Here is a 72,089-nt window from a genome sequence, read left to right on the forward strand (position 1 = left end):
GCGTGCTCATGTACGGAAGCACCTCAAGACCTTCCTCTTTTTTCTGCCTTCACCCCTCTGCTGATCTGGTCACTTGGCACCATGCTCCTGGCCCACCTTCCGACTTCCAGGCCCAAGTACCCGCTCACCTAGCTACCCACCCACACGGTCTCCTGGCAAACCATTGCACTGGGGCCTGTATCTGTAACCATACAGCAGCCCCACCCCCCTTTTCTCTCTGCACTTACCAGACTCGCCCTGTCTGTTGTCTCAAACCTAGCACTTGCCACCTGCTGGCTGCACTACCACTGTTTGCATATATTCTCTGTATTCCTTTGCTCTGCACTTTCCACTTCTCCCCCCCTTACATGCCCTCCCCCCCCCCCCCATGCACTTGTGCGTTCTCAATGTCACTGGGCCTAGTAAGATCATTGCTTTTGTTCTCCCTTGTTACCCTGCCTTGCACTGAAACACTTTTGTACGAGTGAGATCTAAAAATATCAAAGTATCAATCGGACCCTGTGCTTGAAACCATCAATTCATTCAGTGAAACTGGAAGGAAAAATAAAAGCCAGTAGCACCCTTTTGCTCGTAATGTGAGTGTGCTTCTGTAACATGATGCATTGCACGGAGCGCTTCGAATATTCAGTGCTCTCTAGCACCAGTATAACTTACTTTTTTGATTGTGAGAAAGTTACTCTTGTATCATGTATTAACTTGCATTTATGTACCTCAACGTAATGGAATGTAACAAAGCACTTAGTTTCCTTTTGCATGGTGAAGGCACCACACAGTAAAAACACATCCTTCTAAGCCCAACTTCCCGATATTCGTTCTCCTGATGAAATAGTTAAAAAAATTAAAGTAAAACGTTATCCAGCATTTCATGTTCCCCGACTACGTGCCCCAAATGCATCTGTACTCAACGTCCTGTTCCACCCCATGGTACAGAACTGTGTGCAGTGTAGCAGTCTAGTCGTATATTCCATGCAAAACTCATCAGGACGAAAGACTTCAGGTGCAGTGGATGCACAAAGGAACCTTCCTACAAATTCATGTGCACCTCCACGTAGGCTGGCAGACGCTTCGTGCAAGGATTTTTTTTTTTTTTAAGCAGCCAGTAGTGCTGAATGTTCAGAGTAATCATCCACACTAAGCTGATCATTATTCAGAATGAAAAAAGGTCCTACAGTAGCAATGACATTCTCTAAAATGCACTCCTTGATCGCTCAAAACTGGTAATTTAGATGCTCACTGGTGGTTTTTCCAATCTCTGCTGTCCATGGTGCAGCAGCTCAGAAGAAACACTGAAGGTGGGGTTGCTAGATTGCTTCTTTTCAGTCCCTTCTGTTAGGCTGGCTCAGGTTCCCAGGTGGGTCCCTCACCTCGGTAAATGTGGTGGTGGTCTCCTGGGAACAGATCGCCTCACTGACTCCTCCTCCGAACATCAGACTAGCCAGCTTTTGAGGGTGCCAGGGTAGATGATGCTCTCTCCTTGATGGCAGTAGCTGTAGGATTCTGGATTCTTATTGACCCAATTCTATTCACTCAAGCATCGGAGATGCAGGTTATGTGCAGGCCTTTAAGTTTATTATTCACAACAGAACCGCCAGTTTAGATCATGGCATCAAATCCCTGTCCACACACTGATCAAACTGCTACTCCAGAAACACTCCTATGCCAACAGCATCAGCGTGCCATGACTCCACAACATTCCATCCAATGCTCTCCTCAGCCAGTTTACATGATACCCCCAATAAGTCACTGACCATAGTGACTACTGCAATCTTAGTGTATACCAACCAGGGAACCATCCAGTCAGACCAGCTGTCAGCAAGAATCAACAACGATGGTGCTGTGAAGATCAAAAGTTGTCACTTTCCAGACAGAATTCAAGAACACCATATGTATCAAGAATAATTGCACCCAGGATTCGAAAAAAAAAAAAACATCAGAAGGTAAATTCCTCTTTATATGCAACTTTGACATTACTTTCAGAGTGAAAGATCAATGTTTTTTGGACCACCTTATCCTTCAAAATGAACTATTGGGCTGTACAGCCAAAATTACCTGGAGCACCATGACTCTTCAGGCAGAGCTGCCAGCTCCTAGGAAAGCAGTTTTCCATGAGACAAACAATACCCATCAAAGCCATAGGGCAAAAAGGTCTGATCCATGGCAGCCAAGACATGTTCAAATACCACAAAAGATGGGGGGGGGGGGGGTGGGCGGGGAACAAGTTGTAGAAGTCCGTCAAAGTCTCTTGGGTTTGAGAAGGAAAGCTCACTGGAACTCTTATAAGCCCCAATGACAGAGGAAGGTATTGCTGATATCTACCGAAATCATCATAGATGGCAAATAAGACCGGAGTGCATAATACAGGCACCATAACAAGGGGTTCAGCTCTCCATTAAAGCTGAGCAGCGAAAACGGACCACTTGCTTTTTGTTCTAGGTTGCTTCCTATTCACCATAGTGATATGCATACTTTCACCCAAAAGACAAAGTGACCAAAACCTACTAGGGGGTCAAACAAGAGGTATGCAAGGTCCAAGAAGCAGAACCTGGTCTGCCAACACCAGATGACCAGAATCACCTAGAATCCAAAACCTTCCTCATCACCCTTTGGGCAAGCAGGCACAGAGGAAAATCATAAAGAGTTGAGGACTGTTTCTCCAGCTCAAATGTATGAAAAAGGCACCTCCCGTTTGTGAGCGGCAAAGCAGTCAACCAAAAAAGTGGCAGCATTGAGAACTACCTTAGGGTACAAGTCCCATTTGTGGTTTCAATAGTATGCCCAGAAAAAGTACAGCTTGAAGCATGGGAGTCAATGCCCATTCGCAAAAGATCCACCAGCAGGAGGGCCAGATGAAATCTCATCACTGCTTGTTGATACAAAATACTGCAATCATGTTGTCTATCAAGATCTGGACCACACTACCAGTGGTGCTCTGAAGGAATGGTTTCAGGACATAGATCTGCAATATCAACACAATGATGTGCACCCGTCTCCAGCTAAACGACCACAAATCACGGAACTGTAAACTGTTAATGGTCAAGACTTACCCTAGGCGGGATTCATCTTTTGTGAGAAGTCACAAAATCTTTTTTAAATTAGAACCCCCAACCTAGATATTCACACGGTTGAGCCCCCAAAGAAGGTCATCACTCAGGCAATCCAGGATAGAAAACACCCTCTTCTGAGGTATAAACGATGGATTCTAAATCAAAGTTCAGTGGTTTTCATAACAGTCTGAGCATGGTAGACAGGACCAAGATGAAGAAAGAGGCCATCAGTCCCAGCAGCTTCTGGGACGACTAAGCTTCAGTCATTTTTTGGTTGAGAAAGATGCTTCAAGTCAAAAGGATAGTGGTACAAACTTGCCATCTCCATCCCAGTGGAAACAAATGATGCAGGCATCGGACAGCAGTTCATGATCATTTCCTCAGGTTGACCGAAAGACCTAATTGGAAGAGAGCACCTAGCAGTCATCCCAGAATCAGACACCCCCAGATTGGTGACCCAGCCAAGTGAGCCATCCAGGTACAGGTAAAGGCACTAACTGAAGCAGAGATGAGCAATCACTGCTGCAGTCAGTGTGTAAACAGCTTTGAGGCAGCATTCAACCCAAAGGGCAGCACCTTGTACTGAAGCAGTCTGTCCCCAAGTGGGAAACTAGGGAAACCACAAGGAGGATCCCCAATTGGCACATGCATGTAGGCATCCTGCAGATAACTAACCTCTAAAAGGAGAGGCTCAAGTGAGAAAGATCTAGGACAATACGCAGGCCTGCAAGGTTGGACCCTGGTACCTTTAACAACCTGGAGGAAAAGCCATAATTGCGTCTCTTCCACAACTTCAAGGCACAGCAACTTCAGGATGTCCAGCGCTAACTGAACTCGCAGACAGCAAGTGAAAAGCACAAAATCCACCTCACCAATGGATGACACAGGCTCCATGGAGATTGTCCCAAGTCTTGAGTTGGAGCAATAAATCTCCCTCCTTCCACCAGAATGGCATACTGACAGATTTGGATCTCGGTGGAGAATGAAGCACCCTGCAAGGACCCAAGTGCCTTGAGCAGTGCTGCTTCTTTCTCCGAGTCGAGGGTGATCAGTCAGGCTCTCTCATCCAGAGCTCTTCAAAGCACTATATCTCCAACAATTTTTATCTTCCTACTCTTTTGGGTACAACAAGGAAAGGGCTTCCAATTAAGCTTCAACAGGAAATCAAGTAGTTCACAAATGGGCTTTTCACAAAGCCCATCAGCAGCTCGGCTGGAACAGGTCAAGAATATGTGCCTGCACGGGTGGGTCTAGAGGAGATGGGGGTGGAGGGGCTGGCCGAGTACCTAAGGGAATTGGCACGTTATAAAGGTGTTCCAACTCCCCCAGCATATATCCTGTGGATGGATATGATGGGTTATTTATAACACGCTTAATACCCAGAGGTTTCTAAGCACAGACCCGGGAATCAAACCTGTGTTGCTTGTGTCTTGCTGCCAAGGCAAGCATGTTGCTGCTGAGCTATCCTCCCGAGATCTAGCGTGGGACACTCCAGCAGCTCAATTGATTGCAGTCCCCTTAACAGCCAGGAGATATGGAATGCTGCACACGAGCTGGGCGTTATGTCCGGTAAGCAGACAACATAAAACGGTTCAGGGACTGACTGGGGAAAACAGCCATACAGAGCCTGGAGGCAATGCAGCACAGACCAGCTGACCGCCAAGGTCCTCTCTGCTCCTACTCCCTTAAATGTACATTTGCAGCAAGTCACCTGAAAGGGCGGGTTGCCCAATGGCCAAAGCAGCAGACCTGGCCGATGTTGCGGTTTGTACCACAGAGAACCCCATCGGTGGAGGGGAAAACAGGAGTGTACCCACCACTGGGCTTCCGGCAGCAGCTTACTCCACGGAGCATCCTGCATTGTTGCAAAATCCAGCAAAGAACACAGACCTGGAGATGTGCAGCCAGCACTGTGACATGGCACATCACTAAGCCGATGAGCAAAGTACACCTCAGTGCCAAAGAAAGAAGTTACTTACCTGTAACTGTTCTCCAGCATGGCTCTAGCATGGATTCACGTGCTCATGAATATTCCCAGTCGTCAAGCTGGGAATCCTTGTAAAAGAAAACAAAAAAAAAAATCAGTTTAGTTTCTGAACTGTCTTTCTCCTAATAACCAATCACTGGTCTCTGTCATACTGCCCCAGCCAATGACTGCCCTCTACATAAGCCCCTCCTCTGGCAGCCATCTTCAGATTTGGTAGCACGTAAAGGGGGAAGTAGGACCAAGAGCCGCAGAGCGGTAGGCAGGAGGGTTTGCATGTGAATCAATGCCAGACCCATGCTGGAGAATAACAGTTAAGTAACTTGTTCCTTCTCCAGCATGGGGTCTGGCATGGATTCACATGCTCATGAATATAAACACAGCAGTACACACGCACAACGATGGGCAGTGGCAGGGCGCAAAATTAAGCATCTCTTACCTCCTCACCAGGTTCACCTTCAAGCGAAACCCGGTCGTCGCAGTAGAATTTCGTGAAGGTGTGCGTCGACCTCCACGTAGCAGCCCTGCAGATTCCCAGCAGGGGCACACCAGACAGGAAAGCTGTAGTTGCAGCGATCGCTCTGGCCGAATGGGCTCAGCCAGGCAACAGTCGGTTTGCCAACCGGTGACAGTGCGTGATGCAGCCGGAGAGCCACCTGGAAATGGAGGCCTTGGAGACAGTCTTCCCTTGGTTCACAGGGCCAAAGCAACTTCCACATCTTCCGAAAACTTTGTGCAGTCCACATAGAACTTCAGCGATCTAGCCACATCCAGCGAGTGCAAAGTCCTCTCAGCCGGCGACAGGAAGAAAACCTGCAACACCAAGGGCTTGCTGAGTTGGAAGTCAGACGGCACCTCTGGCATGAACGAGGGATGCGTCCTCAGCACGACCCTTGTCGCATGGAAAGTACGGAGGCTTGCAGTAGAAGGCCTGGATCTCTCCCACACGTCGTACGGAGGTAGTGGCCACCAGGAACGCCATCTTCCACGATAGGAATTTCAGAGGTGCCGAATGCAGAGGTTCGAACAGGGGGCCCATGAGCCTCGACAACATCACATTGAGCTCCCACGCTGGGGCTGGAGCCTTCATCGGCACGAACAAGCGAAAAAGTCCTTTCATGAACTTCGCAACCACAGACAACAATCGCCCCAGAGGTCTAGTGTAGCAGGAGATAGCCGTCAAATATATCTTGATAGAAGTGTGCACCAGCCCCACCTTCGCCAGTGACAGCAAGTACGGCAGCACTTCAGGGGCCGTAATCCATAAGGGGTTTAACTTCTGTGCACAGCACCAGACAGTGAACCTCTTTCGATTTGTGTCCATAGCACTTGAGGGTCGAGGACACCCTGGCCTTTGCAAGCACCTCCTTGAAGTCCGCCGGGATATCGTACCCTCCGAACTCTAGCGCTGCAGGAGCCAAGCCTGCAAGTTCAGCGACGCAGGATCGTGGTGGAGGATGGCACCTCCTTCTGACGAGAAGATCCGTGTCCGTCAGCAGTTTGACAGGGGTGGCGGGGGGGGGGGGACGCTGACATGTCCAGTAGGTCCGGGAACCAGATCCGCCTCGGCCACGCCAGTGCGACGAGGATCATCCTGCACCGGGACCGTTTGAGTTGGTCGATGAGTCGCAGCAGCAACGCCGGGAACGCATACAGAACAGGCCGTCCCAGGGGAATGACAAGGCATCACCCATGCTCCCCGGCTGGGGAAACCTGCTGGCACTTTGTTTGTCGCAAATAGGTCGAACTGGGGATTGCCCCCATCGCCGGAAAAGGAGATCCACCTGATCCTGCCGCAGTTCCCACTCGTGGCACGAGCGCAGCTCCCTGCGTCGGCGATGGTGTTTTTTTATTCCTGCCAGGTGGAAGGGTACCAGAAACATTCCTTGGGCAACGGCCCAATGCCACAGATCCTGGGCTTCCTTGGATAGGGCTGGGTATCTGGCACCTCCCTGCCTCCGGATGTAGAACATCATGGGGGTGATACTCGCCACCTTGCCCTTGAGGGACGGAAGGAATGACCTGAGCGCCCAGAACACGGCACGGAGCTCCAGGACATTGATGTGTAGTGACCTTTCCTCTGGGAGCCAAAGGCCTCTTGTGTGGAGATCTCCGGAGCGAGCCCCCAATCCCTGCAGGGAGGAGTCCGTCGTCAGTTTCCCGATAGGCCGGGGTCTGGAAGTCCATGCTCGCCGCCAGATTCACGCTGGTGCCCCACCACCGGATTGCTTTGCAGAAGGTCTCGGTGAGTGGGATCCTGTCTTCGAAGTTGCCCGTTGCTTGCATCCAAAGGGCATCGAGGAACTCCTGCAGTGGTCGCATCCGCCGTCTGCACAGGCGCACAAGATAGATGCTGGAGGAAATCATGCCAAGCAGGGACTTGACTGACCTCACCTTGGCCACGTCCATGGCCGACAGCCGTTGCACCTTGCCTAGAATGGCCTTCGTCCTTTCTCTGACGGTGAGGCCAATCGCGCCACTGTGTCGAGCTTGGCTCTCAGGAACAGGGCGACTTGCGACAGCACCAGGTGGGATTTTGCGAAGTGGATTGAGCATCCCAGCTCCGAGAGCAGTTGGACCTTCTTCTCTGAGATGAGCAAGTCGTCCAGGTAGACATGGATCCTCTGCAGGTGCAGCCGCGCCGCCACTGGTGCTAGGCAGTTGAACACCCTGGGCGCTGACTTCAGTCTGAAGGGAAGGGCCTTGAACGGTAGTGCCGCCCTTGGACCACGAATAGCCGGAACTTTCAGTGTCCTTTCAGGATGAGGATGTGGATGTGAAAGTAGGCATCCTCGAAATCCAGAGCCTTCCTCCAGCTGTCCCAGCACGTGCTGAAGGGTGACCATCCGGAACTTCTGGGACCTGATGTACTTGTTTAGACAAAGGTGGTCCAGGATGGGTCGCCAACCGCCGGTCTTTTTCCTCACGAGGAAGTAACGCGAGTATACCCCAGAGTCTCTTTGGGACAAGTTCGATGGCTCTTTTTTTACCATCACTTGTACCTCCCGTAGCAGTTGCGGGACATGGTTTTCCTTCCTGGCCACACATGGAATACGGGGACACTTCCTTAGAAATTCCAGTGTGTGTCCGTGGGCCAGAGCATCCAGCACCCAACAGACGGTGGAGATGGACTCCCACACGCTGACGAAGTTCACCAGGCCTGCCACCGGGGTGCATAGGTGGGGGCCCGATGCTACTGCCGGTTCAGTCCTGCTTGGCCGCGGCCTTGTCGGGAGGAAGTCAAGCAAGGGAGCGATCTTGAGCCACAGCTCCCCGTCTTATCACACTACGATCGCAAGGGCTTTGTCAACTTTGATCGTCGTCGACGAGGTAACTGTCCAGCTTCTTCCCCTCGCCATCCAGCGGGGGAAGTTGAAGCTGACGCAGCTGCCTTCACCACCTTCTTCTTGGCTGCCGCGGGGACCACCGAATCCGGGGACGGTTGTGCCCCGAGACACGTGGGGGCAGAGTCCAGGACCCGGTATTTCTTCTCATACCTGTCTCTCCTAGCGGGAGCCGTGGATGGGTTCTTCAGGAGCGCAAGCCCCTCGCCCCAAATGTCATTCAGTAGTGGGATTGAGAGTACCGTCTTCCTCTGGGCCTCCCGCCTTTGTTAGATGAAGCCTTCCTTCTGTTCTTCGGGGCAGAGCTGGAAGAGCCCAGATGCCCTGGTGATCATGGCGTGGAAGGAGCCAATTTCATAGAGTGGAGAGGCCCGAATAGGTGGTGAGGGGGAGGTCCATCCAATCGTCACCACCGTAGTCGTCGTCTCTGTTCCCGACTCATCCCTCGGAGGAGGGGATGGGGATACAGGCTGAAAGAGGGGGGTTGGGGGGGGATGGACGTCTCCGTTTGTTCGGAGGGCTTCCTGACGGACCAGGTTCCGCCAAGTCCTTGGTGGGAGGTAAGGGCATCCTCATCCATCTCTGCGCACAGGGACTGTATGACCATCAGGATTGCTCCAGAGTTGTCCTGTGGTATAGGTGCAGGTTGCAACGGGAACTTCTGGATTTTATTTATTTGTTGAGGCGGCGTAGATCTAGAATGGGCCACCAACCACCAGTCTTCTTTCGGACGAGAAAGTACGAGTATACTCCGGAGCCCCAGAGCCTCTTTGAGACACTTGTTTTAGCATTGCTCGCACCTCCAGCAGGAGCTGCGGAATGTGGTTCCCTTTCCTGGCCACAGGTGGGAAACAGGGACACTTTCTTTGGAACTCCAGCATGTGTGCGTGGGCCAGGGCATCCAGCACCCAACGGTCGGTGGAGATGGACTTCCACACGCCGACAAAGTTGGCCATCCGGCCTCCCACCGGGGTGCTCGGTGGGGGCCTGACATCACAGCCGTTCAAGTCCTGCTTCGCCGCGGCCTTGCCCCCTTGGCGACGATTATGTCCTCCAGCCTTGCTGCAGCCTCTGTCGGCTTACTGGGATGAATGAAGAGCTGACCCCGAATCCTTTGGAGGCACCCTGTGACTTGCTTTCGGAAGACCGAAATATGGCCGTCGATGGAGCGTGCCCAAGGCACAGGCCGCCGGTGTCTGCCTTGATGGCCTGCAGTGACGCATTCACTGCCTTGCCGAATAGACTGTCCCCGTCGAAGGGCATGTCCAGTACCATCACCTGTACATCTTGACAGAAGTCTGTGGCCCTGAGCCAACCACGCGAGCAAAGGCAAACGCTGTTGCCCATATGGCAGAAGCCAGTGTCAGCGATGTCCGTGGCCACCGCGATGGTGTGGTCCGAAGCCACCTAGCCTTCTTGCAAGATTTCAAGGGCCTCCGCCCTCTTGTCTCCCCATCATAGCGGGCCACTCGCTCCCCCTTGGCTTTCTCCGTCAGAGCCGACCAGGCCTTCTCCAGAAGCTTCCTTTTCGTCAAGCCAGAGCGTTGGCTCGTGGTTAACAGCGTCGGCGACGCTCCCAGTGCCTGCGGACTAGCAGTGCTTTGCCTTATGTTGGGCCTCCATTGCCGGAGCACCCTCAAAGGTCTTCAAAGACCGCTCAGATTTTCTCTTGGGAGAAGTACATTGCTGGGGCTCACCTGCCGCCGGGCTCTGTCTCCAGAGTCACTTGGGACAATCCTTCATGGTACGGGAAGACATGTCCTTGCAGAACGCACAGGCCTCCTCCACGTGCGATTTGTCTGAGTGCAGGCAGTAGAGGCACTGGGAGTGCCCATCCTCCTTGAAGACGTTCTGTAGTTCACATCCTGGGCAGATCCTAAACAGAGGCGTCAATTCTCCTTCGTCTTCGTCCATGTCCACGAGGGGTAGGCCTAAAGATCTTCTGGACTCCTCCAAGAAGTGAAATTCGACAACATTAGTCATTGAGAGGCGTAGAGATTTCCAAAATGGATCCGCGTTGAAACAGAAGATGAATCGGTGGAGCTTGAGTCTCAATTTGACCGATAAAATATGAGTAAACTCCCAACACTTGAACGTGCGATAGAAATCTGAAGATGGCTGCCAGAGGTGGGGCTTAGGTAGAGTGCAGTCATTGCCTTGTGTCGGGGGGGGGGGGGGGGGGAGGGAGTATGACCCAGAGACCAGTGATTGGTTATTAGGAGAAAGACCGTTCAGAAACTAAACTGATTTTTTCTTTTACTGAGGATTCCCAGCCCGACGATAGGGAATATTCATGAGCATGTGAATCCATGCCAGACCCCATGCTAGAGAAAAAGGCGCTTCAGTCTGTGTGAACAATCAAACCGGAACAAACTAGTTGGCTAGTTCCCGAGGGCGTTCTATCTACCAGCGCTTTGAGATCATACCAAGGATACATAAGGCGCTATATAAATGCAAAGTAACATAACTCAAGGCTGGTCCGGATGGCTGCTTTGCGGGCACTGTAGGAGGGGGTCATAGTAACTGATCCCTTGCTTGACCCTTACTGTCAAAAGAGGAGGAATCTGCCTCTGAGCACAATGATCAAGTTGCCAGAGTGGCACACCATCAACCCCCCTAATTGCGAAATTGGGTCAAACAAAGTATCTAAAATGCGGAAGATAATTCAGGCACTGGATACACCCCCAACTGTACTGGGGTCAGAGCCAAGAAACATTACATTGAAAACCATGCAAGAAGCGAGAATATGTGCATCCTTGGGCTCCCGGAAACCATTCCCACATGTCAGATATTCTTGGAAAAGCTTGTCCGAGTTTTTGGGCTGCCCCACCTGCTCCCCTCATTTTCCGATTGAGCTCGCTCGTAGGGCATTGGGCTTGAAGCTAGAACATGGGCAGATCCATTTTCACCTGGGTGAGGGCCAGAGACTTAATCCTTTGCACAGCCAGAGAGCAGGACCGTCTCTCCAATACCAATCTGAGGAGAACCAAATATTCCTGGAATTAAGTGCAGCAGTTCATGCATCCAGAAGAACATTTCACAAAGACAACAAGTGTCAGATCTGCTAGGCCGTTCACTGCAGGTTTTAAATCACGCTTCTAGCACTCTTGTTGATGGCTCATCACATGTGCAGTGGTCAGGTTGAGCAGAATTCACCATAGCAGTATGTCTGCCTGCTAGTTTAGTGTAGTTTCCACAGCTCCCGGGTTATGGGTGGTGACGGTTGGTAAGTGGTTGTGGCACCGTGATGGGTGGCCAGGTGTTAAGTGATGAAGCTGCTGCACCTCATCATTGGGTGAGAAATGCTGTAGTAGATCAGAGGTATATAAATATCAAAATGCTATGCTCCTATGCTAGAACTAGGGCTGTAGCACAGGAACAAAAAAACAAATTACGCTTCCTTACTCTGAATGTCAGAGCTGAATAAGTGTGAAAACCAGTAAAATGCTTGGTTATCTTCTGAGCCATGGGACCTAAATTGCACTTGTGCAGGAGACAGTCTGGCTGGCAAATGTGGGGGAAATCACAAGGGCCTGGGGTGACACAGACTTTGAGGAACCCATGTCATGGTATTTCAGAAGATTAGACGTTTGAATATAGAATACAGTGGCATCCACATAGAATACAAATGACTTCCAGGATAAATTTGTGTTCAATTGTACAGTCCTTAAACCTTTCCTTTGCATGCTTCCAAAGCCATCCATCTTCCGCCCTCAACCAACCAATCAACCCAACTTCGCTCCTCCCTACCACTACTGCCTGTTCATACTCCACATCTGCCTCTCCGATATGGCATGAGACAATATACAAATAGAATATAACAAACATGTATGCCCCTAACCAGGATAACCCATACTGCCATAAAGATTGTTCATAAACATGCAAAATATATAGATGTAAGTTGATGTTTCGGGGTTGCAATAGTGACGCTGAATCTGACATTTGGCAGAGGGCTCATGACTGGCTATGAATCAGCATTAGGCAGTACATGATCATCATTCCAGGATAGACATGTCGTTAGGCACACCCAGGATAGTAAGGCTGCAGACAAGATAATCCTTAGACCTCTCAGACCATTCTCCTGTAGTCCTAGAACCATACTTTTTGTAACGCCTCACTTGGACCTCCACATGGAGATTCAAAGCAGATGCTTTATCTGGTTTCGTCTTTAGGGCAGAAATCTCCTTTTTTACTAACATGACCCAGGGAATCTAGTCCAAGTATAGGAAACACAAAAGTTGTACATCTGAGAGGGGGCGATTAGGAGTTTCCAGGACTTGAGACTAAAAGCTGTGACTTAAAGGTGAGATTGAGCTCAAGCGGCTAAAATAGAAACTTCTGGCTTCTCATACAGTGGGCCTTGCTATGGCTATACAAAACACAGCAATCCATGTTCTGCAACTGTAAACAAAAAAACACAGCCTGGGAATATGCAGACTTAGATCGAAGAGGCCACTTGTTGGCCTGAGAGAACATAGGGACACAAACAAGGTTAAATCCATTATTTACGGTGACAAGTGTCTAGCAGACCCTATAGACATTAACACTGAATTAGTGATACTCTTCTCCCCTTTAACCCTCCAGGACAATCATGTCCGGATCAAACACTACATGATATTTAGATAGAGCCCAGAGAGGTTAAATGTCACTCACCATCACGAGATTTGGGGCTATATGAGAGCAAAGCTCCAGGCATCAGGTGCAGTGTTTTCCCTAGGTCTGATGCATGTTGTACGGGCAGGGCAGTTTCCTCAGAGGGGAGGCCAACATTCTCAAGAGATGAGAACCATGGCTGTGGGGCCCACATTGGTGCCACCAGGATGTTAATGTTAAAGGATATTTGTACCGCGCACTATCACCACCGGAGTGGTCCCCTGGCGGCTCTAAAAGAGGGGAGGTTGAGTTAGTGGGAGGAAGCAGGAAAAGTGCAAGAGAGCAGTGATGTGCTGTTGGCGGCCTCAACCCGGTGGGTCCATTGGCTGGGCCTGGGGTGTTTGCGGCAGTTAGACGTTGTGTACTGTTGTGCAAGTACATGTGTGAATTTTGTTTTGTTGTTCAATGTAGTCAGGTTTGTGCAGTTTGTTGTGATGTAGGTTTTTTTGGTTGAGTTTGAGAGGTGTATGCAGAGGGTGAAATTGTTAGTGGAGTTAGTTGGCATTTCCATCCCGAGTTGAGGCGCTGGGCTTGCGTAGTCTCCCCTGATGCGCCGCTGTCCTGATCTTGGCCCGGGAGGCATTCAAGGTCCCTTTTTCATCTTGCCCCCACCTCTATCAGGCGCTCTCATAGCCCCACCTGTCCTCACAGCATACTCCTGTGGCCAGTGCACCTGCCAATGTCAACAACTCAGATAGTGTGGTGGTTGTCAATTTCTTGACAATTCCACAACACTGATACCTGGTGGTAATCAAGGGGCGGGCAACGATGTTGAGTGGGGTTGGCTAGGGTAGTTGACTTGGTCTCCCATGCGCGTCACCTGCGTTAGTCTGCCCAGAGTCGCCCATCCGGGTGCCGTGGGATCTTCTCTGTCAATTCTGGGGTTGTCTGTGTCCTTTCCCGTTTAGTCATCCTTTTTCTGTGTTTCGGTTTTCAGTTCGAGTCTGGTGTTGAAGAGCCAGGTTTTTGCGATCATAGCAACTGGTTCCTGGTGCATCCACAGACCGTTCCTTTTGGACCGTCTGAGGGTACCCGAAGGTGTAATCTGAGCATTGGGCGTTCCACAGAGTCGCTATCAAATCGATGTCTGGATGACCCCATTTTGCAAAGACATGGAGTAGAATACATACTTGTACCACTGTTCTACAGGTAGGTGCAAGCCTCTGCTGAGCACATCTGCCAGAAGATTGTGTTCCCCTGGAACATGTTGCGTTACTGCTAGCACATGTTTGAATGCCCACTTCCAAGTGTTCTGTGACAGTTTGGATAGCCCTGGAGAGCGAGTGGCCCCTCGTTTGCTCAGCTAGTGCATAGCCAGGGTGCTGTTTGTAAGGTCAACAACAGTATTCCTTTGTAGGTGTGCTTGGAAGGATTTTAGGGCTTTGAACACTGCAAGTAGCTCCAACAGGTTGATAGGTTTGGATGCTACGGATGGGGGCATGCCGTGTGCTCTGTTGTGTTGTACGAGGTGTGCTCCCCAACCCGGCAGTGATGCGTCCATGGTGAGTGGACTCTACTGCAGGGGTTGCAACTGCTTTACCCTGCAGATGGTTTTCCTTTGACCACAACTGCAGAGACTGAACAAGGGCTGTCAAGACAACCACTAGATCGTCCCACTGACCGCTTTCCCAACACCATTGGCTTGAGAGCCACTCCTGCATGGGGCGCATGGGCATTAGGAAGATGCAGGATGCCATCACCATTAGCTGCATGGCTTTCCGTACAGTTATCCGGTGACAGGCTACATACTGGGAGGGGGTGGGTGGGGGAGATCTGGAACAGCATGTTTTGAACCCTCGGAGGGGAAGACAAGACAATATTCTGTCTGAATAAGTGATCCTAGAAATTGTTGGACTTTGAACCAGAGTTCACTTTCCCGTTGGTCGAGAATCCCAGATTATAGAATGAGCTTATTTTGAGTTCTCCAGATGTTTCATACAAGTCTCCAGTTACGTGCCAGTCATCTAGATCAGGCTACACCAGAATGGACTGGCTGCGCAGGTGAGCTGCCGCTACCCTAGCACCTTAGTAAATAACCTTGGAGCGGAGGCAATGCCAAAAGGGGAGTATTTTGAACTGATGGTGTTCTCCTGAGGTATTCTCTGTGCGCCGACATAAAAATATGAAAGTATGCTTTCATATCCAACATGGCCATGTAATTCCCCCTGTTGCAACAGTGGGATTACTTCCTTCAAAGTTGTCATGCTGACCTTCTGCGGTTTTAACTACTTGATTGCAGGACATACATCTAAAAGAGGGCGCATGATTACATCCTTTTTGTTTACAAGGAAGTATATTGAATACCTACATTTACCTTGATCACTCCCTTTTCTAGAAGGACCTGGACCTCTCCAAGCAGGATCTGTAGATGCTCAGCAGACAGTCTGCTCTTGGGAATTCTATGCCGTACCCACGGGCGACGGTCTGAGTACCCACTGATTCGACATTGAGGAAAGTCGAAGTCTCTGGACTAAATCCAGCCTTTTTAAGCCACGCATGGCGTTTGAGTAGGATACCCTGTGTGAGAAGTCATCCAGCTGTCTCAGCCGAAACCAAAACGTTCTTGAGGATGTTTCGCGTCACCCAACAGCCCTTCAGCAACCACTGCTAAAAGCTGGATGAGTAGGTTCTGTGACGTTCTGCAGGCCCTACGGCACAAGACCCCATTGCACATCACTGTAGCTAGAATGGAGCATGGTGCTATGGGCGATCAGAGTACAGAAAGCAGCAGAGGTGGTAACCCGTTTGCCTAGAGCATACAGCTTTTTACAATCCTCGTCTGGGGTGGACTGACTAGGATAGCGGTACCACTATTTTCCTGATGGTTGTAACAACCAGAGAGTCCTGCACAGCATGGCCTCCAATATGCAAGAGATTTGACAGCACTAGGGGGAACATTCTCCACTCTAGCGCTGACAGCTCGAGTGAGGGCACGAACAAAGATGGAGCCATGCGTTTATTCACCAAGTTCAGGTGGGGGAAGGGGACATCACCCCAACAGGTAAAGGGGAGACATTTTTAGGATCTGAACCATGTGTATGGGCTTTAGAAAGCTTCTCCCAAAGCTTGGGGAGTGTTGGACGAGTCAGTTTCAGCTTTTTTTTTTTGCTGACAATACTGTGTCAGGGGCACAAATATGTCTGGGATGCACCTACTGAAGACTGAGTGAGCGCTGTGCGTAGGCCACAATGGCAGGCGCCCAGAGGGTGCTGATCCACGAGGTTCAGTAGCCCGCTCTGAAATTTGACTGGCATGCAAGCGTCGATGGCTTCAACGCATCAGTCGAGAGAAGCTTATGGGTTGCATGCATGTTTGCGTCGTTGTAATGTGTGCGCCCTTGGCAGAGTGATCGATCGCACTGCCGGTGGCATGCTAGTCCGGGGCACGGACGGTCACGAAGGAACTAGTATGTTCCACTAGTAACGTGAAGTTTTCCGAACCAGAGCCATGGTTGGCATCAGACTTCTCAACACCGGTGGTGGAGTGACTGTGCCGACATGGCGTAGGCCGCCCACCACTTGGTGCACCCGTCTTAAGGTGTTGGGCCAAAATACTTACCAGAGAATAAAGGCAGCCAGAGCAAAGGAAAAAGGAGGAGCCAAGAGGCACTCAAGAGAAAGTCTGTAAAGGGCACCCCACTATCCCTACAGTTAGGCTGGGCCGGAAGGCCAAAAAGAAATCAGTTGCCTGAGATGTATAGTCGGCATGGCAGGAACAGTCGCCGGGAGGATAGCAAGTTGTCGTCGAGACAGCCCGCCAGGACGTTAAGCAAGAACCGCTTAAGCAAGACAAGCAAACTCTATACGAGCTACGCGTGTATCAAGTGGAAAAAACAATCTGGTGGGACCTTGACACGAGGGATTTTGGGTACACTACACATCGCGTTGGGGATAATGTTTGTCACGTCCATGTCGACGTCTCTTTTCAATCTCAGAAAGATGCAATACTACGGAATTACCACTAGATGGTGGATTATATGCGCAGCATGCAATATTTAAGCAGCTTCACGAGCAGACAGCATTATATTAGCACAGATTTTGCTGCCAAAATTGACGCAGGACCAGGTGAGGTGCTGAGGTGCCCTCTGACGGAGGGGTAGCTGAGGCTAGTGATCAAGTCTGAAAGTTGGGAAGACACCAGGAGCAGATCGGTTACCAGCTGAATGGTCAAGTCATATACAGAGGAGCTGCCACTGCAGTTTTTTAAAGTATTGGATTCAGCTTATGGGAAGGAGCTTTCACCCGTTAGTATGCAGCAATCCGTAATTAATCCAAAATAAGCCTTGAAAACCTCAGCAACTCTGCGCGCCGTATAGACGGCAGTCAAGGTTGAATTACTACTGATTTTGACTGCCCTCTGGCCGGGAGGTTTTGGCCAAATATTGGGTCACATACATAGAGATTTTTTTTTTTGCCTAGGAGGAACTTCCCTTAATCTGTGGCGGCTCCATTACATTAATGACAGAACTCGTGCACCCGCTGCACAGTATGTGGTGGCATCACTAGATGTTGTGAAAGCTTACTTCATAGTTAGGGTAAGGTCCCCGAGGTGGGTACACATCTATGCAAACCCTTCAGCCGGGGTGGGACACTTGAGAACTGCATTGGGGGGCCAGACAGAGTTGCCTGCTGTCACCAATGCTGTTTATTTTAGCACTGGAACTGCTGGCGTTTTGAGAAAAGAATTTTGGGATATTGGTGGACAGGACGTGAAATGTTATCTCCTTATATGGGGGACAATATGCTACTGCATGTTCAGGAGCCAGACCAGGATTCATTCCAGTTAGGGAATTAATGGGGTTCCCCGGAGGTAGAGAAGGAATAGTCTGCATAAAGGTAAATTTCTGTTCAACAATCTGTTATACAATCAGTTATTGCAGACTGCCAAGAAGAAATTGGCAATTAGAAATGGGCAGATCTACCACAAGTTCTCATCGCTATAGGAGTTAGAGGACGGGTGACAAAATGTTTCTAGAATCTACAGGAAGTTACTGGACGGCATAGGAGCTGAGACTCAAAATGAAACGTGTGTGGGAATCTGATTTAGTCTCTGGTATAGAGAACAATGATGGGACAAGGAGTTACTGTACGTGATAATTGTTTCAGGGAATGCAAGACTGACAGTTGCAAGTGCTCCATAGGTCATTCAACATCAAAGAGGATGTCTAAATTAACAACCAGATGTCGAGATTCTGCACGTAGTGTGGTATAAATCAAGCAAATCTTAAACACATGTTCTGGAAATGTTAAGTGGCGCAGGATTTCTGGAATCTTATTAAGCTGAAAACAGAGGGTTGATATTAAGGCATTCTAGTGGACACTCTAGGGGTGCCCATCGGGAATTTACCCTTGACCGAAGAATAAACACGTGACCAAGATACTAGACTTGTCCCGTAAACTGGCAAAACGCAGGATAGCCATGGCATGGAAGAGAAAGGAGGGGCAAAGCTTTGGGGCATGGTGGGTGGACAACAAGTGGAGTATGGCTGAGAACAGTATGGTATAGGGCCATTAAAAGGGTACCCATGAAGCAAATAAGATGGCGTGGAATGCCCCGATACAGGCTCTGTTCTGCTCCTCTGACAACAGACGCCGCTGAGCAAGGACTGCTTGGAGTGGATGGACTGGGACACTGACAAAGGTGTAGTTGGGAGCATATGACAAGCTGTTTGTGTTGGGACACTGTGCCTTATTGATCTGTCAATGCGCACACAGACGGAAAAGAACAATAAAGAGCTTGTTTTTTTAAAAACTAGAAGTGGAACCTCAGGAACATCAGTTCTTGGCCACTCGTCTGGGATCCGCTGGCTCAACTGGAAAAAACGTAATTGGGATCCTCTAGCATTAAGCAGCTCTAACCCTTTTTTCAGGGTACATCTGGGTCACCCCAGGCAAGCTGAAGACCATTGGAATCCCCCTCAGCCAGAGTGTTCCCAAAAAAGGAGTTCATAGGGTCGAGCAGCCGATGAGGAAAAAAAAAAAGAAAAATCAAAACTTCCACTTGATGTCCCTGCTTGTGTTACAGGAATTCTGTAATGTGGCTCAGGCAGCCTGGGGGGTAGGGGGTGGAATTAAAAAAAAAAGCTCACTGTAGGAGGCACCCGACAAGTGACAGCACTGAAAGAGCCTGCAGGGGCAGCAATGGGGGTTAGGACATAGCCACTCTAAGCAAACAGAGTGGGCCTGCCAGAGAAAGCTGCCCATAGCAGCTAACCTAGTCCAGATTAAGCCAGCATAAAATGAGGGACAAGGAGCTGCTGCACAGTTGGGGGAAGAGGAGGAAGGGCATAAAAAAAATGCGACAGGCACAGCATGAGTTGCCAACTTCAGCCCATCCATCACATAGAAAGGGTAAAACGGGGAGAGGGTGGTGGGCACATGCATGCAGTATGCAGCCACTACGTTTTTTGCTGAAAAGTAGCTCTGGACCATTTCTGATGTGGTTGGATAGTTCCCAAGAGAAGAGAGGAAGGGGACTGAATTAGAGAAGTATGTAGTGTCTGGTATGCATCTTTACCAGAAGAGAAGCCACACACCCATATCCTTTGGCAATGCTTTAGTCAGACATTACAGCATATCTAAATGAGATGGAACCCAAAACAGTAAAAAATGAAACCAGACAATATAAAAAGCACCAAAATGTGAGTACAACCAAAAAATGTTAAGGATGCATCCTCCCCACCTGTTTAAACTATACCAGGAACGGGTGAACCAAAAGGTCATTAAACCTCTGCGCCTTTCCCCATTCTAATGTGCAATCAATGGGCAAGAGATCAATTCCCCAGGCATGTTGCTGTTCCCCTCACCTTACCATTCCTTCATTGTCCTTCTAGTCACTTTACCAACCTTTAAATCAATGAGTCCAAACAAGTGCAAGGCATCAGCATTTGTGATCAAGAAGTCTGAATTCCCACATGAAAGTGTGTGCCATGGCATGGCTTGAAATATTGATGTATTGAGCTCAGCCCTCCAGGGCAGATTAACCGGTTTCCAGAATTCCGATGCATCCCACTATCCTGGAGTCAGCAGAACCCAGTGACCTTACCTTCCTGATTATCTCAAACTTCACATTTATGAGCAAAATGTGAAAGCTCCAACGAGAAAATGCCAGATTCCTTTTAAGCAAACAGCCAACTCCATGATCTTCAACTACATCACCAGAAGGCGATGGCATTTCTGGAACATCCTTGGAATGGGTCAAAGTACGCCTAATGGGCTGTCTAGGCATGGCACAATTCAGCATCCAAAAGAGAATGTAGTAACCAACCGATCCTGCATATCACCTTTAATCAATACTTACATGGACAAGCTATAGAGGAACATGAACTTCTTTTAAATGTATGAATGCTTTAACAACCGAAAGATGACAATCCACACAACATTGCAGTCTAGAAAAAAAATATTTTCTAGACGAAGGAAAGTTACCTGTGCCTTAAGGGATCTAAAACCGTGGTTGGCAATAGTCTCAAAGTGTGGCGTCCGCTCGCTTGAAATGTCAACCATCGAGGAAGGCCTACAATATTTTAGAAAAGAAATGTAGTAATCATTTGGCACAGGGTTCCTTCGCCATTCTTCCCTAACACCACAAGTAAATTGTGTAGTGAAAGGAATTAGAGACTGAGCCTGCTCAAAAAGATCCTCCCAGTACAAAGTAAAGCATCAAGTAGTCCTCATTAGGGTACCGATCCAGCAACACCATCTAAGCAGGCGGCCCAATAAAGTAGATTCTGTAATGTCAAACAGATACTCAAAGCTACCAAACTTAGTTTTAGTCTTAAAAACAGGACAATGCAACACCAGCCTTGAAAGCCCTGAATATGACCCCATTAGAGCATAGCATTAAATTTAAAAATATTGGGCAATAGGACTTCACAATTCATCTTCTAGAACCATCAAGTCAACCTGGCGAGATATGGATCTTGTACACTGCAAATTTAGAAAAGCAGGGTACTTCAGTAACTGTCAAAGCAAACCATAGCCAAAAAGATACGGCGATGCCTTTAAAATGGCTGATGCCTGCTATGCAACACCAGATTACATTGGCTTTAAGAGTAAAGCACATTTTTTGAAAGCAGTCTCATCAGATGCTGAACTCATTCAATACACCAACCTATCGAGACACCTTAAAGTAAGTCACCATGCAGTGACACCCACAACACTATCGAGATCAGCTGGCCAAATCGCTGATAGAGGCACTGCAGATGCCTCTCCATAGCTGTCATGGCCCAAGTAGCAATCTTATTCCGAAGCAGCATAGAGAAAACCATACATTACAGAAGCCCAATAAATTCAAATTTGCAGAACCAACAAGCTATGGTTTGCAATAAAAGAAAGCATAAACCTTTCACATGATAAACCAATCGTCGGTATTGGCATTTTCCAAATGACATGGCAAAATAAACTTTTACCCAAGCTTGCACTCAGGATGTTTGGCAACTTGCAGTGAAGGAGTTGTGGCCAACAGACCTATGCAGAATTTCAAAGAAATTAGCCAGTGTGTACACATGCACCCAACCAGATCTGCTGTTTTTTGTAACCACCATATCAATACATTTAAGCCATGATCCAATCAAGTACAGAAGCGGTATTGAGTACAAACGGGACACGTCACTAACAAGATACACGTTTACAGTTTTAAGATCCATGGCTGCCAGAAGAAATCCAGGTAAAGCAGATGGTGCAGTGCTGTTGAAAACCATGAAGCGACCACCAGGCAATAGAACAAACCGCCCATGAAGAACCCTACATTACTAAAACACAGACATGAGTATCAGCGGTTTTCTGTAAACAAAAACATTCCTGGAAAATGTCTAACAAAGCCCGCAATTGAACAGCTCCTAACAAAAACTAAGGTAAAAAAAAATGAAAATTGTCTGTTGCTCATGGTGAATTCAGTTACCTGAAATGATACAGTTAAAGGAGGTGGCAAACAGGAACACAAACAAACCAATTTAGAGGCATACCGGAGAGCACGCACAAAGGAATGTTTAGCGAAATAACTTCAAACATGCTGCACTATTTTAACCCAGATTATCAGAGCATTGTCAATCTGTTAACCAAATTAGTAGTCTCTTGAAAGGAAAACTCTGTGACACCTTCCCTACAGTTTGCCAAGCGACAGAAAAGCACCTTAGATCGTGTTTCATGGGGGGGTGGGAGGCGGCAGTAGAATAACTCCTCAAAGAGCAAGAGAAAACATTTCACTAGTCTAAAATTCAAAACTAATTCATGGATATGACCAAAACGTAAATGCCACAATTGACTTAATTTTATGTCACACTATGAGGTGTCGTTTCTAATACTATTAAAATGTTCCAACACCCTGGAATTTGACCATATTCAAAGACTCCAAATATGTGAAGCTGAGCAGTAACTCCTGCATAGACAAAAATGAAGACCAATGGACAATTGAAATTTTGTAGGAGGAATCCTCTGAGTAGAAGTTGGCTTTGTAAGAAAGTCTATTAAAGTAATGAAAGCAGAATAAACTCGTTTCTTTAAACAGAACATCAAATTGCGTGGTGTTTTTTTTACTGCAATCACCGATTAGGAAATCCCACTTGACCATTCAAGCAGTGCTGCACAAGCAGGATTTCTTCCAAGCCTGCTGCCAATACATAGGTCCTTTTTACCAACAATACATGCTGAACGGCAGGATAATGGCAAGAGAACGCCAGAAAAGTAAAACTAAAATGACATCCAAAGGATTACGAGCAGAGTTGGTGTTCCATCATACCCTTCAACAAACCGCAGGTTTGATGTTTGAATAGCTATGGCCAAGAGTATAGATTATAAAAACAAAAGTGTTTACACTACCAAAATGACCATCAGTAAGCAAGAAAGTCTCACAAAGGGGCACATGTTCCTCGGCTCTATTTTGCGATTATCATCGAAAGGAAGTTTCACGGGGCTCCCTGGTAACTGTCACTGCTTAAAGTGGGCAAAATGCAAAAAGGCACTCCATGGCGAAAACAACTTCCTATCTCCGACAAATCACGCTTCTGGGACAGACTCTACAAGCCAAGATGGTTCCTAGGGGGTTTTAGTTCTTCAGATTTTACCATTGTACTCCAAAGGGATGAACGCAGATCAAGATTTAACTAGATAAAACACATTGATGGACTCGACTAGTAGCTTGTAGGGCTGGAGAGGTCAGGCGACCCCCCCTCCCCTCATACCCCCTCATATTGCTGCCCTTAAGACAGTATGGTGCCAGAGAGCATGGCAAGATACTTGACAAAAATGAGTAAACTGGCAGCTATATCAGAGTAAGTGGGCGTCACACTGGCAGTAATGCACCAGTTAATCACAACTTGCAGCGATTTGTCACAAAACTGACAATTCACAAAACCGAAAAGGAAAACTGTCACAGCACAGTGAACTCAGGCTACCTTAATCACCATCAGTTTTGTCAATTTCTGTGCAGAAGGGAGTAAGATGACCCCAGCTGCAACCTAAAAAGTAAGGCAATTGAGTAGTCAAAATGAAAGTTCTCTGAAAGCTTAACTAGCATTAAACTGGTGACATGTCAAAAGAGCAAAGCACCAGGTCATGCTTTGCTTAATATTGAAAGTTAACAGGCTCAGGTAGAACATGAACAAACATCTGTGGTCAAACAGATACTGACCGACCAGGAAAAGGTGAGGATTTCACTTATTTCTTTTAAAACAGATTAGACAAAGAAAACAGGCCAATCACAGAGTGTGACAAACCCAGTTACTCATTGCATTAGGAAAATAAGCCAGTCAGAAAAAGTCTCGTTTCCTTTACTTGTGAGGAATTGCCAGTAATACATAAAAACAAGCAAAAGGTTTGACAGTAAGAGGGTATTGGAATCTAGCCAATTAACAAGGAAACCTAGAAAGTATTCAAGTGGCACTGTATCACTACATTTAATCACTTGGCCATCAACCAGCATTTTACTAATCTTGTAACCGGACAACTAAAAACGGTTCAAGGCGGCATTGAGCTGAACAGTGAACCTGTATTGGACTGTCTTGAACTGTGCTGCAGATTGTTGAGAAGCATGTCGACTTGGTCCATCTGTATGAAAGCCAGCTCACCATTTCACCCCCTGGAACTTGAACTGCTCATAAAACAGGATACAGTCACTGAATGAAGTTTGTTGAAAGTAACAAAAGAATGTTCTTTACTGAACCAATACTGAAAAACTTTATTCTCCTTACGGGTGCATGGGTTCTGGATCACTGAGCAAGCTTACACTAACTTTCCGTGGACCGATCGGCCTTTCATTTAGTTCGCGGATGGCAGCGATGGCTTCTTCATAACTTTCAACGGCAAGTATAGCAATTCCGGTTGGTAATCCTTGCTTTGTGTAGGCTATAGTAACAGAGTCTGGTATTACCCGATAACCATAGAAGAAATCCAAAATTTCATTAACCGTGACTGTGTATGGGACATTCCTCAATCTTATTTTCGTTATTCCTGCCGCAAAATCACCCATGCCTAGACTCATCCTTTTTTCAGGGAATCTACCCTGTCTTGCCTTGCCAAAAGTGCCAGCTTCAATAACATCCATGTGAGAAGGTGTACTTCGGATGTGATCAGATGGGATCCTAAATTCTTTGGGACCACTTCTGAAATCTTCGGGACCACCACGCAAATCAACTGAACGCAAATAGTCCTTTCCACCATATGGTGGTGTACGGTCATGAACCTTTGATTTATTAAATCCCGAATAAGCCTTCAAACCAAACTCCTCCATCTGTTTCTCAGAGATACGACGCAACAGCACCTCTGTTCCCAAGAATCTACGTCTGTCCAAGCATTCAGCATTCCTTGCATGCTCTTCTGAGGAAAACTTCACCAATGCTTCCCCGAGTCCAACACCTTTATCATCAGTGAGCAAGTAGATGTCATCCTCACGCAGATCAAAACCAACAAAGAACTTCTGCACTTCAAGCTTTGTCACATCAAATGGAAAGTTCCTTACATATATGCATATTCTTGAGCTAGGAAAGGCATCAAGGCGGTTTTTGTTGATATTCTCATCTCGCGGTTTTTCCCGAAAAGAAGACTGTTTTCTCTGCCAAGCTTCAAAATCTGCAATCATTTCCAACATCGATTTTCTAGAAATGGCATAGATATACACACGTTGATCTTTAAACATTTCCTTGTGAAACAGTAAAGCTCTGTTATAATCTGCCTCATTATTGAACAAGACAAACGCATCCATTGTGTTGTGTTTTGTAGAGATAATTTTGATTTGGGTGTTTGTCAAATCAAAACTTTTAAAAAACCACCTTATTGCTTTCTTCTCCGTATCCAAAGGCAAATTCTTCATGTGAATGTAAAATTCATGGTTAGGAGGTGAACGAGATCGAATTGGCTGCTTCCTTGGCGGAGACTGCGAACCAGAACGCGGTTTTGCAAATTCGCGGGGCGGGGATCGTTCTCTGCTTCTAATGCGTGAAGGCCTTCGACGATTTGTTAAAAGCCCACCAGACTTTACCCACTGTTCTTCAGAAGAAGGACTGACTTTTACAAATCTTGGGCCAATATACTGCATATCACGCTTAAGTCCTTCCAACGCATCTTTACTGGAAGCAAACTTAACTATTCCATTTCCATTCAATGAACCATCTGGGTGTCTTAGAAGTAGAACAGCTTCCACACGAAGACCCTGAAAGAAAACACGTACGTCCTCTTCAGTTACACTGTAAGGCATTCCTCCTGCATACAAGTACAGAAGATTTGAAGGGAATGCCTTAGATCCTGGCAAATCAACACCAAAGTTGGTTTTGGGCGCACCAGCACTAATACGGCGTGTTCCATTGATGCCCGGCTCTTGACGACTTGAGAAGACAGCTTTATTTATTCCTTTCTCATCACTAATTGGCCCAGGCGCTCTGTGGGGTGGTCCTCTATCACCTTTACGATTCGATTCAACTGTAGTCTGCATTTCTGCTTTACTGCTGAGGAACAGCTGTATGCTAGACTTCTTGATAAATCCACCTGTACGACCCATGGCGCGCCTGGCATCTTCATCTGTTCCAAATAGAATAAAAGCTTCACCACGTTTGCCACCAATGATATGAACCCCTCCATCAGGAATATGCAATCCAGCGAAGTAATGGCGAATGTCAGCAGAGCCCGCAACAACAGGAAGTCCCTGTAAACGGATGACTACAGCCATGTTGAGGTCACACAGTAGTAACAAGCACCTGCAGGATAAAAAGGCACATGACAGGACAACTTTAGTAATCAACTTTCATAGCATAGACACAAGTTTGAATTTAGAATGTAGCACTATTCAAATTTGAAAAGGGTACACATTACAACAATTGCAAAGAATGCCTCAAAAGGGTTAATCTGCGCCTTCACAAAATATGCGATACATTCACATCGGTTCCAAGAGTTAACAGTCCCTCTTCCCTTCAAAGTAAGATTGTCAAATGCAAGAAAACTCACAACCCCCCACTGCCAGACAAAACTGCTAATGAGTTTATTTTATTGCTAGTATGGAAAGCATGGTCATCCATTTGAGAACTTCGAATGCAATAAAGCCCAAAAAGGACCTGCATTCCAACAGTTAAAATAATTTTCCACAGTGAAGCGGATCAAAACCACGTCCAGTTAACCTGGCAATGTCAAGGGCGTTATTGTAATCAAAACATGACATGCATAGCTCTTTAGCAAACATCCATCATAATCTAAAGAATAGCTAACTTTAGGCAGCTTACCAGATTTGCGATGAACAACCCGATAATCGTGCAACGCCAATGACACTGTAAAAAAACAAAAATGTAGTTAACGTGCTTAAAAAAGTACATTAGGTTTCAGTTGAGAGTTTTAGCAATCAGATTGAGTTTATTCATATGAAAACAGATAGAATCTGGAATGCTGAACCATATAGGTTTACGTCATATGAAGGCTCACCCATTTTGAAGCGGGTTTTTCAGAATCTGCTCTATTGAGGGGGTTCTGAGAAGCCACCCTTGGGTTGCAACCAACTAGAGTACACTCCAGTCATTAACAGTTATGCAGATAAGGAGTCTACGTAGACTGTGGGCTTTGTGTAAAGAACTGTTCATAAAACCAAAGCCTGTTAAGAAAGAGCATCCCAGGACAGTATACAGAAGAAATGTACTGTGAAACAGAAGCCAGCATCAAGTTCACCACCCCACACATTAGTAAAATCACTAAACATATATGTCAACCACAGTTGGCAATACCAAAACATAACAGTGTTAAAAAAGATTTTAAAAAAGGTTTCACAAACATTAAAAATGTCTAGCATACCTTAACACAGGGAACAGCGTTTTAGAAATCCATGCAGGGATAACAATTGTGATTAGTTGACCAGGAGCAAAAAGCAGCTCTAGGTATCAGGCTCAACTATTTAGGCAGGAGCTACCCCTGCGTAACCAGGAGCCATTATATAGTTCAAAGCAAATGCAAATTATAACTGCCCATTTTCTATTATCCAATGTGCTCTAAATGCCCCAATTGTGGTACTTTATTCTCGTTTATATACATTCCCAAACATACAAAGTTAATATTGCATAGCTAGGATTGCAAGGCATAAATTAGTTTTGGAAAATTGATTAGCAGAGTTTTCTAATTAAAATGTTATTGATTAGCAAACAAACCGATTTGGTTAGCAATGGTAAACTAATATATTTAATGTATCCAGAAGTTGTTTGTACTCAAGACATAAAACAAGCAACAATACAGCATTTGTGTGTACCGCTGAAGACATTAGTGAAAGTCAGGCCTTGAAAATTCTGCTAGACCTGCAGGTCTGGTAACTTAGCTTACCTACTCAGCCTAAGAAGAGCACTAGACTCTTGGCAACAGATGACAAAAAAGGAACAAGTTACTTACCTGTAACTGTTGTTCTCCAGCATGGGTCTGGCATGGATTCACATGCTCATGAATATTCCCCGTCGTCAGGCTGGGAATCCTCGGTAAAGAAAAAACCAGTATCAGTTTCGTTTCTGATCTGTCTTTCGTAGTAATAACCAATCACTGGTCTCTGCGTCATACTGACCACAGCCAATGACTGCCCTCTACCTAAGCACCGCCTCTGGCAGCCATCTTCAGATTTGGAAGCACGTGAAGTGGCAGTATGACCAAGTGAAGAGCCGCAGAGGGGTAGGCGGGAGGGTTCGCATGTGAATCCATGCCAGACCCATGCTGGAGAACAACAGTTACAGGTAAGTAACTTGTTCCTTCTCCAGCATGGGGTCTGGCATGGATTCACATGCTCATGAATAAAGAATACATAGCAGTACACACATGCACAACCACGGGAGGTGGCAAAGGCTCAACATTAAGCATCACATCAACTCAACATTAAGCATCTTACCTCCTCACCAGGCTCACCTCAGGCGAACAGGTTGCGCAGCACTGCTTGGCCGACCCTGGACTCCTCCCTGGAATCCCGGTCGACGCAGTAGAATTTCGTGAAGGTGTGCGTCGACCTCCACGTAGCAGCCCTGCATATGTCCAGCAGGGGCACACCAGATAGGAACGCCGTGGTAGCTGCGATCGCTCTGGTGGAATGGGCTCTCGGACGGCCAGGCAGCGGTCGGTTTGCCAACCGGTGACAGTACATGATACAGCCGGAGAGCCATCTGGAGATGGAAGCCTTCGAGAGAGCCTTCCCCTGATTGACAGGTCCAAAGTTCACAAAGAGTTGTGACGTCTTCCGAAAACCTTTCGTGCGGTCCACGTAGAACTTCAGCGCTCTAGCTACATCCAGCGAGTGCAAAGTCCTCTCAGCCGGCGACGAAGGCGACGGGAAGAACACAGGTAACACCAAGGGTTCGTTGAGATGAAAGTCCGACGGTACCTTGGGCATGAAGGAGGGGTGCGTCCTGAGCACTACCCTCGTGTCGTGGAAAGTCAAGTACGGGGCCTTGCAGGAAAGGGCCTGGATCTCTCCCACTCGTCGTGCGGAGGTGATGGCCACGAGAAAAGCTGTTTTCCACGATAGAAACTTCAACGGGGCCGAGTGCAGAGGCTCGAACGGAGGTCCCATGAGTTTGGTCAGCACCACGTTGAGCTCCCACGCCGGGGCCGGAGCCTTCACCGGCGGGAACGATCTGAACAGTCCCTTCATGAACTCTTTCACCAGACGATGAGACCACAAGGACGTCCGGCCCGTGGTTCTGGTGTATCGGGAGATCGCAGCAAGATGAATCTTGATGGACGCGTGTGCCAGACCAGCTTTGGCCAGCGTCAGCAGGTACGGCAGCACTTGGGGAGCCGTAATCCGTAGAGGGTTAACCTTCTGTGCGTGGCACCAGACAGAGAACCTCTTCCATTTGTGTCCGTAGCATTTAAGAGTCGAGGACGCCCTGGCCTTTGCAAGAACCTCTCTGCAATCGGCCGGTATGTCGTATCCTCCAAACTCTAGCGCTGCAGGAGCCAGGCCTGCAAGTTCAGCGACTTCGGGTCGTGGTGGAGGATGGCGCCTCCTTCCCTGGAGAGTAGATCCGCGTCCGCCGGCAGCTTGATTGGCGGGGACGCCGACAAGTCCAGAAGGTCCGGGAACCATATCTGCCTCGGCCACGCAGGTGCGACGAGGATCATCCTGCACCGTGACCTCTTGAGCTGGTTGACGAGCCGGATTAGCAGAGGCAAGGGAGGGAACGCGTAGAGGAACAGGCCCTCCCAGGGGAACGAGAAAGCATCGCCCATGCTCCTCGTCTGGGGAAACCTGCTGGCGAACCTCCGGCACTTGGTGTTCGTCGCCGTCGCGAACAGGTCGATCTGGGGTGTGCCCCACCGTCGGAAGAGGCGATCCACCAGATCCTGCCGTAGTTCCCACTCGTGGCACGAGCGCAGCTCCCTGCTGAGTGAGTCGGCGATGGTGTTTTTTATCCCTGCCAGATGAAACGGCACCAGAAGAATCCCTTGGGCGACGGCCCAATGCCACAGGTCCTGCGCCTCCTTGGACAGCGCTGGGGACCTGGTTCCGCCCTGTTTCCTGATGTAAAACATGGTGGTGGTGTTGTCGGTGAAGATCCTCACCACCTTGCCCTTGAGGGACGGAAGGAAGGACCTGAGGGCCCAAAACACTGCACGGAGCTCCAGGACGTTGATATGCAGGGACTTCTCCGTCGGGAGCCAGAGTCCCCTTGCGTGCAGATTTTCGGTGTGCGCTCCCCACCCTTCTAGGGAGGCATCCGTGGTCACAGTCACCTGGTGGGCTGGGGTCTGGAAGTCCATGCCCGCCGTCAGATGCGCGCGGGTGCCCCACCACCGTATCGCTCGTCGGAAACTCTCGTCGAGCTTGATCCTTTCCTCGAAGCTGCCCGTCGTCTGGATCCAGCGCGCATCCAGGAACTCTTGCAACGGGCGCATCCGGAGCCTGCACATGGGAATGAGGTAGATGCAGGAAGACATCATCCCGAGGAGGGACTTGATGGACCTCACCTTGGCCGCGTCGGCCACCAACATCCGTTGCACCTTGCCCAAGATGGTCCTGGTCCTCTCCTCCGACGGGGAGGCCAGAAGGGACACTGTGTCGAGCCTCGCTCCCAGAAACAGTGCGACTTGCGCGGGCACCAGGTGGGATTTGGCGTAGTTCACGGAGAATCCCAGGTCCGTGAGGAGTTGGACGGTCCTTGCCGTGTGGACCACGGCGAGCTCCCTCGTCTTGGCGCGGATGAGCCAGTCGTCCAGGTAGGGGTAGACGTGAATCCCCTCGCGGCGCAGCTGCGCCGCCACCGGTGCGAGGCACTTGGTGAAAACCCTGGGTGCCGACCGCAGTCCGAAGGGAAGGGCTTTGAACTGGTAATGACGCCCTTGGACCACGAATCTGAGGAATTTTCGGTGCCCCTTTAGGATGGGAATGTGGAAGTAGGCATCCTCCAAATCCAACGACGATAGGAAGTCTCCTTCCTCCAGCTGACCCAGGACGTGCTGGAGGGTGACCATCCGGAACTTCTGCGCCTTGATGAACTTGTTCAGGCGTCGCAGGTCCAGGATGGGGCGCCATCCTCCCGTCTTCTTCTTCACGAGGAAGTAACGCGAGTAGACTCCGGAGCCCCGAAGCCTCTTTGGGACGAGTTCGATGGCGCCCTTTCTGAGCATCGCCTTTACCTCCAGGAGAAGTTGAGGGACGTGAAGTTCTTTCCTGGCCACGGGGGGGACGCGCGGGCACCTTCTTTGAAACTCGAGCGCGTGGCCCCGGGCCAGGGCGTCCAGCACCCAACGGTCGGTGGAGATGGACTCCCACACGCTGACGAAGCCCGCCAGCCGGCCTCCCACCGGGGTGCTTCGGTGGGGGCCCGACCCCACGGCCGGTTCAATCCTGCTTGGACGCGGCCTTGCCGCCTTGGCCTCCTTGGCGACGACGGCGGGGGCCGCCAGACTTGCCTCGTCCTCTGTAGGCCTCTTGCGACGACGAGCGGGCCGCTTGACGGTAGGAAGCGAAACCGCCGCCGGAACCTTTGGAGGCGCCCTTGCCTCCGCCGCTCCGAAAGGGCGTCCGCCGTTGCTGCAGCACTCCAAGGGCCCGGGCCGTCTCAGTATCCGCCTTGATGGCCTGAAGGGAATCGTCCACTGTCTTCCCAAACAGGTTGTTCCCGTCGAAGGGCATGTCCAGGACCCTGTTCTGGACGTCCTGCCGAAAGTCCGTAGCCTTGAGCCATCCGCGACGTCGAAGGCAAACGCCGTTGCCCATCTGGCGGAACCCAGTGTCGGCGATGTCCGTCGCCACGGTGATGGCGTGGTCCGAGGCCACCTCACCTTCCTGCAGGATCTCAAGGGCCTCCGCCCTCTTGTCGTCCGGCAGAAAATCCAGCAGGGGAGCTATCTTGTACCAGAGTTCCCTGTCGTAGCGGGCCACGATAGCCAAGGCGTTGGCCGCTTTAATCGTCGTCGCCGCCGACGAGATGACTCTGCGTCCCATGGCATCCAATTTCTTTCCCTCGCCGTCCGGCGGGGAAGTCGACGTGGAGGCCGCACCCCCCCCCGCTTTCTTCCTGGCTGCCGCGGAGACGACGGAGTCCGGGGTAGGCTGCGCCCGGAGGCATAGGGGGGCCGAGTCCGGGACCCGGTACTTTTTCTCGTACCGGTCTCTTTTCGCTGGCGTCGTGGAAGGGTTCTTGAGGAGGGAAAGGCCCTCATCCCAAATGTCGTCCAACAGAGGCACTGCGAGGACCGTCTTCCTCTTGGTCTCGCGCCGTTGGTAAAGGAAGCCTTCCTTTTTCTTCTCCTCAGGGCAGAGTTGGAAAAGCTCGGATGCCCTGGCGATCATTGAGTGGAACGATCCAATCTCGTCGGGCGGAGAAGCCCTGGGGGGAGGCGACGACGGAAAATCCTCGTCGTATGCCTCGTCGTCCGTACCCGTCGCTGCCGTGTCAGTCCCCGTATCATCCCCTCGGGTGGACGGGGAGGAGGGCTGGACGGGGCGCGACGGTTGAAAAGGAGGCGGTGGATGGATCCTTCTTTTCTTGGTAGGGGGAACACCAGAAGGTCCCGGTTCTGGATCCCCCGACGGGAGAGGTTCCTCCGTCGGTAACGGTAGTCTCGTCCTTATCTCGGAGCATAAGGACTGTATAGCCAACAAAATGGCCGCTGAGTTGTCTTGCGGCGCTGGCAGAGGGGAATCCGACGGGCGAGCAGGGGCCCCGTCGGTATCCTCGACGATGTCGTCGTCGTCACCTGCGTCGGGGCCCATTCCGACGGGCTGGTCTTGTTCCACGCCTAGGCCGTGGCTTAAGACCTCGATCAGTTCCTCTTCTGAGGTTGAGGCCGAATCTACGACGACGCCCTGCCCCCCCTTCTTCCCCACGGAGGGTTTCACGGGGGTCCTATCGATGGGCACGAAAGAAGACTCCCTCCGGGGAGGCAGGGAGATTCTGGGCCCCGAGGCCGCCACCACTGGTGCAGCCTCCACAGGCTGGGCCAGGGCCGCCGCGACCGTTTCGATAGAGGGCTTGGTCGAATGGATCAAGGCCTTCACCACCTTAGGTGCGCTCACCGCCTTATCCTTGAGGGAGGGGGCACTGCCACGCTCCTCCTCTGCCTTAGAGCTCGACCGGGGTCTCTCCAGGAGCTTCGCCGGGTGCTCGGCCTTCCTCTTACCCGACCCAGAGCGTTGGCTCGTGGTTGATGGTGCCGGGGAGGGTGCGCCCTGCCTGGCGCCCGTAGAGCCCGACCGTTCGGCGCTCCCGGTGCCAGCGGACTCGCGGTGCTTGGCCTTATGTTGGGCCCCCGTCGCCGGGGCGCCCTCAAAGGTCTTAGAAGACCGCTCAGATTTCTTCTTCTTCTCGCCAGACGGGCTCTTACCCTCCAGCCAGCTGGCGAGACGTTGATGGCGGTCCTTCATGGTCCGTTCCGACATGTTGCCGCAAAACGCACAGTCCTTCTCCACGTGCGTCTTGTCCCCATGAAGGCAGTAAAGGCAGAAAGAGTGTTCGTCCTCCTTGAAGACGTTCTGCAGCTGGCATCCAGGGCAGGCCCTGAACAGCTTTCCGGGCGTCGAGCTTCCCTTCTCCTGGGCCATCTCCGAGACCGGGCCTGAGAAGCTTCTGGAGTCCTCCGAAGTGTAGCTCGACGAAATCTTCACCCTTGAGGGGCACAGATGAATCCGACACGGGTCCCCGTTGATCGGATGTAGGATCGGTGGAGCTTGAGGCTCTTTTGACCGAAAGAATCGAAGTTTTTGTGAAAAAGCGCGAAAAAATAGCACTAACGCTCGAGAGCAATAGCACGAGGATCCCAACACATGAACGTGCGGTAAAAATCTGAAGATGGCTGCCAGAGGCGGTGCTTAGGTAGAGGGCAGTCATTGGCTGTGGTCAGTATGACGCAGAGACCAGTGATTGGTTATTACTACGAAAGACAGATCAGAAACGAAACTGATACTGGTTTTTTCTTTACCGAGGATTCCCAGCCTGACGACGGGGAATATTCATGAGCATGTGAATCCATGCCAGACCCCATGCTGGAGAAAGGGAGACATCCCTGCAGCAGTAGCCATAGCTACTGACCAGTGCACCTCAAATTGTCAATTCTCTAAAGCAACCCCAGACCAGATACCAATTCAGGATCAGAAATCAAACAATGGGACAACTGAGTTGGTGGACAAGGGCTGCAAAAGCAGGATCCACTGGCGTGGCTTACTACTCCCCACTGAGGCATGTGCATTATGGTACAATTCATGTTGAGGTATGTCCTCTGTCATTCAGAATGCACATGGTGAAAACAGCTAATCTCAATGTGCTGTGCTGAACTACTGAAAGTTGTCATAAACAGCACCTTCCCGGTACTTTTCTAGCTGCAACTCCCAAGATGTACTATGAGCAACAAGCCTGACTGAACGTTCAAACATTCCTACTGTGATGAAGATAGAAACATCCCAAAATAGAAAGTACTGGTCTTCTATAAACTAGAGAACTGAAATCACCACTTCCAAAGTCAAGGTAAAAATCCAAAACCTCCACTCAAGACCAGGGGATGGTATGCGCGTCAATGCCTCTAGACGTTTACTACAGCTACCAAAAACACCCACAGGGCCCCCTCAAATTATACCTTTTATTCATGCTCAAACAAGCTTTCCCCCCAGAAATGTTTTTAACTGAATACAACCGCCATTACAAACCAGAAGGCATACATATGTAGACAATGGTATTACGAGGAGCACATTCCACAGGTTTATTTTCCCAACATCTGTAGCAGCATCTCAAGACATGTAATACTACCATATAAATACTTGAAATTATGAGCGACGCATTCCAAAGGCAAAAACACGTGATTTGACCAAACATGACAAAGCACACGGACGAAAGAAATAAAAGTTGCAAACTTAACCATCATGTAAGGAAAAGAAAAAAACAGAAGGAAAGGATTAAGTGGGGGTTTTTTTTGCACTAAATTCCTTTGAAAACTGTCTCCTAGCATCACTAATCTTCGCAAATCTGTCCTCCACACCAGAGTCCATTTTTGCAACAAACTACCTTTTACAACCAGTGTCAATCCATGTGAAAGATAGCAGGGGGACCCTCAAATAAAGTGCAAGGAAACACCAACTCCAAGAGGTACTCCATTTGAAATTAAATGGGATGGGGGGCTGGAGGGACGCAGGGCGGGGGCGTGCATTAGTGAAAATAGCTCATGGAATAAATACCGCCAGTGGTGTAGAGGCAACCTCAAAATCAAACCAGTATGAACTTTGTGGATTAGCGAGCCAAGAATGAAGGGTGCAAAGGGAGGAGATAAAGCACTGCTATCCACAGATGTTTCAGAATCCCAAGCCTCACTGGACATCAAAAGTAGGCAACTTGACTGTGGGACAGGGCTAAAGCACACAGTTGTTACTCCAGCACACGCTATGGGTCAAACGCCAAGCAGCTGGAAACTCTACTGACAAGCCCTGCAGTAAGTTCCATCAACATCTCCTCGATCGGGATTCCAAACGGCCACTCGTAGGGGATGGACATGGTGAGCTCAGCTCGTCTCACCCATGACTAAAGGTGCTTAACAAGCCAATATCACGCCCCACCCCCTCTTATGCAAAATGAAAACACATTTGAGTGTCATGACATATGCTGGAGCGCTGATGAAGATCCCGGGTCCCAGTATATGGGGAGAGGAAGACTACTGCGGAAGTATGCATCGATCACGCAGGGCGTGCGCCTGCTAAATGGCAGCTGGTGAGGTGCAGCATTTAATTGAAGGATCAGACACTAGGGCACACTGCGACTTGAGGAGATGGCAACGGAGACTGCGTGCAGCGAGATCAGACTAAACTGAGGATTTACGGTTTCCCCTCCTGCCTCCCTTTGGAGGCAGGACACCTGATATGGGAGTCAGCCAGCTCAGAATAAAAGACAGGCGGATTGACACTGGGGGCCCTGTGGTGTCCCTCCCCCTTCTGGACCTCTGGCTACTTGGGGACAGGGAGTGACATCTGAAAGCCAATTAAAAACAGATAACACCCACAGGTGGGAACTGGCACAGGATAACGTGATTTTACTAGGGCACACTATTGAACTAGCACTCACTTAAAGGAGTGCACGGCCGGAGGAAAGGCAGCAAGTTACTCAATCATGGGATGAACCCCACGGAGGCCTTTGGAGAACATTGTGGATGATGGGATGTCTGAGGGCCATTACTATACGTGCAAACTTGGTGAACTGGATGATATTAACAAGACAAGTGAGTAGCACCAAGATTGAAGGTAATCCAATGGGGCCAGCTATTGCGCTTCCCGTTACTGAAAGCTGTAGCCTGTGGGATATGGACCTTTTGACAAGTAACTGCGTCTGAACTTCACATAGCAAGCAATTTATATCCATAGGCCTGACTTGGATAATGCAGTACCCGTGGGGACAAGACGTGCAATAAATTAGCAGGCAAAGGGGTGCAGGGTGACCCAACAGTCGGAGCTGCCAATACAACGCCAGGAAAATTGTCGGCAACAATTTTAGTGGGAGCATATGCCACAAACTAAAGGGAATAATAAATCCACCCCAGGAGGCTCCACTTCGAAGGCTCGAGGGACGGAAGGGACTTTAACGAAATATGGCAGACTGAGGAGCCGGCAACTTCCAGTGCAAGTCAATTGCAATATTCGGAACCTCAGAACAAAGACCCACCTAACCACGGAGATAAAAAGGCGATTACTAAGGAGGAGCTGATGCAATGCGTGGCACCTTAAGGAAACTGACGGAATCATTTCAGGAACAACTTGCTTCAGTAAAAACGGATATCAAGACTGCAGGGCAAGATATAAAAAGGAGAAATTGCAAAAATGGGGGCACGAGTGGACATGAATGAGCAGACCCTGCAACAATTGGCAGATGACACCAGGAAAAATGACAAGGCTCTGAACATCTAGCAAGGACGACTTATAACCTAGACTTCAATGCAAAGACTTGGAGAATAGATCAAGGCGCTCGAACATTCACTTTAAGAATGCTCCGGAAGAGATTGCAGACAAAGACCTCAAGCAATCAATACAAACCTTTTGTGCTGAACAACCCTTAAGAGACTACTTCGGATGACATTCTTATGGACAGGATTCAGAGTGGGTACGGTAAGAAAAGAGCCCAGGGTCAGCCCAAGGAATGTTTTGGCAGCCTTTACATCATACACACAGAAAGAAGAAATCCTAAGGCCGGCTCAGGCTAGCACGTCCCAGTCTCTAAATGGTTCAGAGGTTCAACTCTTCCAAATCATGGCGTGCTCAACGCTACTTAAATGGGACCAGTTACTAAGATTCTTGCGCCAGAAAAAAGTATGCTATAGGTGGACTTTTCCTTTGGGCCCCCCGTTTTCCTGCAAGGGTCGACATATTAAGAGTTACTACATGTGAAGAAGGCTCGACAGTGGTGTCACCAGAATCTTTGGAATCGCAAGACACACAAGAGGGTGGTGGCCGATGAACCAAGTCGAGAAGGCAATGGGAATGGTCAACAATGGAAGGAGCCAGTCGTAAATCGCAAGCCCCAAGAGGCTGGGAGAAACCAATGAACACGCCGCAGCCAGATGGGTGATGGATTGGGGGCACAGAACGCCATTAAGACCTGGTTGAGATGGTTGCCTTGTGACGGGGGCGTATTTGAAGGTGATCATATGGGGGGGGGGGGAGGTAGGGGGTTATCTTGGGATTTTAAGGAGAGGGTTACATTATCTCTGCAGTTGGTGAAACCAGGTAGTTTACTGGCACATGGTTGGGCGTTTGCCCGTTTTGTCACCAGGACCCATGAACCGGCCTGGAATGTTGGGTTGGTGAACAGGGAGGGGGGAGCTGTGGGGCTGAGAAAAAGGGGGCAGGGTTGATAAAGAACAGATGGGGAAACCAATTCAAGGGGGGTGGGAAGAACTACATTCTCACTAGCAATATGGGCTAAGCTTCAAGATTAGGCTCCCCCAAGGAGGGGGGACGGGGGGGCAATCCATGATATTAAGTAGGGTGTCAGAACGAGAGGGACCCGAGATTACCCATGGGAGTCAAAAGTGTCAGATGCAATATTAGAGGGCTAAATTCCCTGGCGAAGCGATGTAAGCTGGATCACTTTCTGGGGCATGAGAAACTGGGTTCTGGCGCTCCAGGAAACCCATATATGCAAACTTAGGGGTTCTTCCTCACATTTTTCAAGTTAACGCGAGTGAGAAAAAAGCAGGGGTTTGATAGCAATTCGTAATAAACTTGATATGGTAATCTTGTGTAGTATTCGTGATAAATTGGTGCGATACTTAGTAGTTAAGCTCCGGATCATGACAGACTTTCACATTCACCACAGTATATGCGCCCAAATCTGGACAAGACACTAAGGGCTACTTTACGGACATTAGAACAAGAAGCGGTAGGGTATGTGTTATTTTGACAGGGGATTTGAACATAGTGTGAGATTCGAAGATGAGAAGTCAGGAGGGTTTTGTCTCTCGCGGTACCCCATCTCAACAACTGAAAAATAAACTTGAACAATGGGACTGGTAGACATATGGTTTCTAGTCAAGGGAGAAGAAAAAGGGTTCACATTCCACTCCCATGTACACCAAACTCAATCACAAATTGATTACATCTGGGTCTCCCCTCAGCTGACGGAGGGTATTGGGGAATTTCCCAGATCATGCACCCTTGGCGGCCACACGAAACGTGATATTTCGACGCCAGGGACTATGGCAATGGGTGCTACCAGCATGGATCCAGGGAGACTGTTTTCTTGACAGAAATAGAGGACAAAAAGTGGGCGGATGGGAAGATCTAATAGCTAGGAGTGGATATTACGGAATAGTTAACGCTATGAGGCAAACTACCCCCAACTCATTGAAACACCAAAGCTGATTTATGACGCTGGGATCCCTTACACGTTTCATAGTGGGGGCGAAAGGATGGTGACCCGCCCACGTTTTATTATGTTCAAGCCTTATCAATTGCTATACCAAATATTTGTTTTAAATTTCATTGTGCACTGTACATATTCATATGGTACAATACGAGACCCTGGCGTCTCAGAACTTTAATGGTCCTGAGGAAAAGGGACAGACTGCCCTTCCCTGACTCGGCAGTATTATTGGGCAGCTCAATTGCAGGTGGTTAGACAATGGCTATCGGGATGACAGCAAATTATGGGTCTCGATGGATAAAGCACTGGTGGGGGGACCGTTGGATGCAGTCTTCTGGCTTACTAGGGAGGACCGACCTTGCAGCATAAATGCATCGCAGATCACTGCATTAATAGGCGAGATATGGGATGAAGCGTTCAAATTGATCATCAATATCGGACTTTTTCCTCTATGGGAATAATGAATGGGAGTAGGCCAAAACTTTTTTTGCTTTCTTAATACCTTTTCATTTCTTAACGAATATTTCCCAGAATTACCACTTGTGACAAACTGGAAAATGGCATCCAAATACACCCACCAAGCAATATTTTGCCATTTACGTGGGTAGGGTGAGATCACGTCATGCGAGGAAGGGGAACCGATTTTGAAACTGCAAGAAGGTGGAGGAGGATAGTGAAGGTCAGCCAAGTGAACAAAGGTGGAACAGGAAGCCATGGGAGGCTGGGCGATAAGACAAAGTGATATGGAGGATCTGATCTGTTGGACATTCTGTGGAACACAGGTGGGAGAGTGGAAGCAGCAGGTCATGGGACCCCGAAGAGGGGTAAGAAATGCATGTTTTGACGGATCATGAAGCCCGGCGGGGAACAGGGTTGGGGAGGGAATGGGACTAGAATCTAATAGTGGGGCTTAGTATTTCCCACAAAATATCTCTGGGAATACTTGAGAGCTAGGCACGACGGGCAATACATTCGGGCGTACATTCGGGGGGGTGGGGGGGGGGTCGTTGGATGGAACAGGAGGAGGTTTGGATGCGGATTGGTGCCAGATGTAGAAGTGGCGGGTTTCAGGTCCAAGGAAAGGTTGCGAATGGGGGGAGGGAACCAAAGAAATGAAGACGTGGGTATTAACGTATAAAACCCCAGTCAAAAGAGGGGAAAAAAAAAATTTGGGAAATGTGTGAGGGTAGAGGAGCAGGCTATTCTCATGCATCAAGAAACATATGCAAAAAGGGTAAGGGGGAAAGGGCTGGTTATGTCTGGAGCTTTTTTTCGATGGAAAAGGTGACATAACACAATTCAGGGAATCTAGCAGTTTTCAAACGAGAATGGGGGCAAGTTCTATCATATTTACAAAGTGACTATATGCTCCAGTGGTGCCCACAGAATCAGGATATTGGACTTTTGATCCTAAGAGACTTTGGGATTCTGAATTGAAGGGACTACTCAAGGCACGGAGGGTGGGGGAATACTGTGTTTTGTGTTTCTTTCTGTAAACTGATGCTTAAAATCAATAAAAGAGGGGTAAAGGAGTCCAGCTTGAGCGCTCCAAAATAAGGATCTTGAGCAGAATTTAAAAAAAGGGCATCTATAAGGAAGAAACAAGACAGGCAGCATTCGGGGGGGAAGGGGGGTCGCGATCATCAGGTTCAGACAGGGCTAGAAATAAACTTTAAAGAACCAGGGATGATGTGCTCGCGAGAAGCAACTGGATGCAGTTGCCATCTCTGCAGCTCTGTATCATACCTGATGGGTACCCATATTTGGCAGCCACAGGGCTAGCTTAACATGCCTAGACGCAATGTCAGGCAAGTAGCTGGACAACCGCGAGGAGCAATCCTGGACCCCCCCCCAAACTGGTATTGTGGTTACTAGACCCCCCACCTGGTATTGTGCGTTACTAGTAGATGCAAAGGCGCATAGTCCTGGGTGGAGCCAGAGACCAAAAGGAGCAGATTGGCCTTCCCGATCGGACCTCGCCCCGGCAGGGAGACTGCAACAGGGGTCCGGTGACGGACACGGGGAGATTGGTAGCACCACAGGGGCTCTGGACGAGTCCAGAAAGTGCCTGCCAGGGGCTCGCCCTGGGTGAGCGCAGGATATACCCCCGCCAGATCTACAGATCACACTATTGCTGATCCCATCTCCTTCTCCTGCCTGGTGCTTTGGTTGTGTGGGGCCATACAGCACCTGGTGTGCTCAATCTGAGGCTTGAGGGGGAGCGCTACATCTCTACTCTAAACTAGATTCAGGGGTCCTGCTTAGGCAAAGGAGATCACACAAGCTCTTACTGGTAGAGACCACCCTCACGCCCCGCCACCAAAACAGTGGTGACGCCCCACCTGTGCCACCAATCCCCCCCCACCCAATGTCATGGACTCTAGGCTTTAGTGACCCGCATATACCGGTATTACGCTGCAATGAGTGCACTTTGTGGACAGTTCAGACAACCCGTGAAACCTGCAGGAGCCTCCGTGCGGCTTTTGGTGGCCCCTCTGAACTCTTTGTTGGTATCCACTCCTGCAGGCCAGTTCGCGCTTGCCCACCCCTGGTCAGAGATGGCCACTATGCCAATTCCAGATCCTCGAAGGGGGTTGGCGGGGCTCATTCTTTTTATTTTAAAATCAATACCTCAGGGACACAAGATTTTCTCGTTTCAATGTGGAAAATACACAAACACGATCAAGAAACAACTGGCAATGCCTATGAGTTGCAGTAAGTCCCTGGAGGATCATGTGGAGAAAGCAGTGGGGAGAGCCAGACGCAACAATGTCCAATTGATGGTCTTCCTGAAAGAGCAGAGGGGCATTGTGCAGAACTGTTTTTGAATCCTGGATAAAACTGGTGGGCTCATCTGGATTATCCCATTTTTTTTTACTGGAGAGCACACAGGATCCCAGCAGGTTGTCAACCAGTGACTGCGTACTGTCTTGTTACTATAGCCGAAGTGTTACACATAAAAGAGTGCAATTACCTCCCCCATATAGATGTACACAGGATCCCATGAGTATTGGCAAAGCCACGTCCCTTTCCTCGGAATGTGAGCAGCCTGTGAACAAACCAGCGATTTCCAGCAGCTTCTTCATAGATATAAACTGTTGTCGCTCTTCAGGAGAAATCTTGCTAGCAAGAATTGTATGTTTTCCCCCTAGAACCAACTACGAAGTGTTCCAAACAGGGTTGCATGCAGCTTGTTTGTTTAAAGGGGAGATGTTGGGATTGCTTAATGATCTGTTGAAGTTTAATGTGGCCGACTGATGAGTGGGGGGGTTAAGGACTTTACAATGCCGTGGATCGGGCCCAGAATAGCCGTACAAATTCAGTGACCAGCGTACAGTCCAGACCAAACTAGGACTTAGTTGACACCACAGGATTAGCGGATGTGAGTGCTTTAAGCCCCATGACCCTTCAAGACAGTATGACTCATTCCACTCAAGGGGTACACCTTTGTCATGCATCAATTATGTCTTTATGACCAATACCAACCTTTCTCTTGTTTCAGTTATGCATTATCTCCCCGGGGGCATTTCAAGACACTACCCATTCTTTTTAGTCTTGGGTTTAGTGAGATTGCCCATTGAGGCCGCTTTGTGTCTCAATCCCTGGGTTTTCGGGAAATGGTTCAGAATCTCACAAATAAAAACAATACTCTTGAGTTGAACGAGCAGTCAATGCTGACCATTTGGTACCCAAGGGGAAGGGAACAAAACTGATCCACAGGGAGGTAATATCTGTTCTGGTGGCACGAGTAATAAGTCAGGACTCATTAAAATCGAGATGGCACAGACCCTGTTGAACCAGGTTTGCTACCGATTGCTCCCCTGAGACAGACTGCCAATGCATGCACAACTAAGACTCTTGATAATACTTTACGACCAATATTGCCTGACAAGCTCACCTGGCATCTGGTGTCGACATGAATCCGGAGATCACGACATGATGTGGGCATGGTTGGAAAAGGGCTATTTGTGCTATGGTGACATTGAAATTGTGAAAATGTTAACAGACTTCCAGTCAATTGTAAGCAGTGTCAACAGAACTTCAGAGATTGAAATATTCTGATCTTCTGGAAGAGATCCCTTGACCTACTATTTCATCTCAATAAAAAGCAGTCCTAGAGTTGGATACATCATTGAGGAAAAAATACTGGCTGTCCTGGCTACTCCCCAATCTGGCAAATCCCTGGGATCCAATGGTTTCCTGCGAGAATTGGGCAAGTGTAAATGGACGTTCAAAAATACTATTGGGCTTTCCAACTGACAATTGCCAACGAATGGCTACACTGTGAACACTCCTGCCATCATATGGGCCTTTTTACATTCTTGGTTCCTGGCAGTGATTCACTCCAGATGCTCTACTGCAGTGAGGTCATCAAAACCCTACCACTGGCGTTCCAGCAGATCAGAGCACACCAAGTAGTTACAAACACTCTGCGCTGGCAGGGGGCCGGGTAGATTCCCTAAAGGCTCTGCTTTGGGGCAAGAGAGACTGCCTGAGACTCGCTAGATTTCGGCAAGAGATGGGCAAATAGAAATCTGGTCTAATGGATGTAATGTCCGAGGGCCCAACACAGTTCTTCATGTTACTACAACACTTCAGGGTTCGACATTGAGAGCAGGGAGCCATTTAGCTCCTGCATGTAGCCTGGTTAGCTTGATACCAACTGCTACATTTGGCTCTACAGGCTAATTTAAGCAGAACAAACAGACCTTAACATTAGGACACATCCATACAACATTTTAAAGCATATGGGGGTAAAAATATTGGACAATGGTATATGATATGATGGCATTTATAACCCGTCTATACACAAGTGTTTCAAGGCACAACGAGGCAAGGGAGGGGGGGCAGAGGGAAAACGATCCTACTAGGCCAGGTGTCATTCAGATCGTGCAAGCGCATGGGAAGGGGGCAGTGAGGTACATGGGCCAAAAGAATAAATAAGGAGAAGTATGGCCAGCAGGTGGCAAGGGTAAGTGCAGACAACATGTGTCTAGTGCTGGTAGTGGGTCTGTAAGGATACAGAAACAGTCTTCAAGTATGGGGGTTGCCAGGAAGGCAGTGCAGGTGTGCGACTGGAGGGGGAGGGGACCTGGGCCCGAGATCAGAGGTTGGCCAGGCAACCAGTGCAGTTTCGGTTTCAGCCAGGAAGTCAGCAGGGGAGAGGAGGAGAAAAAGCAGAAGCAAAGAGAAAGGTTTTGAGGTGCTTCCAGAACCGGAGATGATTCTTCTTAGGTTTCAGGGAGGCTGTTCCAGAGGGAGGCCCCAGCCGAGATCTACCACCAACTTGTTGCTTGGAGAAGCGACTGGCCCTGAGGGAGTTGGGAGCAGATGAGCGAAGAGCTCGAGAAGGAAGGGAGTTGAAGGTATTGAGGCCCCAGAAGGCCATGTGGACAAAGCAGAGGGTTTTGAACTTAATCGTTGCAGCCACCCTTGCAGCCACAGGGAGCCAGTGCAGAGATTTCAGTCCTGATACAATCCCTGGGCTTGAGGCCAAGCAAAAGTCTCGCAGTCCTGTTCTTGGTGAGTTGCGGAGAGTAGAAGCAGGTAAATTTAGAAAGAGGCTATTGCAATAGTCCGGCCTAGAGAGAACCAGTGCTCTGGAGACAGTGAGCTTCTGGGGGGGGAAGGAGAGGCAAGGAAGGATACCTCCGAGGAGGTGCAGCTGGTAGTGCGACTTCTCAGAGACGTCAGATGTGTGGAGAGAAGGAAAGTGGAGGTTTTTAGCCTCACAGGTGGGAGCAGGTAGAGGGCCATAAGAGGCCGGCCAGAGAGGGACAGGAGAGGGAGGAGGTGTGCCGATGAAGAGTATCTCGGTCTTACTGGCGTGAAGGCAGAGATAATTGTCGGCACACCACTCCTGGATGTCTGCATCTTATGTAGAAGTTAGATTTGTGGAACGCCATCTGAATCTCCAGGTCACTGGTTAATGCTGGATACCCAGGAGCTACTTTTAGCTCCCGCTTATCCAATCCCAATTTCGAACCCTACTTTTTTACTGACTGCCTGTGACCAATCCTCGTACATGAAGCTTAGCCACGCTTTTGTCTAAACAATTTCATCGTAGCTACTCTACCTCTCCTAGAACTGAATATTAATGCAGAGTTAATTCCTTAAGAAGGCCATTGCTTATCAGATCATTCTCGATTTTATCACTCGCAAAGCTCGGGCATACTGGGAATGGGAACGTGGCTTCCTTGAGGCAGGACTGGCACGAGGATCCGGTAGCTATCCCAGCTCAGCAAGTCCAACTAAAAATGTTCCATAGAACCTAAGCATGCAGTTTCCTTTTTAAATGTGGTCATGCCACACCCCCCCCTCCCACCCCCGATTGTTCCCACTGTCAGATCGCACGAGGTACTCTCCATCATTTAATATGGCAATGTGCCACGATACGGAATTTCTGGGTTTCAATTTTTAACTCGTATCAATGGAACTAGACTAGCTGGTGCCCATAGACCCAAAGCTGTTCTTGCTGGGCATGTGGGGTGAACACAGCCTACTCCCCTAATCCAGTTACAAAAAACGTGTCAAACGCCTTAGTTACTGCTAAACTTAATATTGCATTGGCATCAGGCACACGTCACCTCCCAAGTTTTCGAAAATGGGAACGGGATATGGACAAATGCACGTTACTGGAAGTACTAGTTAAGTTAGGAGAAAAATGAAAGTCGGTGGGCTGACATTCATTTGTTTTGTTGATACTGCGAAGGAGGATCATTGCTTTGCAAATAATCGTGTATTGGTTTTTTTCTTGTCATCCATTTTTAGTTGAGAATGTCATGTGTTTCACCTTTTCTAAAATCAAAGGTTTTTTTTTTTTAAATAAGATAAATCCAGCTCCTGGGTTTTGGGCATCACACAGCAGGCAGGAGGTTCCGCTGGGGAACCAGGAACAAGCACACAGGAACCAGGAGCAGCCTACAGCAAATTAACTTGTACAGGTGAGGTACTAACTTTTCCACTTAACAATTCTTTCTATTTAACTGTGTACTAGTTGTGTCCCAATTCTTTAACATTCTCAAATACTACAAGTTAATGTCACATATGTACCGTATTAAGACACCAGTCGGCCAGAAGCCAAAAAAAGCTGGTAGCTAGCCATTGGTTTCAAGCTAACCAGGCTCTACCAGTCGTGAGCAAATGACTCCGAGCAATTCCGAACGCAGCATGGATCCTCAAATCTGTGCCCACAACCCCACTACTAGCAGCATACCTCCACTGATTCTCCAAGGAGGGTGAAAACAGGTGTTTGGTGGAAGCATGACAGGTGCCCTCGCTCGCCCAATTCAGGAGAGCCCTTAAAACCCATCTGTTTGAGGGAGGACCACCTTAAATCTTCCTGTTTTTATAACTGAAACCGTGATGTGTTAGAACATGCAATAAACTTAAAACCTGTCTAGTGAGTGGCCTGCGGGAGAGCGGGCACTATACGAAAAGGTTATAGAATAGGTGATACCACAAAGTTAATACAAATGAATGCCTTAGTGGATCACGTACTACCTAGTGCTGACGAATATTGTGGACGGAAATAATGGGTTGCTTTGCAGTGGCAATGCTGCATGTATTGTGGGCACAGGCACAATGCAACCGCATTGATAATACTCCTGTATACTGCAGACAATGTAAAACCCACTACCATACAGCACTAAGATTGTATGTCATTTTAAACAATTTGAGGCGAGGGATACTCCCAAGCCTCTTGTAAAGGCTGCCGGTGCACTTAATCAGTCACACAGAGGATATTGTATTGGTGCTCCCAAGTTTCTTGTGGGCATGCATGAGTAGGCCATCCAGTCCAGTTTTTACTATTGGATTCTCTTGCGGAAACGCCAAGTCCCAGAATTCCACAGGAAAAAAATAGAACTCAATGGCCTTCTCACGCACAGGGCTAAGACATTGGGCCATTTCCTGCACAGATGAGAAACTTTTTGAGCTTGAAATTACGAGTGAGCAGGTTGGGTTTTTTAGGATACTCAGCACAGCAAATGCTTTAGAAATAAAATGTTTGCAATGCTGTGGTACTTGGACACAAGTGTGTACCTTCAGTTTAAATGGTCATGAAAAGAGCCACATTTAGAGTCATACCTGCATAGACCAGCAAGCACTGGCCATTCCCCTTCCCCCACTCCCCAAATATCAATAGTCAAATCCACAAGATGTGCCCACTTCCCAATCAGTTAGAGCAGTGAGCGATCTTCACACTTTTTTTTACCTAGATCCCACTGAGAAAAATGTGGGCAGGCCAGCCACCCCCAAAAATGGCAAATGGACAGGAAGTCCAAATGGCTACGAACTATTGTGTGCCATCACCGCACCCTGCTCAGAGTATAGTCCCTGGTTCCCTCACCTGCCCCCTTGACAGTTTATGTGCTCCATCACACTGGACTGAACCCTCCCCACCCTGCTCCACCACTATCCCATGGATCCCCACCCAGGACCTGGGGTTCTCCCCAACCCGCCTCCACCCCCCATCCAGTCCCTGGGCTCTCCCCAACCTGCTCCCAGCAGTCCCAGGGCCAGTGGCAGCTGCTGATTTTTTAGATGGAGCGTCAAATATTTCCCCCAGATATGCAATGCGATGGGTTTGGGGAGGCGTGACATGTTTTTAAATGATGGGTTAAAATGGTGCATTTTAGAGCACACTTACGTGGGCTGCCAAATCCAAACACTGCAGGAGTCCGTCCGAGTGCCAATGAACATGGCTAACCCTTATAATGATTGAGCCAGAGTTTGACAGGGTTTCCAGAATTGCCCTTTTGTACTTTGAGCCAAAAGCAACTATAATTTACATTTCATGTAATTTTTAAAGGCTTACAGAACTATTCTGTTTACTTGCTCTGAAATCTTCTCAAGCTACTTTGGGAAGCAATGGGGTACCTGGGATGTTCGGGCTTACACAAACGTGTTGGCATTTGTTCGTTGGCTATAAATGGGGCGTTTGCTAAATCTGATTTTCAGCTTGCAATGAAAATCGTGTGTCATACCAGTAACCTGCATATGGCTATCATTACACTAACATTCGGTCTAAACTAAAAACCAGATTTTTTTTTTGAGTCTACAATCTGGACTCAAAAAAAGTTCTCTACAGACTGGGTGCGCTAACACCCACCCCCAGTTTGAATGCCGCAGAGTTCGACCGACTAAGCAAATAAAAGTCCCCACTACGCCCCTTAATAAACATGCTTACAAAAAAGTGAGCTTTTTGTCAAGTCAAATATTAGTAACATCAAAACAAGGAGCTGGAAGTTTTTACTCAACTGAGATTACACACCTACTTTCAGTGAGGCCTCAAAGTACCATTGTGTTAGATAGGAGACATTGCAGGCTTACATTATTTTACATTCTGTAACCTTTTCCTTTCAGGGTGTGAAAAATAAAGCCACACGGATATTTTCTTTTAGCTTAAGGTGTTAATGTCAGGTTACTGCAATGTGTACTTTGCAAGCAAAGTCTAGAAGATAGAATTATTGTAATGCTTAAATTGTAAAGGCGTGCGGTTAAGTGCTTAAATTGCATGGTGGGTTAACATTTTAAACTTCACTATATTTCCCCAAGAACAGCATCAGTACGCAAAGCAATCATCACAGGGCTGAAGCCCCTGAAGGTAAAATTGGCCCAGGTGGAGGCATGAATCAATTCCGGGGGCCTTGGCAGCAAGAAGTCACAAGGAAGCACAATGGGGAGGGGCGTGGGGGGGACTTGCAGGCAAGGCAATAAAGCAAGTGACAAAAATGCATCATTTCAAGAATAGCCAGGGAAATATTTGAACCACCCTCTTCCTCATGTCCTCTTCCTCATTCAACGGAGGAGGATCAGAAGGATTCTCCGCCAAGCACAATACCACATCATAGGACAGCTACAAAGATTGCATAAGAGCGGGCCAACTGGGGCGGGGAAGTAATTGACCAAGCCCACTAATACACTTCAAACAACCCTGTCCCTGCTCTACTCTTCCATCTCTGATACTCTTGCCCCTGTCATGAGGATCCGCTTGAAGTCCAAAGCCAAGTGCAATTCCTGGTATGATTCCGACCTAGCTACACTTAAACGTAAGTGTAGGGCGGCTGAGAGGAAACGGAGGTCTTTTTGCTCATCCTCTGACAAACTGGCATGTCGCCTGCTCCAAAGGCAATACCGACTCTCTGTCTGCACTAAGAGCCCACATTCAAGCCTGTGTCTCTGGGGCATCCAACAACTCTGCCAAACTCTTTAAAATCTGCAAGGAGCTTGCCAACCCTGCAGCAGTCTCCTCCCCTCCACTTGCTTCCCAGGCTCTCTGCAATGCCCTTGCCTCGCACTTTATCTCTAAAACCCAGAACATTCTGTCCACCCTCGCCTCCCCTCTCCCTCCTATTCCCTCTCAGTCTGTGCTTGGAGACTGCCCTTTAAGCACCCCCCCCACCATCCTTTTCTTCCTTTCCTATTTTCTCCCCCGACGAGGTCGCTAGACAAGTCCGATCTATGAAAGACTGGTCAGAACAGGTTCATCCCTGTTCCTCCAAAACCATCAAGGACCACAGACACCCTCGCTCCTGCCCTTTCTGATTATTGCGACCACTCGTTTACCTCAGGCTCCTTCCCCTCCCCTCCGAAGCATTCCCTTGTGCATCCTCTTCTCAAGAAACCCACAGCTGATCCTTCCTGTCCGGCAAACTATCGCCCTATTTCCATTACCCCCTTTCTGGGCAAACTCCTGGAAAAGCTGGCCATCTCTCAACTTAACCTTCATTCAGATTCTGTTGGTTGTCTCCATGACCACCAGTCTGGCTTCAGAGCGGCCAGAAGCACGGAAACTGCTCTCTTCAATATCCGTGACGATCTGCTCTCCAACCTTAATTCTAACATTCCCTGTGTCCTCATCCTTCTTGATCCCTCTTCTGCCTTCGACACGGTCAACCACACCATACTGCTCAACCGTCTCCGTGATAATCTGGGTATCACTGTTCCTCTCTGATCGACCCTCCCAGGTCCAACTGGGGTCTTTCCATCATCCATCTTCCTCTCCGCCTGTGGGGTTCCCCGGGGGTCCAACCTCTCACCCTGGCTTTTCAACCAATACCTGGCAACTCACGCTCACTGCATTGCCATTTTCTGCTCAAATTTCCAGCGCTGCGCTGATGACAACTCATTTTCCAGCTGCCCTCGGCCACCTCCTCTCCCTCATCTCGGACTGCCTAACTGCCATTCAAAATTGGTGTGCCACCAATGATCTTTGTCTGAATGCCAGCAAGACAGATCCTCCTCGTCGGCACACCATCTCCATCCTTTTCCCTCACTCTCTGGCCAACCTCCTTTGGCCCTCCTCCTACCCCTACCTGCGAGGCTAAGAACCGTGGCGTCATCTTTGGCTCCACACTTTCCTCCTCGGATCTCTGATGTCTCTAAAAAGTCAAACTTCCGACTGCACCGCCTCTGAGGTATTCTGCCTTTCCTCTCCTTCCCCCAGAAGCTCCTGGTATCCCAAGCTCTGGTTCTCTTTAGCTTGGACTATTATAACAGCATCTTTCTAAATCTACCTGCCTCTACTCTCCGCCCTCTATAACTTATCCAGAACAGGACTGCGAGACTTGTCCTTGGCCTCAAGCCCCGGGATCGTATCTCTCCAACTTTGAAATCTCTTCATTGGCTCCCAGTGGATGCAAGGATTAAATTCAAAACCCTCTGCATTGTCCACAAGGCTTTCTGGGGCCTGGGTACAAAATACCTTCAGCTATCCCTCCGCAAATACCTCTCTTCTCGAACTCTTCGCTCCTCTACCTCCAACTCCCTCAGGGTTAGTCGTTTTTCAAAGAAACGAGCTGGGGGTAGATCTCCATCTTCGGCTGGGGCCGCCCTATGGATCAGCCTCCCTACCACTCAAACTTGAGGAGAACCATCTCCGGTTCCGGAAGCACCTCAAAACCTTCCTCTTTGCTTCTGCCTTTGCTCCCCGTCTGATCTGCTCTCTTGGCACTGTGCACCTGGCCACCCTCTGTCCCCTGGGCCCAGGTACCTGCTCACCCTGCCACCTTCCTGCACTGCCTCCTGGCCACCCCTTGCACTGGGGGCTGTATCTGTACCCATTCAGCAACCCCCATTTTTCTTCTTTTTCTGCACTTATTCAGACTTACCCAGTCTGCTGCCTTAAACACAGCACTTGCCACTTGCTGGCTGCACTACCACAGTTGGCCTCAATTTTCTATTTATTTTATTTATCTGCACTCCTCGGCTTCTGCACTTTTGACTCACCCCCTTCCATGCACTTTTTCCCTTTTCCCATGCACTTGCGTGTTCTCAATGTCAATGGGCCTAGTAACATCGTTTTTAAGTTGTGCTGTGTTCTCCCTTGTTCCCCTCCCTTGCCTAGTCGCGCTCTGAAACACTTGTGTACGAGCGCGATACAAATAAAATATATCATAAATAGGAGCCATCAGCAAGTGGTAAAATACTGGAGTAAGCCTAGGGCGCCTGTAGGGAAGGAGGCTCGAAACCACCAGTGTTGGGTCCAAAGAACACAACATTCCTGTCCAAATAAGGCAGAGACCCAATACAGAGTCTTGACAGGTCCTGGGGAGGATGCCAGGAAAGGTTGATGTGGTGGGCCATTAGCAAAAATAATGGTAATGGCCCACTAGGCAAAGGAGGAAAACCCCACAGACCCAAACATACCATTCGGGTGGACCCAGAGAGCAGCATGTGTGCTGGGTAACGTGAACTGCGCCATCTTGGTGGCGGTGCAAAGGAGACTGATAAAAAAGGGATTCAAAACTAGCCGAGTTAGCTCTGTCAGAACCAGGTGAAAAAGCAGTGTCCTGTTTAGGGACAGCTTCATCGATTAAAAGATTTGTTAATACGAACACTGTGCTAGACAAGGTGCAATTATCAATGAAAAGTGTTCAATATCAAGGTCGAAAGGGCTGGCTGAGGACAGAGCCGCTGAGCCACCCCCCCCACCCAAGGTTCCAAGGAGAGCATAGAGGAAACGGCAGAAAAACCAGTCCGTAACTCCAATTCTTTCTTCCTTTCTGTGGAAGACAAAAAGGGCAGAAGCAGCTGCCAGCTCCTTCAGGCAGGCAGGGATATGATTCAAGCAGCAGATGGGGAGGGGAGCTAGCACTTTGCATAGAGAAACGGTGCAAGCTCACAGGATATACGTGGGTACTATAACCAGTGCATGGCTGTCAGCTTAAGAGTTTTTGACAGAGCCCCATTTAGATAGTTTACCTTCCTTGCAAGATGTGCACGTAATGGACAAAGAGGTCCACAAAAACATCTGCAGTTGCCCCACGGCGGGGAGGAACCAGCTTGATCATTAATGTTTTCTTAGTTTGGAGGAAGGCCGCCAGGCAGTGATCAACATCTGCTATTCAGACGCTTCAAGATTAGGGCATTCACCTCCACGTGGACCTGCTGCAGACGGAGGACTGGCTGACAAGATTGTATTTCTAGGATGCACGTTTAGCGGTTCTGATATTTCCCCCGCACAGGAGCTTCAATTGGGCAGGACAGAACTGGGAATTTTCCAGTATGCCATTTGCACCATCCTATGTCCCCTAGTAATTGACAAAGCTGCTCAGGCCAGTAGTAGCCAAGACGCTGCGGGCAAGGCATGAGAATATCTTCTATCGAGGCGACATGATCCTAAATGTAACAAGCCAGATAAATTAACAACTCATGTGCAGGTAAGTGTTAGGGAAAATTCTCTTAGAAGGCCAATTTCCCAAACCTAGTGAGCCCCCCAGCAGCTTTGCTGATTTTTGGGGTTTGTTTTTTTCTCCTGGTAAGAGCGAGACTCTTTTCCTCCCACTCTTAAGCATCATTTGAGGTATGTCTTTGATTTATGTGCTTATGGGCTTTTCTTTTATACTCCATAGGGTATCATCTATTTTTTGTGTATGTTACACAGCACCCTCAGTGCAGTAACACAGGGGTGTCATAGTGACCCCCAAACATACTCCATACCCTGGGACTGACTACTGTCTCCCAGGGCATGTAAAGTCACCATTGACTACTAGTCCCAAATTGTGAACAGAACCAGTACAAACAATCATTGTGGAAGTACAGGAAGGGGTTAACTATATTGCCCCTGGGTCTGTTTTCAAGGGAGGCGCTGTCCATTCCCCCCTTGTCGAGTTTCTGGCTGGTGGCAGTGGTTACTAGGGCTGTACCGAACTTCGGCTTCGAGGCCCTATTCTGCCGAAGTTCGGCTGAAATACAGCTATCTGGCTTCGGCAGAATAGTTTCTGTTTAGGGACTCGAAGCCGAAGTCCACTTTCTATGATTAGCTGCCCTCTCCCTGTTTGGGACATGACAGCCAATCATAGAAAGTTTGACAGTGTTCAGGCTGCAGAAGCCAAACAAGCTGTTTGCCTATTGGCTTCTGCAGTCTGACCACAGAGGAACCAGCCTAACATGTTGAAATAGGAAGCGAGAGAAGGGAACAGTTCTTCCCTTCCCTCGCTTCCTATGCTAACAGACGGGCTCCAGCAGATGCCAGCACCCGGACCCAGAGAAATCACCAGTTAAGTGACCCCCCCGCCATACCCCCTCATCACGGTGAGGCCGCGGGGGTGCCCTGCACCCCCACGGTCTCACCGCAGTAATTGCATGTATGCTGGTCGGGCCACCGGTGCAAAGCCGGTGGCCCGACATTTATTTTGCATTGGGGGGCCGCTCCTACAGGAGCGGCCCCCCCAGACTCACGAGGCCGCCGGGGCACTTTGCCGACCCCCGGCGGCCTCGATTTCGAATGTGCCCCCCATCCCCCTCACCACGGTGAGGCCGCGGGGGCGCCCTGCACCCCCGCGGTCTCACCGCAGTAATTGCAGGTATGCTGGTCGGGCCACCGGTGCAAAGCCGGTGGCCCGATGTTTATTTTGCATTGGGGGGCCGCTCCTACAGGAGCGCCCCCCCCCCCAGAGTTATGAGGCCGCCGGGGCACTTTGCTGACCCCGGCGGCCTCGCTGTGAAATGTGCCCCCCTCACCCCTTGAGCACGGTGAGGCCGCGGGGCCACAGGGAACCCCCGCGGCCTCACCGCAATAATGTTGTGTTTGTCGAGCCACCGGGCCAAAGCCGGTGGCCCATTTGTTTTGCATTGGGGGGCCGCTCCTACAGGAGCGGCCCCCCCAGAGTTATGAGGCCGCCGGGCCACTTTGCCGACCCCGGCGGCCTCCATTTCTAATGTGTCCCCCATGCTCCCCCCACCCCCACAGTTGTCCAGCAATGTACTCCCATTGACCCCCACCCCTCAATTGTCACATGATCTCCCATGTTCCCGCCCACCCCCACTGTTGTCCCGCAATGCTCTCCCATGTTCCCCCACCCCCACATTTGTCCCGCAATGCACTCCCATTTACCCCCACCCCTCAATTGTCCCATGATGATCTCCCATGTTCCCGCCCACCCCCACTGTTGTCCCGCAATGTTCTCCCATGTTCCCCCACCCCCTCCATTGTGCCATGATGTCCCTGTGTGGCAACAGGCATCGATCCGCGGTTCAAATTAACATTTTTCAGCAATGATGTTGTGGCCAACAATGTGAAATGTTCTATGCACTCTACTGCCTTAGCCCTCTGCGAGCAGTCCTCCCCTCCTGAGGGGCAACCTGCAGACCCTGACCCACAAGAGGATGAGCCACCACCGAAGAAGAGCGTTCCACCATGTGGCATATGGGCATTCTGGGACAGTGTTGTTGAGCAGTCCACGGCTGGTGTGAGTCAGTCCATAAGTTCCCTGGACACTGAGCTCACTGTCTTTTTGAGAGAGCCGCTGCTCCCTAAAACTGCAAACCCGCTGGAGTGGTGGGACATGAACAGTGTTCGGTTTCCAGGGTTGGCAAAAGTTGCGCGTGTGTACTTGGCACCTCCTCCTACCAGTGTGGACAGCGAGAGAGTGTTCAGTTCAGCTGGAGATATTTATTCCGAACACAGAAGCAGCCTCTTAGCTGAAAATGTTGAAAGGCTTGTTTTCCTAAAATACAACCTTCCCCTTACAGGTTACTCTTACCCTTACAGGTTACTCTTACTAAGAGTGAGGGCTTTTCCCGTAACTTTTGTATTTTTTTTTGTCTTTTATCATAAGCTTACAGAGATGTGTCCAATTAATAAATATGTACCCATGCAATAGAATGCCTCCTTAGTTTATTCATTGAAATGCAGATTTTTTATGCCCTAGAATATGTTTGCCTAAAAAAAAAAACTATTCGGTATCCGGCCGAATACTAAATATGCTATTCGGTACAGCCCTAGTGGTTACCACACAAAATATTCCAAAGGAATATTCTCTATGGGATTTTCCCATAGATTTTAAAACGCACCACTTTTTGGTGCAATGTTTAAGATACTGCGGTTTATTTAATATTAAAATCAACTTTTTTTTTTGCCAGAACTTTTCTAAAATGGTGTTCTTATCCGTCTCCAACTCTGACCAAGGTCGAGCCCTTTGTTCCACTTTTTGGCGGGCTTCTCCACAGAAGCCCTCCAAATGGCCTGGGTTCCACAGGAATTGGCCCTTTGGGCGTTACCATAGCAACTCAGGTCGCACTCTATTCTGATTGGCCCACAGCTAGGCTGTTGAATGGGTTTTTTTTCTGCATAAAAGCAGGGCCTTGGGGACTGAACTTCACAAGTCGCCACAGAACCTAAGAATCCGAAGAGGGAAGAAGCTGAGCCATCTGCAACGGCAAACACCACCGGTGAAGCCCTGCTGCAACGAACTCACCACTTTCCCAACGACAAGAGAAGATCTTCTGCTGGACGAGTCTTCTTCATCTGAGCTGGTGGGACCAACCAGTTCACCCTTTTCGCCTTCCAAAGACGTCCCTTGGTCGAATCGCCCGTGCCAAGCACCCCGGCGGCCAGATAGCAAAGCTTCACCACTTTGACCGCGAATAAAAGGAACGCACATTTTACCGACGAACTCCGCGCCTGGTTTCATCCCTGTGCAGTGCATCGACTACGTTTCCTCCTCGACGAGATCCTCTCTTCCCCTGGTCGAAACAATGAACTGCAACCACTGCCAGGAACAACTGCCACCGCTGGAGCTTCCTCTCTCTAAGGTACGGTGTCCTGCCTGGCCTCTCTTTCTTCCGTTTGCCCAAGGTGACCATTAAATCATTGGCTTTCCAACTGGGTTGGCCCCAGATCTAACTTTACCTTCTTGAATAGAACCAACCTCTTTTGAACATTCTGCAAAGACTTTTAGTGCATTTAAAACTGTGATCCTGGGCACATTTCGCTATGCTCCATTTAAAGTGGGCCTGACCTATGAACTTTGGCTCTACAACGTATACTGCCTTTATTCCCTTGCTAAGAGCTCCTAAAAGTGTTGGGACCTGTTAGTGTTGGGACCTGTTTTATGTCTATGCTCTGCCTTTTTCTCTCCCTTTAACTTAACTATTGAAGTGCCATCTAGGTTACGCGCTCACATCTCTTAACAAATAGTGGTGTTTTAACTCTGACTTGTCTAATAGTTATCAAGGGAGGTGTTTATACTTTACCTGACTGCGTTTTTACTTGCTTTTGATTTAGAGTGCTAGTATATTGCCGAAAGTGCGTTTTAAATAATTATATACTTTTTATACAAAGCTCTGGTCAGTGTCTGTTTGCTCTACTGTGTTTCTTAGCCCCATTGTGTATACTGCCCTACTCTTCTTGAGAGAAGTCCGACTGCTCAGCCACAGCTACCAGGTAAATCAGGGTGGTGCAGACTGCTACCAGTTGGGTTTACTGCTTACTCCTGTAGTCTTAATCTTTTTGCAGTGTTCCCCAAGGGAACTGCACAGGATTCTGCCCAACAGTAAGTATACAGATTGCAAAATGTGCGTTTCCTGATAATTGGGACAATTCAGAACTAGTAGCAGCTCGCACAATGGAATTCTTGTGATTTCAAGTGGACACAGTAGCAGCATCTTAGTCTTCAGACGCACAAGATGCAGTCCATCCACAGGGAGATAAGGATGGCTGGCAAAAGAGCAGACTACTAACAGGCAGCTAGCGGGACTACTAGTGCGCCTATTGTCATCAATTCAATCAATTTTTCCAGGTCTGTTGCATGATCAACGTTTTCAAAGGCTCAAGATCCAAATGTCAGGACGGAGATGCATTGGTGATTGGATCATATGGAAGCCAATTGTGGTCAAGAGTCAGATGCCAGCAAGTCCAGCTTGGGAGCTTGCTGTGGATCGACCATCGGCAGCAAATGAACACCGGATGAGCTTTAGACACATCAATTGCCTGGAACTTCTAGCAGGCCCTTTTGACATGAAAATGTCAACCCCACAGTGTCCATTCGGTGAAGGCTACAACATTGCACTCTCAGCAGTATGTTATATAAATCACCTAAGGGGCAAGAGATCCAGACTCCTAAAGGAGCTAGCCAAAAATGTTTGGCATTACTGCCTGAAGAGGAAGATTTCAGTGACGACAAAATACCTGCTAGGTTTGCACACAGATACATGATCACCCCTCCTCTAGATTTTGTGGGCAGGAACAGAGTGATACAGATTATACCCCTTTTGTTGACACATCCTTGGTTCCCAGACTCACAGCAGAGAAGCGGATTCAATTGCTGCAGGATACAACAGGGTGCCTTCACCTGAGGTGCTGAATGGGTCGCTAAGCTGACTAGCGTGGGTGATATCCGACAAGTCACGCCCTGAAACACTTGTGTATGGGTGCGATATAAATAAACTATCATACCATGCCACAAGAGTCAGGTATTTCAAAAGCAGCAAGTTGCTTCATCCTTGGGATTGTTGGAACAGCTGGTGCGTGGCAATGGGTACAAATCTCATTACACCAGATGCAGTTACCTTATCGAACTTCAGTAGGAAAGGCGGCCTATAAGGCAGTCAATGGGTAGGTCAGTGATTTCCATGGTGCATGAAGAGGGTAACATAGCCCCAGTCGTGGGGTACACCAAGAGGGATATTGATAAAGTGTGGCATCTTTGTGTCTCCTGACAAGACAATGAACCAATCAATGAAAGTTATGTCAGCTAAATTGATTATGCTTCTATGTTTGATCTTAGGTAAGAGTATCAGACGTGAGGGCATTGGATGAACAAGCAAGAGTTTCTCTCCTGAGGGAGAGACAGTCTACTTACTAGAAGGAACAAGACTAGCATCGCAACTGCACTGTACTCAGCATTTCCTGACTAACCTAAACCCTGTGTTGGCAAGCTCCTCAAAGTGTATGAGCTTAAGCAAACCAGGGAACATCAGCTAATAGCGCTTATGAAACCACCGAAGGTAGTGTCATGCCACTCTAGCAAGATGGGCCAAATGGAGCAAGCAGGGATAGACACTGGAGTATTTCGGAGCCATGGCAACCAAGGAATTCTTAGCGGGAGCCAGGCTGGACTAGATTATGAAAGCAGCAGACTGGTCAGGGGGCGGGGGCTCAGTATTTGAAACATTCTACTTCAAAACCGAGCAAGTAGATTCATTAGTAGTAAGCCTTAAACAAGACAATATGAGCATCGGGTCTTGCCATAGCATAGAAGACAGATTTTCCATACCAACTTTCAGAAAAGTCATGATTCTATTAACGATTATTATCCCAACCCTTGCAAAACAGGTATTAATTCATGGCATGATCTAGGATAAAAGAGTTGGCATTTATATAGAAATGTGCAGTATGGAGTGTGAAACGTACATCGATAACGTCTTTTGGAGATGAATGATCAGAAAAGGTTCTACTATTGCTAAATCCGAGTGATTCTGACACTGAAAAACCCACACAATTTGAATCAAGCGTCTGGCTGATTTCAAGAACAGAAGGAAAATTGGTGTAACAGGAGTTTAAGAGTCAAAGTCTAGTCAAAAGTATGACACTATGGATGATGGCAGCAAAGAAAAGTATGTGGTATCCAGCTGGGAGATGTTATATGCCTTGAGCAGACTGTAGAGGAAACTTGTTACACTAGTAATTTCTCCTGGGTGTTTTTGGGTGAGGGTTTAAACTCTAAGAATGTGTAGGAAGGAAACTTTGACTCATTTCAAGGGTACCTCATTGAAGTGTAGCCGGCGCTCAGTGTCCAGTCAGGTTTCCTTTGGCTAGATCAGCCTTTGCACTCAACTCGTAGAGTTCAGAGGATTGCAGCAAGACAGGCCCTCCATAAAGCTAGACCCGATTTCCATGATAAATGTGGCAATGTTGTCCTGGCTTCTAGGATGGTATTCCGTGTTTCCATTTGGAGTTATGTTCTAACACAGACTGGCATTACATGAGTCGCCCCAAAAGAATGGAAGGACCAGTGATCTGAGGAACCTTCACTTCTAACAAATTTGCATTGTCTTGAACGCTTTTGTGGACATGTTTGTGTCAGAACTGGTCATGAACTGTATGACATTTGCCATTATTGATGTGGCGCAGCGTATGTAATAACTAGATTTCAGAACAAGAACAAAAAAGGGGGAGGAAACTTGAGAGCCCTGATCTTTACAACCCACTAAGCCTGGAGTTTTTTTTTTTTTTTTTTTTAAAAGTAGTATTTGAAAGTTTTCATACCGAGCACACACGCCAATATTTTGTTTCTAGCCGCCCCACTTAAAGGTTGGCCCAAGGGATCACCCGGGGAGCCAAACCTGTAAAAAAATATAAGCAGATTTTTAACTACTTATCTATTAAAAACCGCTCCCCACCCCCAAAGTTTGAATGCCAGTGTTTAATAGTCGAAAATTAAACTACCAAGAATAGTTATTTAGTAGTGTGGCATACATAACTGGCGTTAAGTGAATTTTTGGTTCACTCACTTTCTTCGTTTATAACCTTAATACACACAAGCAATTCTTGGACTTAAAAAGGTTATGACTAGCCATCGGGTCCCAATCGTTGCCTTGAAATTGAGCATCTCTACGAGTGAGAGGTTCAACCAGCGGGGGCATCGTGCGGAGTTTTCGCACTCGGCATAACACGAAAGGTACCGTTTCTTCACGCCACACTGATCAAAGGATCGGACAAGTCTTACGAGTAATCGTTGGCTTGTACACGAGGGAAGGCCATTACCGGAAGGGAATTCAAACGGTCACCTTCGCGGGTTTACATACCATCGGTGGTTTAGGCGCTTCCCTGCCCGTTGTTTAGTAAATAACAACAACCCGCCCGCAATAATCAGTCATTCTTACCGCTCACTGTTGCTTCAGTACACCTGGGAAGCGATTCCAACAAAATGGCACCGCCTCCGCAGAGCGACAGACGTAAGCTTCTTTCTTACGCTACGAGGAAATGGCGGCGAGAAGATGAGCGCCGTGTGAATGCAACTCTCGGGGCCGCGGTGTATGTAGGGAGTGACGACACACAATGCTAAACGTACTAGTACATGGGAACAGTTTTTTTCAAATGTCAAACTTTATCAAAAAAACAATACGAAACAGCTTCAGAGAAACAAGTACCGCCACGGCCAACAGATGTTTTTGTAAATGTAAACGGTGCTTTTTCTTTCGAAATCCGCCCATCTCCTGCAAATTAAACAAGCAACGGAAAAGGCAATTTTCGTTCTGTTTAATGTCTTTAACTGAGACAATAAACAGTTCTGAAAATTGCCTGTAACATTAAATCATCCATAAAAAACAAGAACAGCGATATGTGTAACCATGTAACCTTTATGATATGCACACCTCTGTAACCTCGTACGCAGACATGGAACTGACAACATCACCTTTAGTCACTGTCAGGAACAGCGCCTAGATGGCCACGGGTTTGGTGCACTATATGTTATGTTATGTTTAAGGTACTTATATAGCGCACCATCACCAACGGAATTGGTCCCCAGGCGTTCTGGCGCATCTGTAGATAGGAAGGAGGGTGGGTAGGATTAGTCGAGAGGAGGAGAGTGGGAGAGGTGGTGTGCTGTTGGCAGCTTCAGCTCGCTACACATAGAGTGCTGGGTTTTGGTGCAAGTATCGGATCGGGCGAGACCTCATGTGCTGTAGGTGCTGTTAATGTGTTGTTGATGCAGTGTGATGAAGTGCATGCGGATTGCTGGGAGAGAGATGGTTGTATGAGTTTTGTGAGGGTTGAGTAAGCAGAAAATTGAGGGTTGGGATTAGTGGGGTCTGTATCCTGATTCCAGCACTTCTGGTTCTGTTTTGGCTGTATCCCTGTGGGTGGGTTGTTGCTGGTTCCTTGTGGGCCGTCTCGTCTCGTTGTGTCGGTGCTGTGCAGATCCAGCTGTATCATAGGGAATATTGTAGGGAGTGATAGGTGTGTTTAGTGTCTAGTGTCATATGGAAGCCAGGCAATTAGGAGACACTCAGACACTAGTATATATAAATAAGAAGAGTGTTTATTGTTACAGGGCTCAGTAAGGGAAATGGGAGTAGGGCGCTATATAATACATATCCATCTCAGTTGCTCTCCCATCCTGTGTGTCTCCAACTGCCCCTGCTGGAACCTCATCACACCACAAGGTTCGAGCCCAGGGAAACATTCCAAGACCCGCATTGACAAACCAATGCAACCAATGCAAGTGCATACTACAGTGTGTCTGAACCTTTTCTTCGGGTGTGGAGCTATACATAATTTGTCTGACTTGTATTGATATTATGATGTGGCATTTATAACGCGTCTATACACAAGTGTTTAAAGGCGCGACAAGGCAAGGGAGGGGAAACAGAGGGAAGACAGAGACAACGATCCTACTAGGCCAGGTGACATTGAGATTGTGCAAGTGCAGGGGACGGGGGGAAGGGGAAAAGTGCAGGGGGAAGCAGAGGGGGCAGGACAGAGTATAGTATAACAGTAAAATAAATAAGACAATAAATAAGAGTTCGGCCAGCTGGTGGCAAGTGCTGGTAGGGGCTGTAGGGATACAGAAACAGTCCTGAGTGCTAGGGTTGCCAGGTGGGCGGTGCAGGTGTGCAACTGGCAGGGAGGGGACCTGGGCCTGAGATCAGAGGGTAGCCAGCACAATTTCAGATTCAGCCAGAAGATCAGCAGGGGAGAGGAGGAGAGAAATCAGAAGCAAAGAGGAAGGTCTTGAGGAAATTCCAAACTAAATAAATGAATAAACCGCAAGCTGTAATATGATGGTTACATATTGTTCTGTTGCAATAAGTAGGTCCCGATGCTGAGTGGGGCCTACGTTCCATTTGAAGGCCCGCACAGGCCTCAGACATACGGCACACAAAGAAATCACTGCGACCACCTCATTTGGCTTACAGCGCCCGACTAAAGTAGTCCCGGGCCAACTTTATTACCCGCCCAGATCACATGACTCGGGTCTCCCCTCGTCCACATGACTGGGCCTATCATGGCTAAACCACACTCCTCCTAAACTTAGAATGCTAAACACTATAACTTTCATGTAAACGGATTGTCTCTCACTGCTGCTCCTCTGCTTCGCTTCCCTGATGGCACACCCCTTGTAGTACTTACCCGTGGGGACGGGCTGATGGTTTAGGTCTCTCCCTCATCTGGTATCGCGGGTGTGCCCTCTCTCAGTCGCCCTGGGGGGGCTTGGAGTTGTTGTGTCTCGCTGGGGGAATTATTCATTCGTCATGTGAGGTGCAGAATCATCCTCTGTTTGTTCTGGTGCCCCCTGTCGTGAGGGAGGGCTTGCACCACTTGGTTGATGTTCCGGTTGTTCCTTCCACATTGTTTCTGGGACTTTCCGGAAATGAGACACGTTCCGTGTCACTACTTCGGTTCCTCGCGTGGCGGTTATCATGCTGTGGTTGGTGTCTTGTATTATCCATGGGTGAGACTCATAGTTCATTGTCATTTTCTTTTGGGGTGCTCTTTACCAGCACCGTGTTTCCAGGTTGAAGTTCCCTATGGTGAGCATGACGTGCTTGGCTCTCTTGATCGTTCCTCCTTACTCGCCTTTCATCCATTAGGGGTATGGCGGGATCAGGGATCACCCAGCTTGGGAGTACAGGGAGTTCTGCTTGGATCGGCACTCCGAACATGAGCGCTGATGGGCTCACTCTTGTTGACACATGTGGTGTCTGTCGATGGGTTCGCAAGAATCTGTATACTGCTGTGAGCCATGGTTGGTGGTGTGCTTTGGCAATCCGTATGACCTCATTCAGAGACCCCATGAACCGTTCCGCATCGCCATTGCCCTGCAGCCAGTATGGGGTGATCTTCTTGTGTTTGATGCTCAGGTCTTGGAGGAATTGTTTGAGGTCCTGACTAGTGAATGGTGTGCCATTGTCGCTCTTCAGTTTGGTGGGTTATTCCATGCACTGCAAATATTTTTTCGAGTGGTGTGATCACTGACTCTGCATTTGTAGATGTCAAATGTTCTAAAACTGGGTAGCGGCTGAACTCATGGACTAGGACTAGGAGATACCCCTCTCCAGCGATGGTGCAGAAGTCCATGCTTACTGCCTCCTAGCAGGTGTGACTTTGCGGTGCGCTGACGATGGGTTCAGGTGGCTCCAGCCTCCTTGCCGATTGGCATGCTGCGCATGATTTCATTAGCTCTATCACGCGTCAGTGCATTCGCAGCATCCACATTCTAGATTTTAGGTATGATTGAGTCTTTATAATGCCTTGGTGGCCTCCATGTGCTAACTTCAAAGCTCTTTCTTCCAGCGTGCTTGGCAGGATGATCCTGTGTCCCTTTAGCAACACGCCTTCACCTGACAGTGTGAGTTCGTGGCAAATCCCAAACAGGGCTTGTCATTTTTCTTGGGCTGTGGGTGTGCGCTGGGCCACTGCTGTCAGGTAATTATTACAGTCTCTTCATTGGACTGCTTGAATGGTTCTCAGCAGGCATGCATCCGTCTTCGTTTCGTCCGCTATCTCCTGCAGCGTGAGTGCTTGTGGCCGTGCACATGCAACAACGTGGCATACGTGCTATTCCGTTTCTGCTGCGTGTTGTTCCTCGAGCTTTGTGGTGGCGCGTGGGTAGTGGGAGAGGCAATCTGCCAGTTTTCCAGCTCTGGCCCTGTATTGTACATCGATGTTAAATGGTTGTAGTTGCAGCATCCACCTTTCTAGCCTTGCTGGGGATGTGGCACAGACCCCTTGAAGATGGGGATCAGTGGCTTATAATCGGTGTACACCTTTGCCGCTAGACCCAAGAGGTATACTCTAAAATGGCGGCAGCCCCAGATGATCGCTAGTGCCTCTTTCTCGATGTGCGCATAATTCTGCTCTGTTTTCGTTAGCGCTCGGCTGGCGAACGCGATTGGATATATGCCATTGTCCCTGTCTATTGTGTCAGGACTGCACCTAGCCCAAGTGGGCTGGTGTCCACCAGGAGCTCGGTTTTCCGCTCTACATTAGAGAATGCCATTCTTGTGGTGCTGGAAAGTGAGTCCTTTATCTGCTGGAATGCTTGCTGGTGCTGTGTTGTTGATTCCCACTGTGTGTCCTTCTTTGTTAGTTCCCTTAGGGGCATCACCACTGTGATGGTAGTGAGGTCAGGTAAGAATGTGGCGCAGTAAGTCGCCATGCCCATGAAGCTTCTCACCTCTGTGGCTGATGTTGGGGCTTTTGTGCTCTTTATGTCACTAACTTTGGCTGTGTCTGGTGATACGCCCTTGGAGTTGAAAACATATCCGAAGAAACTGGGTTCCTCTCTATTGAACTCACATTTTTCTGCGTTCAGGGTGAGCCCGGCCTCCTCCAGGCGTTGCAGGACTGCTGCAAGTCGCTCATGGTGTTCGTTGGTGGTGGGGCCATAAACGAGTATGTCGTCGCTTATATTGGTGATTCCTCTAAGGTTGTGAAGAACTCTCCTAATTTAATTTTGAAACACCCCCGCTCCGGAGGATATTCCAAAGTTTAGTCATTTATATATCAGCAAGCCTAGGTGGGTCGAGAACGTCGTTATGTATCTTGATTCTTTGGCAAGCCGCAGTTGATGATACCCGGACCTGAGGTCTAACTTGCTAAAGACCTTGGCTCCGGTCAGGTCTACAATTAGTTTGTCAATGGTTGGCATGGCATTCCCGTCCGATGGCCGCATTTGGCTGTTTCGGTTTTTGTGCAACAACCATCAGTGACACCCATGAGGTGGACCCAGAGGTCTTTTCATTGATTCCTGATTTCGCCAGTTTTTTGAGTTCTCTCTCAATGGCTTCTCTCATGTGAAATGGAATTCAGCTGTGCCGTATTGCTCTTGGTTCTATCGTTGGATCGATATGTAGCTTAATCATCCTGCCTCCGAGACACCCAATGCCTTGGAATACTCGGCAGTGTTTTCTGAGAAGGCTGTCTATCTCTGTAGGATTGATGTTGAACGCAGACTGTATCAGGTGCAATTTCTCCTCTGTTCGGCAACTCAGGAGTGTTTCCAGGGCAGCATCCACCACATATATTCTCGCCCGGCATGAGTTTCTGTCGTAGGTCAGGCTCGACCGGAATGACCCTTGTACGGGTAGTGGTTTTCGGTTGCCATAAGCGAATAGTTCCACGCGCCTGTCTTGAAGCGCTGGTTTCGGGTCAAGTTTGTTATATGTGTGGGCTGGCATGACATTGACCGTCGCTCACATGTCGATGACTACCTTGGAGGGGCTTCAATCTGACAGGATTGTGCAGGATGGTCGATTGCTCTGCCTTCTCCTCTTTCCACGTTTCATTCTAGATGGCGTTATGGCTGAGATCATATGCACATGATGGCCTTTCTCACTTCACCTTCTCTGCCTTTCTTTCCTTCGTCTGTCAGGGGACACACTCTTGTCAGATGATTCTTTGGTTTTACTGCTACTAGGTGACCTATGTGAGTTATCGACTGCTCTGGGTCTCCCTCTTCCTCTCTATTGGTGAGATGATTCGCGTTGGTTAGGGTCCCGTCGGCGTTCTTGTTGTTGGTTTGTTCCTCTTGGGCTTGATGGGTGTAAACATACCGCCGCAAAATGGTTCAATCATTTGCATTTTCTGCATATTACACCCCATGCAGGGCACGGTTCGCCTCTGTGCCATGGGCCGCCACACCACTTGCAGATTTCACTTCGTCCTTGTGGGTGTCCAAGCTTTGTCTAGTTGGGGCTATCTTGTCCCCTTTTTATGGCCGCAACTTCTTTTCCTTTCATGGGGCTATCCAGCGGTAAACGTTGAATTGCGGCTTCCATCACCATAACCTGGTCATCCGTTCGTTCCTGTAACCTTCCCATTTCTAGAATGAGAGTCAGTGGAACGTTTGTCTCTGATAAAATGACCCTCCGCAGCTTTTCAGACGATAGACCATTTATGATTTGCAGGCGGATTCTGAAATCCTCGTCAGGAAATTCACACCCCACAGCTACCTCTCTCAGCCTGGCGTGGAAATAATGTATTGTCTCCTTTTCCCTTTGGCGGGTCATACAGAAGTGGAACCTTTTGTAATCGGGGTTGAGTTCTGGCTTAAACTTGTTAGTTAGTGCCACTTTGGCTGCATTATAGTCATCCGCTGCTCCGTTGTTGGGAAGTGTATTAATCAAGCGTAGTGCTGCGCAGCCAATGTTCAGTAATAGGAGCGTGCGTTTTCGCTTATCCTCAGTAACATCTCTTGCTTTTAATTACAGTTCAAATTGCTGCAGCCATACGCCCCACCTGAGTGCTGCACCTGTGGTGTAGGGGTCGAATGGCCGCATGAGATTTGTCTGTGAAGTCTCTTGGTTGTCTGGACTAAATAAGTTGCTCCTCTGGGGGGGCGCTGTTGAGCAGCCCAGAAAATGGCCACTTAGCCCGTGAGCTCTGTGCTCTGCTGACAGTAATCCGCAGTTATCAGCGGACATCCCTGCTATCCCCAGCCATCGTTTTGCAGCCGTACCCCTGCTTTCATCCTCTACACGTACCTGCAATCCAGACCTGAATCGGTGCCTGGAGGCCGTGCAGCACCAGCCTGACGCCTGGCCTGACGCGCGGCCCTGGCGATGGGGTTCCGTGGGAGGCCTTCCGCTCCCCGGTCTGCCATCATCCAGCGCGCCCGGCGTCCAGGGTGCACAATCTTGCCCTCCTGCTCCGGCTCAGCCCCTGTGCTGCATCCCGTAACTGTGTCCACGCTACACCAACTTCAGCTCCCCTGCTCCCGCCGGGGCGGCGCAGAGAGTGCCCCCCGCACTGATCTTGCTTTTGGACCCAGTGGAGCCTGAGCGTGAGCTGCATCGCCCCGCCTTTCATCGTCTCGCCGTCTGGGCCGCACTGTAGTGGTGTCCCGCGGCACTCCGCGGAGGGGGTCTGTGTCTTCCTGCGGCCCCCTGTGACCCACGCCAGCACTTGGGGCCTCCCTGGGCCACCATTGCATTGGGGGCAGACGCTTGCCGCCTGCTGCTCCTGCAGGGGCTGGGCCCTGCCCCGCGGTGCGTCTCCCCCCCGGCGCTCCTCTACGCCGTTACAACAGAAGGCCTGAACGCCGGGAGCTTGGGTGCTGCGGCTCGAGGTTCTGTTCTCCCGAACCTCCAATAGACGCTGGACACAGGCTGCAGCCGCCCTGAGTGCTGGAAGGTGGGTCCTATGAGCTGTGCATGAACTGTTGCAGGACTCCAGCAATTGGAGTCCTCAGGCTCCCACAGCTCCATCGCCCCCTATCACGCGACCTCCACCACCCCCGGGTGTAGCGCACTGCCAGTTGGCCCTCTCCTGGCCCCCCCCCCCTGGGCTGTGCCTCGTTGGAGCTTACTTGGCACCCTGTGAACCTGGCCCACATTTCAACATCTGGAGTGCTGGACGTCACTCCTTCCTAGTGGCACTGGTGCACCCAAGCCTCATATGTCTGACACCAGCTCCACTTGAATACCGGACTTTACTCCTGCTTGCCTCACAAACCACGCCTCTCCGAGGAAAGTGCTTCACTCACCCATCAGTGTGATTCACTTGCCAATACACACCCGTACCTCCACGGGGTGAGTGCACTGCTGCGCCACGGCCTCAATATATCTGTTGGCCCCCATCTCAGTCACGGCCGCACCACACTACTCTGACACCCGCCAGTGGTAAATACTTGATATTCACTCACACTGTCATGTCTGGCAGATCTCGTGGCACCACTAAGTCGGGGGCCATGGATACGCTTACGAAAGCCACGACTAAACCAGACCAGGGCCATATATCCTCCAGTCCAGATGACTCTGCCTCCCCTCCTCCCGCCCTGGCACCTGACCTAGCAGCAATACTCGAGTCCATGACCAAGAAGTTTGCCTCATTCCATGAGAAACTGGACGATATTAACGCAAATGTGGCGTCGCTTAAATCCCAAGTAGACCATGCGGGCACCAGAATCACTGAAGCCAAAACGCAGATAAGCACCAATGAGGACAACATACACACTCTCCAGGACACTGTCACATCCCTGAGCCACGACATGAAAATGGTCAAATCTAAATGCGACGATCTGGAATCGAGATCGCGCAGGAACAATGTGCGCATAATTGGAGTTCTCGAAAATGCCCTCAAGGGCCGTATGGAGCTGGTGGTAGAAGATCTCTTAAAGGTACTGCTGGACAACCCCGCACTATCACCCTTTTTTACCGTGGAGCGCACCCACCGAGTCCTATCACCGCGTCCTGCTCCTGGTGATTTCCCCAGGCCCATCATCGCCAAAATACTCAATTACAGGGATAGGGACCTCATCCTGCGCCTACCTCGCGAAAAGGGAGAGCTGCGCTTGGGCCCTCAGACGATTAGGATTTTCCCTGATTTCTCTATGGCGGTGGAGCGGGAGAGGCGCCAGTTCTTAGGGGTCAAGAAGACGTTGCGAGAACGTAACATCCCCTATGCAATACTATTCCCGCCTCGACTAAAGTTCACATTCAATGGCAAATTACACTTCTTCACGGTCCCGGAGGAGGCAGTGAAGTTTATAGAGGCACAAATACCCCTCAACGCCCCCCCATGGGGAACACATGGATATGGACAACAACTCATCTGATCTGGCCAACCTTCTGGGCCCTCGACATCCTCGTTGGGTCTACTCTGCATGTTCTGCTCTGCTGCGGTGCACAGCCCAAATCTGCAGTCCCTCTGTGACACTCTGTTGAACCCATTTCTTGGCCCGCATGTTCGCTAAATGTCAACTACGACCTAAGTTTCTACATAGCCGATCCAATGTACCCTTGTGGTACTTCAATACTCCTTTTTGTTCTATTGGCAACACGGCAATGGCGTACCCCATTGCAGTTGCGATTCTATGTTTAATAGTGTGGATGGTGCGGGCCCCGGTTGGACCAACAGTGTGGCCGGTCCACGTTGGGATCTGCCTACTGGCACTCTTTGTTTGATGGTTGTTATGGGTGGGTGGGTTTGGGAGGGAATGGGTGCCGCTGGCTATTATTGGGCAGAGCGGGAGGGGGAGGGGAAGTTCTGGGAAGTTACATTGGAAACGGCAGGGGTGGACAGATGGAGCACGCTATGCTGAGGCCTATTACAAGCGACCACACACATGGTAAATGCATACCACGACAACTGAGCTGGGATGTAACCTAAACTAACGAAATGCACACTACCATAATGTCCTGGAACGTCCGTAGATTGAGCAACTACACCAAAGCATGCAAAATCCTGGCTTATGCCAATAGACATGATTGCAAAATACTGCTCCTGCAAGAAATCCACTCCACTGGCTGACTGGTGGGCAGCCTGGCACCATCATGGGGCCCACATAGATATTCCACGACCTACTCCACACAAGCCAGAGGCGTGCTGACGATGATTCACAAATCTGTCAAATTCACTTTACACAAGAGCTACATTGACCCGGAGGGGAGATATGTCATACTACATTGCACTATAGTGAACGTGGAGTACCTACTTGTTAACACCTACGGCCCCAACATAGATTCCCCTGAATTTATTCACACTGTGGTGACCATACTGGTGGGATATGTTGGGGTTCACATCATATGGGGGGGGACATGAATCTGTTATTGGACACTGACCTTGATAGAATCGGGACCGCTGCCCGGTCCCTGTCGAGTGCTGCACGTAGGCTACACAGTCACAGCGCGACACTCAATATATGCGACGCATGGAGGTTACTCCGCCCTCACCGGTGTGAATACACTTATTATTCCTCCGTCCATGACAGCTCCTCCAGGATTGACATGTTCCTGATATCTAGCGCAGTGATGGGCAGGATAGAGGGGGCATAGATTTTAACCCACACATTCTCGGACCACGCCCTGATCACCATAGCGTTACAGCTCGGTATACCCTTCCCGTCTTTCAGCACATGGCGCTTTAAATCATCGGCCCTCAAGGACATTGTGTTTAAGGCAGACATACTCGCAGACATAAAATCCTTCTTCGAGCACAACACTCCCCAAGCCACCTCCATTGGCATCAGGTGGGACGCCTTTAAAGCATATATCAGGGGGTTGTCCATATCTAGAGAAGCAGGAGTGCTGACAACAATTAGAACTGCCTTAAGCCGCTCGGAAACTAAATTACGTGCGCTGGAAAGGGAGTGCTCAACTGCTGCTGACCCTGCCAAACTCACCCTTATTATTGACAAATTGCAGACATATAACACACTCGCTAACAGCGAAGTCCAATATTTTAGTCGCCCCCAGGCGGCTCGTAAATACGGCGAAGGTGACAGACCCGGGAAGACACTCGCCAATCTCATAAAAGGGGAATGGGGCCGCACCCAGATCGCTTCCATTAAAGATGATCAAGGTATCCCACATTGGTCGGATCAACACATGCTTGTCATATTTGCTGAATTCTATACAACCTTATACTCCCACCCTCTCGAACACTCTGAACAACATATGCGGGATCTTCTTGATCAAATACCCACAACCAGTATCTCCTCCTCTACTAGGGACCAGCTCAACTCTGCGCAAAGCCGTTATAACGGTCCCGCTTAAGCCTGGCAAGCCATAGGATGAATGTGGGTCCTATAGGCCACTCTCTCTCATGAATCTGGACACTAAGATTTTTGCCAAAGTTACAGCAAATTGTTTCCTTCCGTTCATGACGCACTTGGTCCATGAAGACCAAGCAGGCTTTGTACCTGGAAGATCTACCTCACATAATATCAGGCGGCTATTCAATTTGATGTCCCGCATTGATCAGGACGCGCATGCCGTGGCGGTTACACTTGACGCCCAGAAGGCGTTCGACATGGTATCTTGGCGGTACATGTGGCTGGTCTTGGAAACAATGGGCATTGTTCCCCCTATGATCGGATACATCAAGTTACTATACACCTCCCCCGTAGCCAGAGTGCGCGTCAACTCCCTTACATCGGCTCTGTTCACACTTTGCCGGGGCACCCGCCAGGGTTGCCCCTTCTCCCTGAACCTCTTTGCTCTAGTGATAGAGTCAATGGCGGACCACATGCCACTCACACAGAGGGATTAGATTGAAAGATGCTCCTGAAATCATATCCCTCTATGCAGATGACATATTACTGTATGTCAGGGATCCCTCCACACACCTTAACCCTATACTACGAGACATTACACGTATAGGCACCTTCTCGGGGTTCACAATGAATTACTCCAAATCTGAGGTCTTCCCGCTCACTGACTCCACTCAACAACCAGTCACTGAATACCCTCTGCGTTGGTCCCCAGCTGGAATCAAATACTGGGAGTTCAAGTTTCATTGAAAAAACCCACTCTCCTAGCAGATAACTATCAAGCCGTAGCGCAACTAGCTGAAGCGAAAATGGCACGCGGGTGCTCTGTCCCATTATCACTAGCTGGCAGGCTTTCCCTTGTCAAGATGGGGTCCTACTCCCCAAGCTACTCTGCACCTTTGGCAACGTGCCCGTCTGGTCCGGGGTGAAATACTTCACAAGATTACATAAATCATGCGCGCAGTTCTTGTGGCACTCCGGAGCAGTGCGTAAGAAATGGTCCGATATGACACTTCCCTACAAACTAGGGGGTTCACTGCTCCTGACCTAATACTCTATTGGGCAGCCACCCAGGCCCAACATGCCACGCACTGGTACCCCGGCTCCCCAGTCCACCCACACGTTAAATTGGAAACACTGGCAGCAGCCAGTGTCAACATAATGACCCTAATTTTACACCAGCTCTATGCCCCCGACTGCCCCATCAACCCTATCGGGACCACCATGCAGGCCTGGAAACGACTACTACACCAAATGGCGGAATCTCCCCCATATTATAAATGGCTCCCTGTGTGGGCCTTCCCCGGATTGGAGCCCACACACGACACTGCTCTTGCCCATCATTGGGGTAACCTGGGCTACCAAGCGCTAACAGATTTCTATCCTGAGGGCAAGTTTATAGACCCCCAGACATGGAAGCCGGGCCACTCTGGATCTGCACTAGAGATCCTGCAATACTATAGGCTACGAGCCGCATTCCGCACCACATGGCCGTCCTTCCCTAATGAACCCACTGACACTCCAGTGATTGCATACATTGCCAACTCAGGCGGGTGCCGCGGCGTA

General features: G+C 49.1%; 1 protein-coding gene across 1 annotated transcript; it reads right to left on the reverse strand.

Annotated features, from left to right (window-relative positions):
• Positions 1 to 23,774: 23,774 nt before the first annotated feature.
• Positions 23,775 to 60,077, reverse strand: RBM12B (RNA binding motif protein 12B). Its single transcript, XM_069621351.1, has 3 exons — positions 59,911 to 60,077; positions 26,728 to 26,772; positions 23,775 to 26,208 (listed from the first exon to the last, which is right to left on the reverse strand). Exon 3 carries the CDS (start codon positions 26,178 to 26,180, stop codon positions 24,207 to 24,209), a length of 1,974 nt encoding a protein of 657 aa, XP_069477452.1. The 5' UTR covers positions 26,181 to 26,208; positions 26,728 to 26,772; positions 59,911 to 60,077; the 3' UTR covers positions 23,775 to 24,206.
• Positions 60,078 to 72,089: the final 12,012 nt, after the last annotated feature.

This window comes from Ambystoma mexicanum, chromosome 5q (assembly GCF_040938575.1).
Source record: "Ambystoma mexicanum isolate Mex_15411 chromosome 5q, UKY_AmexF1_1, whole genome shotgun sequence".
NCBI lineage: Eukaryota > Metazoa > Chordata > Amphibia > Caudata > Ambystomatidae > Ambystoma > Ambystoma mexicanum.

What these genes read in the sequence shown, in the direction of transcription:
- RBM12B (XM_069621351.1), bottom strand. Translation starts at nt 26,180, where the DNA reads ATGGCTGTAGTCATCCGTTTACAGGGACTTCCTGTTGTTGCGGGCTCT.